This window comes from Arachis hypogaea, chromosome 11 (assembly GCF_003086295.3).
Source record: "Arachis hypogaea cultivar Tifrunner chromosome 11, arahy.Tifrunner.gnm2.J5K5, whole genome shotgun sequence".
NCBI lineage: Eukaryota > Viridiplantae > Streptophyta > Magnoliopsida > Fabales > Fabaceae > Arachis > Arachis hypogaea.
Window position 1 is genome coordinate 9875797 of NC_092046.1, and position 72089 is coordinate 9947885.

General features: G+C 34.6%; 2 protein-coding genes and 2 long non-coding RNA genes across 4 annotated transcripts; 1 reads left to right on the forward strand and 3 right to left on the reverse strand.

Annotated features, from left to right (window-relative positions):
• Nucleotides 1-20760: 20760 nt before the first annotated feature.
• Nucleotides 20761-23153, reverse strand: LOC112720200 (uncharacterized). Its single transcript, XR_003162082.3, has 4 exons — nucleotides 22805-23153; nucleotides 22307-22456; nucleotides 21884-21964; nucleotides 20761-21309 (listed from the first exon to the last, which is right to left on the reverse strand). It is a non-coding gene; the product is annotated as an uncharacterized lncRNA (long non-coding RNA).
• A 3699-nt stretch (nucleotides 23154-26852) lies between these two features.
• LOC114924647 (uncharacterized) lies at nucleotides 26853-27404 on the forward strand. Its single transcript, XM_029289886.1, has one exon. It carries the CDS (start codon nucleotides 26853-26855, stop codon nucleotides 27402-27404), a length of 552 nt encoding a protein of 183 aa, XP_029145719.1.
• A 997-nt stretch (nucleotides 27405-28401) lies between these two features.
• LOC140176310 (uncharacterized) lies at nucleotides 28402-29704 on the reverse strand. Its single transcript, XR_011867249.1, has 2 exons — nucleotides 28865-29704; nucleotides 28402-28786 (listed from the first exon to the last, which is right to left on the reverse strand). It is a non-coding gene; the product is annotated as an uncharacterized lncRNA (long non-coding RNA).
• Nucleotides 29705-29980: 276 nt separating this feature from the next.
• LOC112720201 (glycerophosphodiester phosphodiesterase GDPDL4) lies at nucleotides 29981-39015 on the reverse strand. The gene is made up of 9 exons (XM_025771052.3): nucleotides 38592-39015; nucleotides 36614-36907; nucleotides 35431-35546; nucleotides 34846-35347; nucleotides 33897-33935; nucleotides 33500-33784; nucleotides 33015-33160; nucleotides 30897-31383; nucleotides 29981-30744 (listed from the first exon to the last, which is right to left on the reverse strand). Exons 1-9 carry the CDS (start codon nucleotides 38701-38703, stop codon nucleotides 30443-30445), a joined length of 2283 nt encoding a protein of 760 aa, XP_025626837.1. The 5' UTR covers nucleotides 38704-39015; the 3' UTR covers nucleotides 29981-30442.
• Between the last annotated feature and the right edge of the window lie 33074 nt (nucleotides 39016-72089).

Genomic DNA, 72089 nt, shown 5'->3' on the forward strand with positions numbered 1-72089 from the left:
TTAAATTCTATTCTCAACAATTTTTATAATTATTTTTTAAAATTTTATCTTATCATATGTAAATAACTTGATGATTTGACTAATAAATGTTATGTTTATAAAGAACTCGAAAGAATAGATTTTTTTATTAAATAGAATAAATTACCATTTATACGCATAAAAAATACAGATGCTGACAAATGTACCTATATAAGAATAAAACGACAATTATAACTACGGAAGATGGCTTCTGTGTGCTAAGAGTACCCGGACATTGGTTACACAATTGGTTCGTTAGGGTATTCTTGGCACACGGAAGCTATCTTTCGTGGGTACAATTGTCGTTTTATTCTTATATGGATACATTTATCAGCGTTTGTATCTTTTATAAATACAAATGATAATTTATTCTAAATTAAAAATTAAGTTTCAATGTACTTATTAAAGAGTAATATTTCAAATGAGTCTCTAAAAAAATTTTTAGTTAGACAATTTGATCTTTAACAAATTATAATCACCTAATCAATTCATGACCTTTTATTTTATTAGACATATAAATTTTAACATCAAATTTTGGTTAAAAAAATTTTGACAAATCAATTGTTATTTTATAAAGACATAACAATTTTAAGAATTTTTTAGATTTTTAAATCAATCTTTTTATATAGACGAATAATTTGATATACAGATTGATTTGTTTAATGAAATAAAAATTTAAAAACTAATTTGTTAGATAAAAATAAATGATTAATCATTGAGTGGTAATTTTTATCATATATGAACCTCACTATTTCTCGAAATATGTATTAGTATTATTTTCTCTCTTTTTTTTTCATGATAAATGTGTTAGGTACCACACAAATGACGTAGCAAAATATAGAGATAAAAAAAATTAGAAATTTGTATAGAATAACTTTTTTTAGAATTATAATTTCTCTATATCAAAGGAGATTACAATAACACTCTCTCTTGGTAAAAGAAGAATACATCTCGCTCTAAATATACGAGAAAATCTCTCAAAGAAAAATCTCTATATGTAACTCTACGTTACTATTATTCTTGTTGGATGAAGTGATTGAAATGAATTAAGAAAAAACTCAATTTATAGGTGAGTCTTTTTAATATGAATCATTCGTCAATTAGCGGTATATAATTCTTCTCTTTTTCAACCATCAAAATTTTATAATTATAAATTAGGATTGTTTATTACCTTTCATTCTATTTAGCAATTATTTATTTATTTATTTTCTAAAATTAGCTTTACTAATTTTCACAATCTCCCACATAAAGTTAATTTTGGTTAATTTTTAAAAAATTCATGTTGCTCATGTATTCGATAGGCTATATGAGGATCTGCACCATTCAAATTTTTCAGTGTTGATTGGTTTTATCATGACATTTACTAGGTTATCTTTAGTGTGAATCTTTTGCATATCAACACTCCCTTCTTCTATTACTTCCCGAATAGTGTGATATTGTACTCCAATGTGTTTTGTTCTTGAATGAAAGGTAGCATTCCTTACAATGTGTAAAGCATTCTGACTGTCACAATACACAGAAATCTTTTGTTGTTTGTGCTCGAGTTTCTCCATCAACCTTTGGATCTAAATAGCTTCCTTGCATGCTTATGTGGCTATCCTATATTCACCTTCTGTAGTAAATAAAGCTACAACTGTTTGTATTTAAATAGCTAGTTCACAGCTCCTCCTGCAAGTATAAATACATATTCTGTAGTAGATTTTTGTTTATCAAGATCACCTGCAAAGTCTGAATAAACATATCCATTGACAATGAATTCCAATCTTTCAAAACATAATGCAACATTCGAGGTCCCTTTTGTAAGACCCGGTTAATTAATGGCTAATTAATCCATAAATGAGAATTTATTCTAGAAAGCCAAAAATGTTATTTTTATGGCTAAATGTGATAGAGAAGATTGAGACGAGAATTTCGGTACCAATTTTATAGAATTCGGACCAAGATTGGACCGAACGGGCCAAACCGGTCCAACCGGACCCAAAGTGGGCCCTTGGCCCAACTAAACTAAACCAAAACCCTAGTTTTCAGCACTCTCTCTCCTCACAACACACTAAACACGCTGAAAATGGAGGCTATGGAGGGAAGAACACTCTCTCAAGTTCTCTCCCTTGGTTGATCTTCAAACCACCATAACTTTTGATCTAGAGCTCCGATTGTCGCACCGTTTGCAGCCACGCGTTCACCGCGGAGAGCTCTACAAAACCCATATAATCAATCTTGAGGTAAGCCACGTTTTACTGTTCGAAATTTCAGCCCTTGATTTCGAGTTTCATGAGCAAAAATGTTGAGATTTTGGGTTCTTTGATGTTATAGGACCCAACTCTCTTGAAGGAGAAGGTTAATCTTGTCTCCTTGGATCTTGGGTGTGGTAAGATTCTCAACCCTAGTGTAATTTGTTGTTCTATGAGGTTTGGGTATTGAGATGTTGTGTATGGATATGATGATTGTGGCTTAGGTTGTGTATATGTGAATATTGGAGCTTGATTGGTGATTTTGGAAAGCTTGGAAGGGGGTTTTGTGTGATAAAATCTGTTCTTAGAGGTGTTGAGACCTTGAGAGCTTAAGGAGAAGTGGTTTGGAAGTGCTCCGGTTAAGCGTGGGAAATCGGCTAAGGTATGGTTTCGGTTTCCCGTATCTAATATGTAATGTGGTAGGAAATACTTAGGCTAGAGGCCCTAAGATAGGCATTGGATTGTTGATGTTGTTGAATGGTTGAGATATATGATGTGTTCATATATGTGATTATGAATATTGATGCCTTGATTGTGTGATATATGAGAAATGCATGTTGTGATATATGCTTGATGAATGATTGAGGTTGAATTGATGGGTGGTACCATGTTGATGGTGAGTATGATGTTGATCATGTATAATGATGGTTGATTGGAAATGGTATTATTGGAAATTGGGATGAGGAAGGATGTATGACATGATATTGTGTTTGTCCTTTAGCCATTTGGTTGAGAAGTGTTAAAATGGTTGGATGTGGTTTTGGAAATTTTGGTAAAGGGTCAATATGTGAGTTGAGGATGGCTTGTTGTTGATTTTGGTACATTTTGAATGATTTCAAAGAGAAGGGTTGAAATTGGCATGTTTTGATTGATTTTGAAAAGAGTTGAAAGTGGCTTGTTTTGAAAATGGCACTTTGTGGTTTTGTATGAAAACATGGTTTTTGGGCATACTTTGACGGGACATAACTTGGACTACGGATCTTTGATTTGTGCCAAATCTGTTTAGAAATGAAATTGGATCCGGGATGTCCATGCCGTTCGAAGAACGGGTGAAAAACGATTTAAAATGAGTAAGTTATGTCCGTCGGAAGATTGGGGGTTGAATCTGTGAATTCTGCAGTTTTTAACTTAGAAAATTTTTAGCAGAATGACCCCCCGCACGTAGGCGCACTTGGCGCGTAAGCGCCGTTCTTCCAGGAAGCGCCATCCACGCGTGCGCGTGATGTGCGCGGGCGCGCCGAATGTGCTGCACCCAATGCCCAGCCATTTTCCCGAGAGTTGTGCCAAAGTTGTGCCAGTTTTGTGCCTGGGGCGCAAGAGTACCCACGCGTATGCGTGGCTGACGCGTGCGCGTCGTTTGGCTAATTTTCAATCCGCGCGTTCGCGCGTATGACGCTTGCGCGTCGATGAGTTTTAAAGCCATCCACGCATGCGCGTGGAGTGCGCGTACGCGTGGACCTGTTTTCATCCCAAAGTTGATTTTTGAGTTTTAAAAGCCAAATTTCATACTTCTAAGCCTCCGATCTCACCACGTATGTCTTAAATCATTATGATATGCCTAGCATGAGAAAAAGGGCTAGTGAATGTGGTAACTTGCGAGTGAAGTAAGGGGAAAAATGAATGATCATTGAGGATCAAAGATGATTATGTGAGATGCGGAGGATGGCGGTGGAAGTGCTTGTTGTGCCATGGGCCGAAGGGCCGTAATTGTTAATGAATTGGCTGGTTATGGATTTAACCATGAGCCGGATGGCTAGATTATTACCGTGTTACGGCGGAGCCATGATTATGGCTAAGTATAAATGCATATATGCTGTTGAATGAATTGTGAATGTTTGCACTTCCACCATCGGAGATGAGGGTTTCCCTGGGTAGTAGCAGTGGCTAGCCACCACGTGCTCCAGGTTGAGACTCGAAGCTCTGTTAACCCAATGTCGTAAGTGTGGCCGGGCACTGTGAAAGGCCCGGATGAGCTCGCCCCCGTAAATATTCACCAGTGAGGGTGATGGATATGGATCATGATTATGATCATGTTTATGACGAGTATAACTCGAGTTGGGGATGCGCGACAGAGGGTCAGTCCAATGGTTAGCTACCAGGACTTGTCGGGTTGGCTCTATAACCGACAGATGATATCATCAGCCACTAGGGACAGGCATGCATCATAAGCATACTACATGAATTGTTTGAGATTGCCTATTTGACTGCATATTACTTGCTATTTGTCTAAATGTCTTAATTGTTCTTATTTGTAAATCTCTTGTCTGATATAACTGTGTTTGCTATATTATACTCCTGCTGGTGGTTGGGAGGTCTGAAGGAATTGGAAAGGGAAGTATTAGTTAGACTGAAGAATCTTTAGTCAGTTGCCACTTACGGTTTAGCTTGTTTATAAGCTTTGATATTATCTGGAGGAAGTTCTAGGATTTCCTTCGGCTTTCCTCTATTAGTATGTATTATATATGTGGAAGCTGTTACCGTGCTGGGGACCTCTGGTTCTCACCCATGCGGATTTTGTGGTTTTCAGATGCAGGACGCGAGGCTTCTCGTTGAGGCATGCTGGAGACTTCTAGATTAGCGAAGATCCTTTGTTCTCGGGACTCTGTTTTGGGATATATATTTTGTTTAGATACTTTTATCTCCACTAAATAATACAAACTGTGATGACTCCTTCTAGAGGGGATTTTGGAGATTAGATTTCTGTATTTGTGTCCCTTTGGGTTTCCTTTGGGGTTTCCCTTATTTTATTATATGTATATATTGCTATGCTCGAACCGGTTATCTTCGCCGCCGGATTTTGAGTCTTGATATTCCTGTTTTTGATACTCTTTATATATACGATCTTGCGTTAGCTTATCCTTTGCTCGTTGTGTTAGTGATCGGAGTGTTGCGCTTTCGAGTTGCGGTTTTTGTCTACCCCTTTTTCTACAAGGCTCCTAGTTATAATCAATCATTCATACTACTATACGTACTAAATTTTTGTTTTAGAGGTCGTAATACCTTGCCATCTCTGAATTATGACTTAAGCATAAGTCTCTGTATGGTAGGGTGTTACATTATGGTATCAAAGCAGTTCGTTCCTGTAGAGCCTGAGGAATGGACTGACTATGCTTCTGTGCATTCTCTGTATGTGTGTTATGTGCTGTTAGTATATCTACTTGATATAGTTGGCATAAACGTTCATGAGCATGCATTTGGGACTTTGAAGCACTAAACTTCGGATATTGAGACTGATCAACTTAATATCGATTGTTTGGTGTGTATAGGAACCAGATGGCGCCTCGTGGACGCGGTAGAGGTCGTGGGAGGAGTCGTAATAATACTCGTGCGCTGGAGACTAACCCTAATGATCCGGTGAACTTTATGACTGCGTTGGAGAACATGGCTGCTGCTATGCAAGCCACTACTGAGGCTCTTGGTCAACAGATGAATAACCATGGTAATGATGGAGGTGGAGTTCAGGGCCCGATGACACTGGCAAACCTTTTGAAGGTTAATCCACCAAAGTTCAAGGGAACTACTAGCCCGACTGAAGCCGATACGTGGTTTCAGGCTATGGAACGAGCACTGCAAGCACAGGTGGTACCTGAAGGGCAGCGTGTGGAGTTCGCTACCTATTTGCTCACTGGTGAAGCGTCGCATTGGTGGCAGGGTATCCGACGCCTGCTGCAGCAGGGTGATGATTATATCACCTGGAATGTCTTCCAAGAGGAGTTCTATAAGAAGTACTTTCCGACTTCTGCTAGGACGGCCAAGGAGCTTGAATTGTTGCAGCTGAAGCAGGGTACTATGTCCGTATCTGAGTATACTGACAAGTTTGAGGAGCTGTTCAGATTCTCTCGTATGTGTCAAGGGACTCCGGTGGAATATGAGGAATAGAAGTGTGTTAAGTACGAAGGAGGACTCCGGAGCGATATTTTCAGTTCAGTGGGACCAATGGAGATTAGGACTTTCTCCGAATTGGTGAACAAGTGTAGGGTTGCTGAAGAGTGTGTGAAGAGGGCAGCCACTGAGAAGGGAAATCACAAGGGATCATTTCCACAAAACCGAGGGAAGAGCTTTGCACCTAGAGGTCCGCCCTTCAAGAGGGGAGGTTCTTTTAGGAGGCCCAACAACAACAACTCCCAAGGGAAAAGGTTTGGGAAGCAGCCTCAGAATGATCAAGCTTGTACTAGGTGTAGAAGTCACCATCCGGGAGTACCATGCAAGGCCGGATGGGGTTTGTGCTACAATTGTGGAAAGGCGGGGCATAAAGCCGCAAGTTGTCCGGAGAAGCAAAAGCAAGGTGCTGAGAAAGCACAACAGACTGGTCGGGTGTTCACCACCTCAGCTGTGGGTGCAGAGGGATCCGAGACACTCATTCGAGGTAACTGTGAAATGGCTGGTCAAACTTTAAATGCTTTATTTGATTCGGGAGCATCGCATTCATTTATTGCATTTGAGAAAGCCCATGAGTTAGGATTGAAGATCGTAACCTTAGGTTATGACCTAAAGGTACATAATGCTACCCATGAAGCCATGGTAACTAGGCTAGGATGCCCGAAAGTTTCGTTCAGGTTCAAGCAGCGTGATTTTGTCCATAATTTAATCTGCTTACCGATGATCGGTCTTGATCTTATCTTGGGATTGGACTGGTTATCTGAGAACCATGTCCTGCTTGATTGTTCTACAAAGTCGGTGTACTTTATGCCGGAGGATACAGAAGGGCCGGTTGTGGTGAATAATTATTACTTGAATTCGATGATGGTGAACTGTTCTGGAATCGAATGTCAGGGTATCCTGTTGTTAACCGCGGGTGTTTCGGGTGATGATCAAAGGTTGGATCAGATTCCGGTAGTGTGTGAGTTTCCAGAAGTGTTTCCCGATGATATTGAGGAATTTCCACCTAACCGAGAGGTCGAGTTTGCTATTGAGTTGGTGCCTGGGGCGGGACCAATCTCAAGTGCTCCTTATAGAATGTCACCATTAGAGATGGCCGAGCTAAAGTCTCAGTTAGAGGAATTGTTGGGTAAGAACTTTATTCGACCAAGTGTTTCCCCGTGGGGTGCTCCAGTGTTACTGGTGAAGAAGAAAGATGGAAGTATGCGGCTCTGTGTGGATTACAGGCAGCTGAACAAGGTTACAATAAAGAATAAGTACCCATTGCCGAGGATTGATGATCTCATGGATCAGTTACAAGGAGCTGGGGTTTTCTCTAAGATCGATTTGCGATCCGGTTATCACCAGATAAGGGTGAGGGGTGAGGATATCCCTAAGACCGCTTTCAGGACTCGTTATGGTCATTACGAGTACACTGTAATGTCCTTTGGGTTGACGAACGCTCCTGCAGTATTCATGGATTACATGAATAGAGTATTCCGTCCGTTTTTGGATAAATTCGTTGTTGTCTTCATTGACGACATACTGATTTACTCCAAGACTGAAGAAGAGCATGCGGAACACCTGAGGACCGTGTTGCAGATTCTAAAGGAGAAGAAACTCTATGCGAAACTGTCTAAGTGTGAGTTTTGGAAGGATGAGGTGAAGTTTTTGGGTCACGTGGTGAGTAAGAAGGGAATAGCCGTAGATCCAACTAAGGTAGAAGCTGTGATGGATTGGAAGCAACCAACCACAGTAACTGAGATAAGGAGTTTTCTGGGTTTAGCTGGCTACTATCGAAGGTTCATCAAAGGCTTTTCGCAATTAGCTTTGCCGTTGACAAAGTTAACCCGCAAAGACACTCCGTTTGTTTGGACTCCTGAGTGCGAGGAGAGCTTTCAGACATTGAAGAAAAAGTTGACCACTGCACCTGTGTTAGTGTTACCTGAGCCGAACGAGCCTTTTGAGGTGTACTGTGATGCATCGTTAAAGGGCCTAGGATGCGTGCTGATGCAGCATCATAATGTGGTGGCATATGCCTCACGACAGTTGAGACCTCATGAAGTTAGTTACCCTACGCACGATCTGGAACTCGCTGCGGTCGTGTTTGCCTTGAAGGTGTGGAGGCATTATCTCTATGGGGTTAAGTTCCAAGTCTTCTCCGATCACAAGAGCTTGAAATACCTCTTTGATCAGAAAGAGCTTAATATGAGGCAAAGGAGGTGGATGGAATTGTTGAAAGACTATGACTTTGAGTTAAATTACCATCCTGGAAAGACGAATATAGTGGCGGATGCGTTAAGTCGGAAGTCGTTGTATGCGTCTTGGATGATGCTTCAAGAGGAAAAGTTGCTCAAGGAATTTGAGAGTCTAAAAATTGGTGCTCGAGAAATATCTGGAACCTTGTGTTTGAGCCGATTAGAAATCTCAAGTGACTTTAAGTCCGAACTCCTAAAGGCTCATGAAAACGATGAAGCGTTATGGAAGGTTTTACCGGCTATCGAGCAAGGAAAACAGTGGAGAGTGTCGGAAGAAAAAGATGGGTTATGGAGATTCAAGGGTAGGATCATTGTGCCGGATGTTGGCACTTTGAGGCAAGATATCTTAAAGGAGGCACACAAAAGCGGATTCTCCATTCACCCGGGGAGTACTAAGATGTACCATGATTTAAAGGCGATGTTTTGGTGGCCGGGTATGAAGAATGATGTGGCGGAATATGTTTCAAAGTGCTTAACTTGCCAAAAGGTAAAGATTGAACATCAAAGACCTTCTGGGATGTTGCAACCTTTAGAGGTTCCGCAATGGAAATGGGAAAGTATTGCAATGGACTTTGTGTCGGGATTGCCAAGGACTAGGACTGGTTTTGATGCTATCTGGGTGATTGTGGACCGACTGACGAAGTCAGCTCACTTTTTGCCCATTCGGATGACTTACACCCTTGAGGAGCTAGCTCGGTTATACATAAAGGAGATTGTGAGACTCCATGGTGTACCTGCTACTATAATCTCTGATAGAGATCCTCGTTTCACTTCGAGATTCTGGGGTGCATTTCAGAAAGCTTTTGGAACCCGATTAAACTTGAGTACAGCTTACCATCCTCAAACAGATGGTCAATCTGAGAGGACGATCCAAACACTAGAGGATATGTTGAGAGCTTGTGTTTCGGACCAACCGGCGAGTTGGGATCGGTATATGCCGTTAGTAGAGTTTGCATACAATAATAGTTACCATGCGAGCATCGGAATGGCTCCGTATGAGGCATTGTATGGGAGGAAATGTCAATCTCCGCTATGTTGGTATGAAGCTGGAGAGAAAGGCTTGTTGGGGCCGGAAATGATAGCTGAGACCACTGAACAAGTCAAGAAAATCCGAGACAGGATGCTTACGGCGCAGAGTCGCCAAAAGAGTTACGCCGATCAGAGGCGGAAGCCCTTGGAATTTGAGAGAGGAGATCATGTTTTCCTGAAGGTTACTCCGACCACAGGAGTAGGTAGAGCGATTAAAGCAAAGAAGTTGAATCCTCGATACATTGGTCCATTTCAGATCCTGGAGAGGATTGGGCCGGTGGCGTATCGGGTGGCTCTACCACCTCATCTTTCGAACCTGCACGATGTGTTTCATGTGTCGCAGCTTCGGAAGTACACTCCTGATGCTAGCCATGTGTTAGAACCCGAATCGGTTCAGTTAAGGGAAGATTTGACGCTTCCAGTGGCTCCAGTCAGAATTGATGATACTAGTATTAAACGATTGCGTGGAAAAGAGGTTTCATTAGTCAAAGTGGCTTGGAGTCGAGGCGGTGTTGAGGACCACACTTGGGAACTTGAGTCGGAGATGCGTACGGATTATCCGCACTTATTCTCAGGTAATTTGATTTGAATTTTGTGGGCAAAATTCCCAATTAGGTGGGTAGAATGTAAGACCCGGTTAATTAATGGCTAATTAATCCATAAATGAGAATTTATTCTAGAAAGCCAAAAATGTTATTTTTATGGCTAAATGTGATAGAGAAGATTGAGACGAGAATTTCGGTACCAATTTTATAGAATTCGGATCAAGATTGGACCGAACGGGCCAAACCGGTCCAACCGGACCCAAAGTGGGCCCTTGGCCCAACTAAACTAAACCAAAACCCTAGTTTTCAGCACTCTCTCTCCTCACAACACACTAAACACGCTGAAAATGGAGGCTATGGAGGGAAGAACACTCTCTCAAGTTCTCTCCCTTGGTTGATCTTCAAACCACCATAACTTTTGATCTAGAGCTCCGATTGCCGCACCATTTGCGGCCACGCGTTCACCGCGGAGAGCTCTACAAAACCCACACAATCAATCTTGAGGTAAGCCACGTTTTACTGTTCGAAATTCCAGCCCTTGATTTTGAGTTTCATGAGCAAAAATGTTGAGATTTTGGGTTCTTTGATGTTATAGGACCCAACTCTCTTGAAGGAGAAGGTTAATCTTGTCTCCTTGGGTCTTGGGTGTGGTAAGATTCTCAATCCTAGTGTAATTTTTTGTTCTATGAGGTTTGGGTATTGAGATGTTGTGTATGGATATGATGATTGTGGCTTAGGTTGTGTATATGTGAATATTGGAGCTTGATTGGTGATTTTGGAAAGCTTGGAAGGGGTTTTGTGTGATAAAATCTGTTCTTGGAGGTGTTGAGACCTTGAGAGCTTAAGGAGAAGTGGTTTGGAAGTGCTCCGGTTAAGCGTGGGAAATCGGCTAAGGTATGGTTTCGGTTTCCCATATCTAATATGTAATGTGGTAGGAAATACTTAGGCTAGAGGCCCTAAGATAGGCATTGGATTGTTGATGTTGTTGAATGGTTGAGATATATGATGTGTTCATATATGTGATTATGAATATTGATGCCTTGATTGTGTGATATATGAGAAATGCATGTTGTGATATATGCTTGATGAATGATTGAGGTTGAATTGATGGGTGGTACCATGTTGATGGTGAGTATGATGTTGATCATGTATAATGATGGTTGATTGGAAATGGTATTATTGGAAATTGGGATGAGGAAGGATGTATGACATGATATTGTGTTTGTCCTTTAGCCATTTGGTTGAGAAGTGTTAAAATGGTTGGATGTGGTTTTGGGAATTTTGGTAAAGGGTCAATATGTGAGTTGGGGATGGCTTGTTGTTGATTTTGGTACATTTTGAATGATTTCAAAGAGAAGGGTTGAAATTGGCATGTTTTGATTGATTTTGAAAAGAGTTGAAAGTGGCTTGTTTTGAAAATGGCACTTTGTGGTTTTGTATGAAAACATGGTTTTTGGGCATACTTTGACGGACATAACTTGGACTACGAATCTTTGATTTGTGCCAAATCTGTTTAGAAATAAAATTGGATCCGGGATGTCCATGCCGTTCGAAGAACGGGTGAAAAACGATTTAAAATGAGTAAGTTATGTCCGTCGGAAGATTGGGGGTTGAATCTGTGAATTCTGCAGTTTTTAACTTAGAAAATTTTTAGCAGAATGACCCCCCGCACGTAGGCGCACTTGGCGCGTAAGCGCCGTTCTTCCAGGAAGCGCCATCCACGCGTGCGCGTGATGTGCGCGGGCGCGCCGAATGTGCTGCACCCAATGCCCAGCCATTTTCCCGAGAGTTGTGCCAAAGTTGTGCCAGTTTTGTGCTTGGGGCGCAAGAGTACCCACGCGTATACGTGGCTGACGCGTGCGCGTCGTTTGGCTAATTTTCAATCCGCGCGTTCGCGCGTATGACGCTTGCGCGTCGATGAGTTTTAAGGCCATCCACGCATGCGCGTGGAGTGCGCGTACGCGTGGACCTGTTTTCATCCCAAAGTTGATTTTTGAGTTTTAAAAGCCAAATTTCATACTTCTAAGCCTCCGATCTCACCACGTATGTCTTAAATCATTATGATATGCCTAGCATGAGAAAAAGGGCTAGTGAATGTGGTAACTTGCGAGTGAAGTAAGGGGAAAAATGAATGATCATTGAGGATCAAAGATGATTATGTGAGATGCGGAGGATGGCGGTGGAAGTGCTTGTTGTGCCATGGGCCGAAGGGCCGTAATTGTTAATGAATTGGCTGGTTATGGATTTAACCATGAGCCGGATGGCTAGATTATTACCGTGTTACGGCGGAGCCATGATTATGGCTAAGTATAAATGCATATATGCTGTTGAATGAATTGTGAATGTTTGCACTTCCACCATCGGAGATGAGGGTTTCCCTGGGTAGTAGCAGTGGCTAGCCACCACGTGCTCCAGGTTGAGACTCGAAGCTCTGTTAACCCAATGTCGTAAGTGTGGCCGGGCACTGTGAAAGGCCCGGATGAGCTCGCCCCCGTAAATATTCACCAGTGAGGGTGATGGATATGGATCATGATTATGATCATGTTTATGACGAGTATAACTCGAGTTGGAGATGCGCGACAGAGGGTCAGTCCAATGGTTAGCTACCAGGACTTGTCGGGTTGGCTCTATAACCGACAGATGATATCATCAGCCACTAGGGACAGGCATGCATCATAAGCATACTACATGAATTGTTTGAGATTGCCTATTTGACTGCATATTACTTGCTATTTGTCTAAATGTCTTAATTGTTCTTATTTGTAAATCTCTTGTCTGATATAACTGTGTTTGCTATATTATACTCCTGCTGGTGGTTGGGAGGTCTGAAGGAATTGGAAAGGGAAGTATTAGTTAGACTGAAGAATCTTTAGTCAGTTGCCACTTACGGTTTAGCTTGTTTATAAGCTTTGATATTATCTGGAGGAAGTTCTAGGATTGCCTTCGGCTTTCCTCTATTATTATGTATTATATATGTGAAAGCTGTTACCGTGCTGGGGACCTCTGGTTCTCACCCATGCGGATTTTGTGGTTTTCAGATGCAGGACGCGAGGCTTCTCGTTGAGGCATGCTGGAGACTTCTGGATTAGCGAAGATCCTTTGTTCTCGGGACTCTGTTTTGGGATATATATTTTGTTTAGATACTTTTATCTCCACTAAATAATACAAACTGTGATGACTCCTTCTAGAGGGGGATTTTGGAGATTAGATTTCTGTATTTGTGTCCCTTTGGGTTTCCTTTGGGGTTTCCCTTATTTTATTATATGTATATATTGCTATGCTCGAACCGGTTATCTTCGCCGCCGGATTTTGAGTCTTGATATTCCTGTTTTTGATACTCTTTATATATACGATCTTGCCTTAGCTTATCCTTTGCTCGTTGTGTTAGTGATCGGAGTGTTGCGCTTTCGAGTTGCGGTTTTTGTCTACCCCTTTTTCTACAAGGCTCCTAGTTATAATCAATCATTCATACTACTATACGTACTAAATTTTTGTTTTAGAGGTCGTAATACCTTGCCATCTCTGAATTATGACTTAAGCATAAGTCTCTGTATGGTAGGGTGTTACACCTTTGATGTATCTAAGGATCCTGTTAACAATATTCCAATGCTCTTTACCCAGATCTGTCATAAATCAATTTACCACTGCAACTGCTTGAGCAATATCTGATCTTGTACAGATCATAACATACATAAGGCTTCCCATTGCTGATGTATATGGTACTCGAGATATTTCCATCCTCTCTACTTCACTATTAGGGTACATACTTGATGATAATTTAAAATTCATAGGAAGTGGGGTTGAAATTGGATTATATTCTTGCATTTTGAAGCGTTGCAAGATCTTCTTCAAATAATTCTTTTGCGATAGCCAAATCTTCCTATTCCTTTTGTCTTGGTGATTTGCATCCCTAAAATCTTGTTTGCTAGTCCCAAGTCTTTCATATCAAACTCTCTAACCAACTGTACCTTCAATTCTTGGATTTGATATTTGTTGGGCCCACCATCAATATACCATCCACATATAACAGTAGAATAATGAAATTATTATCACCAGACCTCTTGTAGTAGGTACAATGATCTTAACTAAGTATGTTGTATCCAAGGCTAGTAATGAAAGAATCAAATATCTTGTACCAACACCTTGACACCTACTTTAGACCGTATAGAGATTTAGTTAACTTGCAAATCAAGTTTTTTTTCTTGTTCTTCAAAACCTTCTAGTTGGAGCATATATATCTCTTCTTCAAGTTTTCCATGAAAAAAAGCAGTCTTTATATTTAGTTACTCAAGTGTAAATCAAATGCAGCACACATAGTCAAAACTACTTTAATAGTAGTTAGTCTCACCACTTGAGAAAATATTTCATTGAAGTCAACACATTCTTTCTGAGCATATCATTTGACAATCAATCTTGCACGATATCGTTCCACCTGATCATTACTATATCGCTTGATCTTGTAAACTCATTTGTTACCAATGACTTTCCGACCTACTGGATGTGTAACAAGTTGCCAATATGGTTCTTATGTAATGCCTTAATTTCTTCTTGCATTGCTGTCATCCACATAGATCGACGAACTTCTATGTCATTAGCCTCTGCTTCTTGTTCTTTGTGCTCTAGTTCTATTTCAGAAAGATCACCTTCTCTGCATTTTTAATTTCATCTATTTGAACAGTGGTTATTTCTTTAATAGTGCTATCATTTTCTTGTTCTCTTTAGAATTCATCTTCTACAAATATTACATCTTTGCTGACAACTATCTTGCAAGCAGTGAGATCCCACATGCAATATCCCTTAACTCTGTCAGCATAACCTAAGAATATGTATTTTCTAGACTTTGGGTCCAACTTTATTCTTTTTTGAAAATTGTACATTACATACACAGGACAACCAAATATATGTAAAGAAGGATAATTAGGTGACTTACCTTGTCACATCTCTATTGGTGTCTTCAATTCAATTGCAGTTGATAGTTACTGATTTATCACATAACATGCAATTTTATAGCTTCTTCCAAAAAAGACTTAGCTAAACCTCCAGTTTGCAACATAGCTCGTATCCTTTCTAAGAGAGTCCTATTCATTCAGTCTGCTACACCATTTTGTTGAGGCGTATATGAAACTGCGAATTGCCGTTGAATACCTACTTGCTTGCAAAATGTTAGAAAGTCACCATTAATATATTCTTCTCTATTATCTATCCTTAAATACTTGATCTTCTTTCCAGATTCAAGTTCCAACTTTTCTTTGAACTCTTTAAACATCGCAAACACGTCTGATTTCTTATTAATTGGGTACACTCATAGCCTCCTAGAATAATCATCAATAAATGATACAAGATATTTTTCTCTTCCTAGGGACATCTCTGACAATTTTCACACATCAAAATGAATCAAATCCAATATGTGCCTACTCCAAGCAGTTGATCTACCAAACGTCAATCTATGTTGCTTGCTTGTAACGCAGTACTTACAAAACGGTAAGTTTACCGATTTGAACCCGGAAATGAGATTACGCTCCACAAAGATCTTCATGCCTCGTTCTGACATGTGGCCTAGTTTGCGATGCCATATCATCGTCATTTCTTCTTGACTTGCTGAAGCAACTGATACCTCTACCTCTTGCATAGTATCTCCCATAAGCATGTAAAGATTTGCAGCAATCTTTTCTGCTTTTATTACCACAAGAGCACCTTTAACAACTTTCAAGATTCCACCTTTAATATGGGTCTTGCAACCAAGTTTATCCAGTTGCCAAATCGACAAAAAATTCTTCTTCAAGTCTTTCACATGTCTTACCCCTTGAAGTGAACGAATAGAACCATCATTATTTTGACAGTACCTATTCCAATAATTTCTAAGGCATGATCATTTTCCATAAATACAGATCCTTCAAAGACAGGTTCATATGTACAAAACCAATCACAATGAGGAGTCATGTGCCAGGTTGCTCCTAAATCAACAATCCGAACATTAGTGAGCCGTTTGCTGTCTTTAAAACCAATTGTTGCTTCGACATACAAGATTTCTCCATCATCATAGGTACTCACAATACATCATTGAGAACTTGATCTTTATGGAACCTTTGCTATACTCTTCTTATTCTGACAATCTTTCTTGAAGTGCCTGCTCTTGCCACAATTGTAACATTTAAATTGCTTCTTTCTTTGTGATTTTGGTCTACTTTGGCTCCCACTGGAACCACGCTCCATTGATCTCCCTCTCATCATCAATAACGCCTTTGTTTGCTTTGAGCTCTCTAACCTATCTTCCTTATTCTTGTTGTGAAGAGTACAAAGTCTTCTCTTCAAGAATATCTTGTTGTGAAGTGACTTGACTTCATATAATTTGGTGAGAGCATCCCAAATTTCTTTAGCTGTTATTTTTTCTGCTACACTTGACAAGACTGAAGCATCTAGTGCTAAGTGTAAGTTCGCAATGGCATTGTCATCCATCTCCTTCCATTTTTCATCTATAATCCCAATGGGTCTACTTTCAATTGCTGCCGCGCAATTGTCTTTCTTCGTAATTGCTTTTATTTTCAATTTTCATAAGAAAAAATTACTCTAACGAAATTTCAGAATCTCATACTTTACTACCATTTTTTTATACACGGTAACTCGCAACAGAAGAAAAAATTATTAATAAGCATCCTTTGGCTCTGCTATCACTGTTAGGTACCAGACAAATGTCGCAGCAAAATATAGAGATGAAAAAATTAGAAATTTGTATAGAATAACTTTATTTGAGAATTACAATTTCTCTCTATCACAAAAATATTACAATAACACTCTTTCTTGATAAAAGGAGAATACACCTCTCTCTCTAAATATAGCCGAAAACATCTCAAAGAAAAATCTCTCTATGTAACTCTATGCTGCTATTATTCTTGTTGGATGAATTGATTGAAATGAATTAAGAAAAAATTCAATTTATAGGTGAGTCTTTTCAATATAAAACATCTGTCAATTAAAGATATATAATTCTTTTTCTTTCAACCATTAAAATTCTATAATTCTAAAATAAGATTATTTATTACCTTTCATTTTATTTAGTTATTATTTATTTATTTTCTAAAATTAGTCTTACTAATTTTCACAGAATGTATAAGTACTGAACATATCTTCTATACAGATTGGATATTCCATTGATATAATAATTAATTTGAGTTAATAGTCAAAATTGTCCCTAAAAGATACCCCGATCTCCATTTTGGTCCTCGAAAGACAAAATTAATCGAAATCGTCCCCGAAAGATACACGACTTGGTCACGTTAGTCCTTCCGTCATTTGGATGATGACGTGTCACGTTAAGTGCCACGTGGCATAATGACGTGGTGTGTTAATGCCACGTGTCACAAGATGATTGGTTGACGTGTCAGATAAGTGACACGTGGCGTGCCACATGTCACTTGACACGTAAAAAAGTTATTTATAATCAAAATAGTCCTTGAAAGTTCTGACGTAAGTCATTTTCATCCCTAAAATTTTAAAAGTTAATCAAATTAGTCCTTATATATATATTTTTTATTTTTTCTTGATAATATTAAATTTAAAATATTTTTTGATACTACTAATTTTAATAGAAATGTAATTGACAAACAAAAAATTAGTAATTGTATCTTTTCTTCTTAAAAATTTTTTCAACAAAATTATCTCTCTCTTTTAATTCTTCTCAAAATCTCTCTTATTCTTTTCTATTCTAAAACATTTTTCTTACATTATTACATTTTGCTGGAATATATATATATACTCAAAATTGAAATGTATGTATTTATTAACCTAAACAAAGTTATATGCTCAAAATCAAAATTTATGTATGTTAACCTAAATAAAGTTATACCACTATTTTTTTCTACTACATCTTTTTTTTTTTCCATTACGGTATTACTTACATATAGAATGTAATAGTAGTGATATTAAAAGTCAAAATTCAAGAAGATCCACAAATTTTGCTTCAATTTCAAACTTTACAAAATATTAAAAATTTGTTGCTTAATTATTATTATTATTATTATTATTATTATTATATATGCTAAACGAATTGCTTCTTAAGCGTACTACATGCAAAGATTATAATAAATTTTTGTGCGTTTCATATATTTGAGATAGATTATATAATTTTTCTTTTAATATCACAACCATTACATCCTATATGTAAGTAATACCGTAATTGGAAAAAAAAGATGTAGAAAAAAAATAGTGGTATAACTTTGTTTAGGTTAACATACATAAATTTTGATTTTGAGCATATAGCTTTGTTTAGGTTAATAAATACATACATTTCAATTTTGAGTATATATATATATATATACATATTCCAACAAAAATGTAACAATGTAAGAAAAAAGTTTTAGAATAGAAAAGAATAAGAGAGATTTTGAGAAGAATTAAAGGAGAGAGATAATTTTATTGAAAAAATTTTTAAGAAGAAAAGATACAATTACTAATTTTTTGTTTGTCAATTACATTTCTATTGAAATTAGTAGTATCAAAAAATATTTCAAATTTAATATTATCAAGAAAAAATAAAAAAATTATATAAGGACTAATTTGATTAATTTTTAAAATTTTAGTGATGAAAATGACTTATGTCTTAACTTTCAAGGACTATTTTGATTATAAATAACTTTTTTAAATGTCAAGTAACACGTGGCATGCCAGATGTCACTAATCTGACGTCAACCAATCATCTTGTGACACGTGGCATTATCCCACCATGTCATCATGCCACGTGGTACTTAACGTGACACGTCAACATCCAACTGATGGAAGGACTAACGTGACCAAGTCGTGTATCTTTCAGGAACAATTTCGATTAATTTTGTCTTTTGAGGATCAAAATGAAGATCGGGTTATCTTTTAGGGACGATTTTGACTATTAACTCTAATTAATTTGGTTAAGAAATTGTATCGAGAATTCGAGATAGAATTTGTGTGAGAAATTAACTTTATGATTATAAAACTCAAAAACCAAATTAATTAAAGATTGAAAATCCAAAGACCAAATTAATTATATCTATTTCATTTAGGTGTTTGCTTCGGTACGATGATAAATTTATACGTATCGTACAATAAAAATATGGATAAATTAAAATATGACACGTGGATTATATTTTCTACGTCAGTAATTAATTTTCTTTCTTTAAATTTATATCATATCAATACATTTACTAAACTATCCTTATAGACGGTTAATGTATTGATGCAAAATTGAATCGAGCCATATATTTAGATGATAGAAAACTTTATTTGATGTGATTGGGTAATTGGAGAGGAACTTGTTAGTACCTTTGATGAATAGGTTCTAAAATGTTTGTTTTGTTTCTGGTTGGCAGGTTTGGAAAGCAGGTAGTGAAGATCCCATCATTCATGGTCAGGGTTGATTCCCAGAATTTAGAAAATATGTTGGGATTTCCTGAAACTAACTTAGTTGTATCACCATGTTTATTGTAAACTTGTCAAGTGAATCCAATTCTTTCATGACATGTTTTATTCGTTGTTTTAAGTGAAAATATATTCCTTCTAAAAGATAGACATTGTAGATACAACTTTCTTTTGTTATTTCCTTTGACTTTTTGAGTCAAACGTAAGATACTATCCCATATAAACTTGAGTTTGGATACTATTGAATATGTTTGGATTCAATAACAGATATTTTGCATATCAGCACCAATACATTTGTTACCTCTTCTTCCTTTGGTCCTATGTATGTATTACAAATAAATTTTGGTTATTTAGTAAAAAAGTAACAAGTTTGTTTCATATTTCGATCTACTTTGATATTCTTTTTCCGGTGGTTCTAAATCTTGACAAACATAATTATGTAAATATAGTTTTTTTTTAGGTAAACGCTACCATGCCCTCTCTAAAATAAAGGGTAAATTACCCCCTGTGATATATATAGTGTTTATAATTATAATTAAGTTGAATATTAACTATAATAATTAGGTATATCTTCTCTACTTTTCTTTCTCTCTCGTGATTATTTAAATTTAGTTTAGCACCACAAATTTATGGTGGTGGTGGTGGTTGTCACTGCCGGAGAAATCTCTTTGTGGTAAACTCACAAACCCATCAACAAGATGTATACGTATTCAGCTCGTTACACGTGGCAATATTTGTGCTACCGAGGTACGGAGAATCTCTGCTACATAAACACAACTCCTTCCCAACCTCAGCGTACATCCACTGGGTCTCCTCCACCCTCTTCTGTATGGTGATAACATTCTCGGAGTTCACTATCCGCAAAACTTTTGTCCCATGAAAGTGATTAAATTCTTGTGCATAATTGTCACCTCATCTTGCGAATCCTATTGTTTGCAATTGAATTCGATTTGATCACCACCTTATCGACAACAATGTTTTTAATCTCATGAGAATCCAAATGTGCCATCCCTTGAAACTTGTATTTGATATCATCAACAACAATGTCTTTAACTGTGTTTATGACTTGAAGATCTGAAAAATCTTTTCAAATGTCTTTATGACTTCTATCATCACGGACTATAAGCTCTCCTCTACCTTTAAGTGCATCAATTGCATTCATAAAGATCTCTTCCACTTCATAAAACTCATCTGGTGAATCACTTTCAATATATATATCATAAGGGGTAATTTACCCTTTATTTTAGAGAGGATATGATAGAATTCACTTTTTTTTATTACTCAGTAAGATCAATTGAAAAACCAAAATACTAACTATAACAACCAATATAAGTGATACATCATAGCATTCAACTAAACTAAGCTCTAACCACTCTTATATTCAACTAAATTACTTAATGGAAAAAATAAAATAAATTCTATTAACATGAATCCTTTTTTGTGACAACTTAACATGTATTATACTTTAATAATAATAATAATGTACACTGAATTTCCAAAGAAATTTGTCTTCCTTTAGATAAAAGTTTACGCTAATGTACCTAAAAGAAGAAGAGCAGTTTATGTTTAACATTGAACTTGGTATAGGAAGAGAAGTTCTATACTTCTATAGCTATTGAATAGATTTCCACATACAATATCAAATGTTGAATACTTGTCACACCATGATATTCTAAAAACTAAATATTTCTATGTACACATTTGGGTGTGATGTAAGCCTAAAACCTAGCTAGCATATGTTCAAGGTTTGAAGATTAAGACTTGTTGGGTTCAGTGCGTCGCTTTGGGTACAAAGAACCTATAGCAGGCACTTCAGAATGTGTAGATACGATTGCTGAAAGAGGTTGAAAGTTGGTGTTCCCAACAAACTAATAGAGAGCTCATTTCAAATTGCAAAGGGTGTACTTGAGAGCTTTTGTCCAGTTTTCCTGCTTATTGAAGCTTTGAGTGATGGAATAGTTTTTCACTTTGTCATTATCAATCCTGCAAATCAGCCCAAAAATCTGTCATTTGTTAAATACCACAAACTAACAAGTATACCTAATACTGGAAATAAACAAACAAAACAAAAAATAAATAAGAATGGCATGAATCGTCGAAATATGAATAATTGGATGTATGTCATTAAGCCCTACGTGAAAGAAACAGTGAAGCTTTACTTTACAATGAAGCAACTTTTGACCCATGTGAAAGTTTATTCTATTTTACAGTCAACTTTGGGCTCTCCAGTAAAGAAGAAATTTGTTTGGATAAAATTTAATGCAAGAGCCAACGCCCAAATGTAAAGGTCTTGAAAAGGCAAACCTTCAGAGAAATTTCAAGAACTATTATTAGTAAAAAACTCAGCTCACGAACTATTTATGGATAAGAAAAATTTATCAATTACTAAACATGTGATTTAGAGATCTGATATGAAGGCATGTAAAGAATTGTTCATGAATACCAGTCCACACCAAAGCACAAACATAGTAAAGCTTAGCTCATCCCCATTCTACAGTGCACTGTCTATATTTTTGTATTTAATAAAGAAAGGGAAGAGCAGAGATGGAAATCCAACCTGGATATGCACCAGAAGATATTATGGACACAGAGCAGGCTTAGTTTGGTTCTTTCCTCTTTGCGAAAAAGACTCGAAGAGCTGTAAATCTCATGTATTTGTTCAAAAGCAACATAAATTCCATCAGCTATGACTAATTAAACATGTTCATGGATATCATAAGTTATGCCTTGAGTCACATCAGATTAGCGAAAATGAACCCTTGGGTATTATTCCCTCCATAATTCTTCATCAACATACTTAGCAAAAGACATGAAAAGTAATTCAAAAAGATTTAAATTTGATGACACCAACACCAAATTTCTCTTCATTCGATAATTAAGAGTAATGATGATCTAAATGTGAAACAGTGGAAGGTAAATTTTTAGGCATTTGAACTCACTACAATTAATATGTATCAGTATTATATGCGATAGTACTTACTTGTATGGAAGTTTGAAACATTTCTCAGGTGGGATATTATCTTTTTGATCTTTGGACTTGGCAAATTTTGCAAAATCCTTGAGGCATGCCAAAAACAATGTCATTTTTTTTGTCTAGCGTGTACTCCAGAACAAGTTCACTGGACCGAACCTGCAAAATCAAGGATATATTGCAATTGAGGATCCAAAGCAGTTGGTTTATATAGATATAATATAACACAATAAAATCAACTAACAAATTAAAGCCTTGGTAATTATTCATGGAAATTAAAGATCAATAATTCTTAGCTACAATATATTCCACCAAGTCAATCACTACAAGTCTACAAGCTAAGTCAATAACAGTTTTTCATTGGTGCTCTGTACATTGCAAAAATATAGAAAGTTAATATTGAATCACCAAATAAAACACTGAATTATTTGAATCACCAAATAAAATACTGAATTATTTACTTCAATTTAAATGCCATGAAATGAACTAGGTATATTTGTTACACACCTTTGGAAACTACCATGTTACACAGAGAGTGGCAACTGCAGGGAGGAATGGAGGAAGGCACGACGCTGGAGAGCGATACGGGGTTGCTGCTACGTGGAGGACGATACGATGGCTGCACTGCACGGAGGGCGACATAAGGCTGTTGATGCGTGGAGAACGACAAGGCGGTTGCTGGTGCGTGCTGCTATTGCGTGAAGTGTGAAGAACGACGGAGAAAGAGCACGACTGCGAGGAAGGGAGAGGGTGAGGTGCTGCTGTCCGGGGAGGAGATTAGGGGAGAGGTTGTACTTTATTGGTAGATTGGTATTCAATTATGAAGAATTATGAATAGGATACCAGATATTAGATTAGGGTTCATGAAAAACTATTTTAGTATATGAATAATTAAATATATTTTAGTTTTAATTTTTAAATTGGTTTAAATTTAAAAATATAGAACTAAAGTTAATTGAATTTTGAATAAATTAAAAGGATTAAAGTAAATTTTGTCCAATATAAAAAAAGGATATTTAAGTTTTTTTTTAATAGTAAATAAAACATATTTTTTTATTTTTATTAAAGTATGAGGATAGTTTAATAAATGTATTGATATGATATATATTTAAAGAAAGAAAAATTAATTACTGACGTGGAAAATATAATCCACGTGTCGTGTTTTAATTTGTCCATATTTTTATTATATCGATATCTATAAATTTATCATCGTACCAAAACAAACACCTTTTATTTATTGTTATACGATCTCGTTACATTACCAACAGTATATCTGCCAACTTCTGCCAACTCTTATTTATAACTGTGTTTTATAAAAGTGTCTTCGTGGATGTGTCTAATAAAAATGTCTTTTTTTTGTTGTGTTTAATAGAAGAGTCTTTATAGATATATTTTCTGGATGTGTCTCTTTATATATGTATTTAAAATATAATAATTAATTATTGTTGGCAATAAGTTGGCAGATAATATATTAGTACCCTATACTTTTCTAATGTTATAATGTATGGTAATACTTAAGAATTAAGATATTGAATGCTAATAACCGTTGTTATCATCACTATGAGGTATTTTGAATGCTAATAACCATGGAAAATTTTGCTTTCTTGACTAGATAGACAGACCACAATCGAAAGAAGGTATGGATATATGATTATGCTTGCAATTTTGCATACACCAATGGTGAAAGATTGATCAAAACGGTAAATTTGTAATAACCTCTCTATGTGATCTATGATGTGTGTAATATTTGTATTAGTTTTTGCTACAGCTTATGAGAGATTGATTAGCAAAAATATCTTACACGCACTATGTTAAACTTGATATATGATGTATTAAAATAATCTAATAGGGCTCATCTAAGAGTATATCTTTATATATATATAGTATAAATCTAATAAAATTATGGGTTAAGTATGATTTTGATCTTTAATATAGAGGTCAAAAATTTATTTTATTTTTGGCCTTTTTTCGCTACAAAATGGTCCTGAAGGTTCCAGTTTGTTTTAAAATCGTCATTTGTGCCAAAAAATAAATTTTAAAGACAAGTTTGCCCTTGTTGGTTTATTTCCCTTCATGTCATTCCCGTGAAATCATTTCACCTTCCTCAAATAAGTCAGTCTTTGAGAAAACAATCGGTCTCTGAAATGTTTGTATCAAACCCTATGAAAGCGTTCCTATGAGAACGATCTAGGCTAGTGGTTGAAGGCCGTTCATTGTTGGTAGTTCGAGTGAGGTTGTTGAAGACCTTCTTGCATTGGTCACTTGCCTTCGTTGTTGCAGATAGCCCTTTTTGAGGTAAGCTTTTTATCCATGCAATGTTACCTTCGTTTATGCATCTAACTGGTGTAGGGTTTAATCTAGGCTGCGTGAACCTCTGTACAAGGCTAGGTTGTTTTTGTTTTCCTTGTTATTTGGTTTAGTAACGTATTGTGTTGAATAATAGGGTTGTTTGAGTAGAAGATGGTGCTCTTTAACACGAGGGTGCATCATGGGGTGCATTCGGATATGAGAACGGTGTCTTGAAGTATTTGAAGGGTCAAGCAACAGTCATCGAAGACATTGACGGCGATCGGCGGTCTATGTTTGAGGCATACGAGAAGCTGAGGCAGTTTGGATACTTGAAGTCCACCATCGCAGCGTTATGGTACAAAGATCCAAATGCGGATGATTCTGAGAGTAACTTGAAGTTGTTGAAAGGTGACTCGTATGCAATTGAGATGTGCAACATAGCCGAGTTGAGGGGCTTCGTTAACTTATTTGTGGTGCATGAGGTTGGAGATGCCGATGGATTTTCGGAAGTTGGTTATATTGATGTGGGGGGAGATACTGGGAGCTTCGAAAGTGAAGAACCTAATGGTGGTGGTCTTGAGATAGTGGTATTTGAAGGAGACCAAAAGAAGACTGATGTTGTTGGCGATACGGTGGAAACCGAATGTCAAAATAAGGGTGTTGGAGAGGAGTTAGGCTAGGAAGGACAGATTGGAGGCGGTGATCATGAAAGTAGTAGTGAATACAGTGATGACCTAACATACTTTCCATCTAATGACGAGGGAGATAGTGCCAAAGACATCCACTTCACTGACAGTGAGGAGAAGTATGACTATGATAGTGGATTTGGTGAAGAAAATTATGTGCCAAAGGACTCTATTGTGGACAAGGGTAAGAGGGTTGTGACAAGTGATTTGGAGGATGAGGAAGCAGCAAATAGTGATGACTTGGAGAACGATCACATGATTGGAGGACATGACTTGGTGGCTGATGATGCAGAGGAGGATGCTGATTGTGAAGGGCTAAGGTTTCCAGTCCATAAACCTGAAAAAGACATGAGAAACTACAATTGGAAGGTGGGAACACTTTATGAATCTAGGCAACAATTTAAGGACATCGTGGCAGCCTATGCAGTTCAGAAAACTAGGACTATTAAGTTTAAGAAGTGTGACTTGGTAAGGGTCCGGACTGTTTGTCAAAAAGACTGTCCCTTTTGGCTGTATGCACACAGGGTTGGAGAGGAATCAACATGACAGCTAAGAAGCATGAATTTGCAACATACCTGCATGCAGACACACAGGGTTGGAATAATACATTCCAAATGGCTAGGCAACTAGTTTAAGAAGAAAGTGGAATCCAATCCAAGAATCAAGGTAAAAGATCTCGTGGCAAAGGCACACAAAAAGTGGAATCTGACCGTGACTAGGGCAATTGAAACGAAGACCAAGCAAGAGGCATTGAGCCAAATCCAGGGTGCATTTAGGGAGCAATACAAGAGGATTAACTATTACTGTGGTGAGCTACTAAGAACAAATCCAATACCATCAGTGTACCTGAAAGTGATTCGATCCCCATATTTTACTCAGGAGAGACAGAATCCAAATTTAATGAATTACTGTGTCTTTCAAAGATTGTATGTCTACTTTGATGCATGCAAGAAAAGCTTCCAGCACTGCAAACCGTTTATTAGATTAGACAGATGCTTCTTAAAAACTCCTCAAGGAGGACAACTGTTGACTGCAATTGGAAGAGACCCAAATGAGCAGATTCTTCCAATTGCTTATGCAGTTGTGGAAGGCGAGACAAAGGACTCTTGAGTCTGGTTTCTGCGTCATCTTGCCAAGGATTTAGGTCCAGAGAAGATTGGAAAATACACATTTATGTTTGATCAGCAGAAGGTAATGTTACATTTTACACTAAGCTTGTGCTTAAACAAATATAGGTAAGCCTAAATGAAATAATGATTTATGTGCTAATCAAATTCATGCTCACATTCTGGTCATAGGGTTTATTGCCGGCATTTGAAGAGATTATACCAAGGGTGGACAACAGATTCTACGTCAGGCATCTCTATAACAATTTCAGGAAGAAATTTTTGGGTTTAGAGTTGAAGAAAAGAATATGGAGGTGTGCTAAGGTAAGTCATTGGAAGGATTGGGAGAAGGAAATGAAATGTCTGCGAGTTGTCAATGAGGGGGCATTTTGACATCTGAAGGGCATTCCACCCAGGTTTTGGTCCCGTTTCAGGTTTACTTTTCATTCAAAATGTGACACCCTTGTTAATAATATGAGTGAAAGTTTCAATACTGTCATAGTAGAGGAAAGAGAAAAACCTATTATTACCATGTTAGAAGATATTAGGGTGTATCTGATGATTAGATGGGTTGCCAATAGAGATAGGATTCACACTTATCAGGAAAACATTATGCCACTAATTAGGAAGAAATTGAAGAAACGGGCAAGCTTAGCTAGGGACTGGAGGCCATACTGGTTAGCTGATAGTAAATATGAGGTTATGTGTGGATTGGATAAATTTGTTGTGGATCTGGCTGCTGCTGAGTGTTCTTGCAGGAAGTGGCAAATGAGTGGCATTCCATGTCCTCATGCCATCAGCTGCATCAGCTTTAAAGGACTTGATTTGGAGTCCTATGTGGACGATTGCTATAAGAAGGATGCTTACCTGAAGTGCTACCAGGAGGTGATACACCCTGTTAATGGACCGGATCTATGGGAGAGAACTCAGTATGATGATGTCATGCCACCTCCCTATAGGAGGCCAAGCCACAGACATGTGAAGAAGAGAAAACGAGGGCCTGCAGATAAGGAGAACAGAAGCTAGAATCACCTATCACAGAGGGGTCAAATTCAAAGATGCTCCAACTGTGGTGCAGTGGGACACAAAAAGGGGCTGTACAAAGCCTAAAAAGAAGGTATGTAACATTATGTTCTAGGGTTTACTTCATATTATGCTTTCTATTTATTTCACTACTTGGTTATGTATATAACTCTCTGTATAATTGTCATTTCCTTGATAGGCCTAAACCTCAACACAACAAGAAGGGGGAGCTAAAAAAAGAGGGAAGAAGGATACATCCAAGCTGGCCCTTGGTCAAACAGTTCGAATAGGAAGAAAGAGAAATATTTCAGCATCACTACCCAACCTTCCAGCAACTCAGCCCAAGAAACCAGTAGCTAAGCCCAAGAAACCAGTACCTCAGCCCAAGAATGTATCCACTCAGCCCATCACTCAAGCCCAGTCCATTCCAAAAGCACCTTCAACCCAATCATTGGCCAAGAACAAGGGTGCAACAGCAGCAACCTTCTTTAGCAAGAAACCGTCACTGAGCCAGCCATCTGAGAGGAAGATGTATTTTCTATCATCCAAAGTGGTGCAGCACATGTTCCTCTACAAAAGCTGAAGTTGATGGCCAAATTACCTCCAAGTCAATGGGGGACTCTTTAGATATTGCTTGTTATGCTCTTTTGTTATCAATGTCTTATTGATATGGAAACAAAGTTTAGTTTTAGAACAATGCTTTATAAACACTAGTTTGATGTCTGTATTTTGGTATTAGGTGTTTCAGCACACTTTGTTGAGTACTATTTTTTGTTTCAGTGGCATGACATCCATTGTAATCTATGTTATCCTCTTAGACTTATGGAAACCAACATCTGATTTGTGTTTGTTTTAACTTCTCTTCAATTGAAACAAGCCATTAGGTCAATACTGAATTCATAAATCTCATTCATGCGTATTGTACTTTACTGCACTTCTTTATTAAGATTGCCAATTAAAACATCACACCTGATACACCATTAACCAGGTTCATATCAGATACTCCATTAAACATCACTTTCATTCATTAATTCAAACAGGTTCACACATGATACACCATTAAACCATTGTAACATCACAAATTATCCTCAAACTTTAACCCTACAACACAACAAATATCCTAAAGTTCCCTAGCTAAATCATCTATAATTTAGGTGCATTCCATATGGTTGCTTTAACTTATATAGATTCTGCAGCAATAAGAACAAAAACCCAATCCAACCAACAATCCCTAATGTAGCAACAATCTTAAGCTTCCGTTCAACATCCTTCAATCTTGATTTTAAGTTTGTAATCTTCCTCTTGGTTCTTGCAATTTCAATCTCCTGCTGAGCTCCTCCAAGTTCCGGATTTGCCCAACGGAAAAAATCACAACCATCCTAAACCTGATAAAAGCCAAAAAGATAGATGAAAAACCCCCAAATTCACAGACCCAGAATCGAAAACGAGGAAGAACAACATACCTCATAGTATACGCAGCCCCAAAATTTTCGTCCCAGCTTACGTGGATGAAATTCACAAAATTGGCATCTTGCCATATCCGCATAGCAACTCCTTCGCATGTGAACGAAATCGTGCAGCTCTTGAACTCTGGGAAGCCATGGACGCTGTTTGTTGAACCCTAGCACTACTGCACTCCGTTGAGCTTCCGAAGAAGACGCTCGTGTTGTCCACTCCACACACTGCACCCTTATTTAGTTTCATTATTTATCTATTTATTGTTTTCTTTATTATTATTATTATTATTATTATTAATTAATTAATTAATTAATATTAGAGTAAAATATACTTTTCGTCCCTAAAGTTTGGCAAAAGTTTCAAAAATACCCTTAAGTTTTATTTCGTTTCAATTTTATTTCAAAAGTTTTCGATTTGCATCAAATATACCCTTAATGGCTAAATTTTCAAAAAATTTAAAACCAATCTAACAATAATGCATGAAAATTATGCTTGATTTGCTTGTGTTGAAGGTTGTTCTTATGAAATTGTTGTTGAATTAGTCTTAAATTTTTTGAAAAATTAGCCATCATGGGTATATTTGATGCAAATCGAAAATTTTTGAGACAAAATTAAAACAAAATAAAACTTAAAGGTATTTTTAAAATTTTTGTCAAATTTCAGGGACAAAAAGTATACTTTACCCTTAATATTATATTTGTTAAAAAGGGTGTAATGGAGACTAATGAACTAAGGGGTCTCGAACGATTTTAAAACAAACTGAAACCTTTAGGACCATTTTGTAGCGAAAAAAAAGCCGAAAACAAAATAAATTTTCAGCCTCTACGTTAGGGACCAAAATCGTACTTAACCCTAAAATTATCGATATAATATTATGCTACAATCTATAATATTAGGTTCTCTTGACGCATGATGTACCAATTCATCATTGCAATGTCCTTGATTAGAATACTCATTGAATTAAAAATATACCCGAGGATCAACAATTATGTTAGATGACATGATGAAAACCATCATTCTCCCCACCATATGAAGTGTTACCATGATTATATGGTTTTCTACTAAAGAAGTATTTGCTAATGTAAATAGCGGGGGATCAAAAAAGAGAGTAGAAAATCATCTAATATTTTAACAGCTAGGAAGCTAATAATAATTTCCAGAAAACACAATTTGGACATGATGCCATGCTTGTTTATCTGACGACAAACACAATCCATAAATATATAATAATGGTTACAACTTACAGCAGAAGATACAAAAGGCTCACCTAAAAAGATATGTACCCCTCATGATGGTCCATAGAATTAAACCAGGAAGAATAGATTGAGGAACTGGGAATGCACATAACTAGTGCTACAACAGTTAAGGGAAAGAATTTACTACTAGAAAAATAATTCTGGATTACTCATATGGGGTCTGAATTCTGAAGTCAAAACAGCTTCATGCTACTTAATCCAGAAAGAGATGGGCAAAAACTAGGGGCTATAATAACAAGCACAATCAGCTCTTTCTTCTTCTTTTCTTCCCTTTTTTTTCCCTCAATTTTTGTTTTGTTTGATTTTTCGTGGGAAGTTGCTCAAACCTCAAAGCAGAAGACAAGCTACAAGCACAGCCAAAGGGGACAAAAGGAAGGAGATGGTGACCTTAACCTGCGCATTTTTCGGTGACTGAGCTGCTGAATTGTTTCCAGCAGAAGATCCAGATGGTGTTGGTGATGGGGAAGCAGAAGGCAAAGGTGGTTCTTTCACTTCAGATTCTTTCAGAGGAGGGAGTGGAGCTGAAGCCGGTGGCAAGTAATCTTTGGTAACAGCTTGTAGAAGACCACCTATTTGAACAGGTAGCATGTAAACAGGCATGTTGTCACCCATAGTCAAGCATTTGTTTCCTGCAATAGGAAGAAGAATAAATCATATCAGTATATCAAATATGAGATTTTGCAGAGCTGAATTTTACACCTATGAAACTGGACCAGTACATAACATGGAACATTGGATCCGCTAGTTCCAAGAAAAAGAAACATGTTTTATATGAACTTACTTCTGTATCTGTCAGCTGTTTTTGGGAAATCTGTGATGACTCCATCAACTAATCCTTCCTGAACAAATGTATTGATTTCCACAGTTGGATCCGAGAAGAAATCCCATGCCTGAGATACGAACTCATTGCTAAATGTTTGTGCATAGACGGAGAGATTGGCATGATGGAGAGTTGTTACAATATTCGTAGAGACAGTAAGGAAGAGATCAGAATTGGTAGGATACACAGATTTCTTCTGGAGAACTACAGAATTTGCAAAGCTTTTGATGTCGTTTACTGCCGAAACAACAGCATCACCAACTAGCTCATCGATTTCGTAGACACGTTCATAATTTGTTTTCCCTTTAAATTTCATTAGTACAGAACTATTGGTGGACTGAATCATAACCCTTGGGGCCCCAGTTTTATCATAACCAGCTTTGCTCAAAGTGTTCATGACAGCATCAGTCACACTCAAATCTTCTTTCTCTGCAAGATAGGCAGCATTCTGACAAAAGTAGAGAACAGCATAATGTTAGCAGACTTTAAGTTTCTACTTGGATGCTAATTGAACAAAGTAATGCAAGACAATTTTCATCTTTTCCTGTTCTTATTTCCCTCACAGCTTCACATCTTTTAAAGCAATACAGTGCAATATGTAAAATTGATTATTAAATTAATAGGTGAAAGTTCTCATCTCTCAGTTTCTCACTTTCTCTATTGATGTACTGATACTAAAACGGAAAACTATAACTATGAACATAATTGAAATGGCATCTCTTAAAATTTCAATCAGCAATGCTTTTAATTATCCAAATTTTAGCACAATTACCAATTGAGGAACAACAATAATAAGACAGAAAGCATTTCTCTAAGATTTCACTTGAAATATTATTTGAACATGAATGTGACAATTTTGTATTTTCTGTTCTCTTACTGTGGCATGAATAAACCAATCCAATCTCCAAGACATAATCCTATTTAAATCTGTCTACCTTTGCCATTTAAGAGTCAAAAAGCTATTTGCAAAATAACTGAATCATATATTCTTGTGAATATCTTAGAAGTGATGCTTGAGACTTATGGATGTGAACTATTCTTCCCTTCCTTTATCCCTTTCATAAGATATTCTCTTAACTAGACACCTTAATTGAAGAGTGAGTAACTGTAAACTGTTCTCCTATTAACCCCAAAAGTTGCCGTTTGCAGGTAAAGAAAAGCACCCTTAACCACATGTAACTTCTTAGGAATGGAAATCCTGCATAAAATATTTAGCAACTTCTATATGTTTGGAGAAAACATCTACTAAACACACACACCGTGGGAGAAAAGCTACTTTGACTAACATTATTTCTCATCAAGGAATCTTGAAAAGGCTTACATAAACACACATCATCCAGGCACTTCATGTGTGATCCATTCATGTAAGAATCCAATATTTGGTCATATGTTATGTAATTACAGAACATAGTAAAGACCGCATTTACATTGATTTTGCGTTTACAAAATTACCAATTGCAACATCATTCGCGTACTTGAGATGTTGCCCCTCATTTTTGCCATAATAAGTAGAACTGTAAATAAAACAATGGTTACCTTTTAGTGTTTGATATTTATTTGATCTCATTTAATGATGTTTTTCTATAGTGCATGCCTATAGCAACAAGGGAAAAAAACATCTGTGGTTGCATTTGATGCTAGTCAGATCTACTTCTATAATTTTGATCTCATTTTTATCCAATTCATTAGACATTTGGAAGATAGGGAGTCTTGGAGCAACGGTTGAGTTGTCTCCATGTGACCTCAAGGTCATGGGTTCAAGCTGTGGAAACAGCCATTGATATAATTATCAGGTTAAACTACGTATATTACACCCTTTGGGTGCGGCCCATCCTCGGACCCTGCGTTACGTGGGATACTTGTGCACCAGGCTGCCCTTTTATTACACATTTGGAAGTAGTTTCAAAATATTAGCAACAATTTTTTACTCTCTTCTCAGTGCACTTTGGTGTGTACAAGGATGATACTGAGGTCACTCGTTAATCATAAGATCCATCACAATGTTGAAATGATTTAGCAGATATGACCAGGTAATGGAATGAGCTGTAAACAGAAATTGCAGGCATGAGCATAACGTACCTCAATGATGATCACGACACTCGATAGGGAAGTCTTGTTTCTGGCCAAGTCCAAGAAATCTGACAGACTTAAAAAGTTGATATTGCTCTTGTCATATTTTGGGTTCCGGAATAATTTGAATTTAGAATAAGGGCTTGATATTGAGGCTGCAAGAAAAATAAAAGAAAGAAAAACACTAATATCATATACTTGTCCACAAAAATTAAATATATCCACAGCAGGCAATGGACAACAAAAACAAATAAGGAGAGTCTTTTTAGTAGCTATAAAAAGAACTTAAGATGAGTAACAGGCTTGCAGCAAGATTCGATATGGCCCATGCAGCCTTAAAGCATGCCTTATAAGACATATCTGTAACATTACAGAATATTTAAGTCTTTTTTTTTCTTCTTAAAGTATGATATGTTTGTTTTGAGTTTATATATACCTCTTTCTATATGAATCCTCACTAAATTGAATAAAGCATATCTGACTATTTGACTTACGGGTCAAGGTTTGTATATCTTCCCATGTCAAGCTAAAGGTAAATATGCCACTGCCAGATTTGATCTCTGGAATAGACTTGGCAAGACGAGCGAACCGTGTTTGAGCGACTGTTGTGCTCTCTATAAGATCAGCAGAGCTTAAGCAAAACGGTGTTCCATCCTTTGACATTTGAACAGGACAGTCAATGACATCTGCCCCATCCGATATAGCCTTTTCATATGCCTTGTTGGTGCAACCGGGATAATCTCCGCTTGCTCCACATTTTGAAATGACTGTGGTGTTAACTGAAGAATGGGCAAAATGGGAGAAGTAAATCATCAATGATGGAACAGCAAGGAAAAAGGGTAATGAAAAATATAAGAATACATGTCAATGAAGCATAAGATAGAAATGTACTTGTCTTTTTAGCATTGGCGCCTAGGAGAGCAAAGCAGCCTGCTCACAAAAGAAGATAATTCAGTACATACTCAAATAGAGGTCGAGTGAGAAGTGCTTAAGTGCGGAATCCACATACAACTTAAATCAATTATATACAAATTTTGGGCGCAGAAACGTAGTAAAACAACAAGACAGAATTTCAACATGGGGAAATGATGAACAGCAAGAACTCGAGCAAAACATAAAGATTTCTGTTCCTCTTTATTTCTGTTAATGCGGCATGGAAAATGAACATAATGATGATTTTGCAATGTTTGCTTAAAGTATGCAGTTGAAACCTGCCTAAAGGAGTGTAGTCTAAATTGAATGTTGAGTCAAAGATTGAAGAAGAAGAAAGTTAATAAAAATTCTACTAGTGTTATTTCTTTGAATTGCACATGATAATATGATATAAATCTCAGTTGGATCATCTTGGAATCTGCCGATGTATATAGACCGATAAAATATATCCATACCAATTATTTTATGCTTAAGGTAAACCAGGTTATAGAGGAATCAATATTAAGGAAGCTGTCTCTGAATTCCGCCATCATACATCATGAGGCATGGTGATCACATTATAAATCCTAGGTCCTAGGCTTAACGGATGCATGGACATTCAGACAATAAAAAATTTGATAAATTAAAAATGCATGAAATGAAATTTCAATTGCTACACTGTCCAAGAAAAAATGATAGAATTTAGCCAGAATTTTCCAAAGCCGAAGGGTGATTTATAGATAAGTCAAAGTCACAGGCACCACTCATCTATCAAATAGTCAATCAGATGACAACTCATTCAGCCAAAAATATTTTAACATATGCAACATCTCAGTGGAAAAAATATTAGGTAAACAAGATTTGATCAGTTCAAAGGCATTATATGTATGCAAGGCGACACAACAAAAATGATGAAGACACAACTCACCTACAGCTTCAGCTGGTGTTATGGGGAAGTCAGACAACACACCATCAACAGAGAAGTCTCCATTGTCAATGAATTGGAGGTACTCTGCTAGAGGGTCATAACTGTAATTAAAGGCAGACGGAACATCATTCACAAAATTCGATGCAAACACTTCCAGCCCCGCTTTATGTGCATCAGCAACCAAAGAGGTATGAGGTTGTAGATAAAGGTTTCCGTCTACAGGCCATATGTAATCCTTGGGAACAAGAATTCCCGAAGCAAATGTCTTGATAAATGTTAGATTCTTTAAGTAAGAACCATAAGTCTGATTGGTCGATGGATCTACAACATCTTTATCCATAAACCTGAAGACCAGTTTTGTAGTCTTTGCATTAAAGCGCGAAACTATACCTCTCAGAAAACCAGCTTCAGGTGATGAGATATAACTGACAATAACTCTTTTAGAAACAGTAAGTACAAAGTTTCTCATGCTCAAATTGTGCTGTGTATAGAATGCATCATGCTGCAAAATGTCAATTATACAAAACTTAGTTTCAGGACTAACACCCAGACAGAATGACAAAAGTGTACTATGCCTCAATTTACCTGAATATTCAACCACAGGGCCGGTGGCTTTGTTTCTTTAACTAACTCGTCGACAGTTAAAATAGAAAACAGATTACCATCAAAGTCGTTAGTTCTGGAGTAAACTCCTTGAACCACTGTCCAGAAACCAAAACAATTGTCAGCAATATATATGCATCTATCTATCTATAAATATTATATGAATAGTCAACACTCCATAAAGCAAGCGAAGAGAGCAAGAAGTTCAACAACAGCTGATCAGGAAAACTGATTTAATTATGCTGGCGCAACACAACACAGCATCTAAGTGACACAATTTAATTAATGATCACTGCCTGAATCTTTAGTAATTGTTTTGAAGAACAAAGTCAAAAATACCAATTTATTAATAATTACTGTACAACTCATTTCAGCTCAAGCTTGTCAAAAAATCAGCTATTGCTACATATCCTTGACCCATGTCCCATACTCCCATACCTAAAGTATAATGAGAAGATATAACTTTACACATAAGCCTAAGCGTCTAGAAAATTTCAATCACCAAGAAACAATATCCCCTTCTAGCCTTTTTTTCAAGGAAGACATTAATGGTCATGTACCAGTTATAACTAGGAGACATGTCTTGTTACAGTTTGTTCCACTTTGCATAGGTTAGTTTTTCAATAATTTGATAATATGATTACCAAGTACACTATAGGTTTAGCTTATGAGGTGTTTCATTTGGATTTAATAGCAAGTTACTAAACTAATAAGGCAATAAGTTTTCTATCTCATAGGTAAAGTCTAGAATTGTTCCTCCCTCTACATGGTGTACTCTAGGATAACTAAAGGCTAAAAGAGTTTGAAAGTGGAGATACAATAGCCTAGTTTCTGAATGTTTTCAGCACTATCTTCAAGGTCCTGAAGTCCAATAATCCCAAATCTTCCTAAGTTTGTTCTTCTTCACTTCGTTCCACCATAATCTGAAGTGTTGGCTATGGCAATTTTCAAAAATATCATAAATTGAAATCTCGTAAAAACTTCCCAGAGTTACATGCTTATATCGATTAAAGACCACTATATCTTGCAACCTCACATCATCAATCAATTAACATCTTCCCTGCTTGATCTACTAGATCTTAACATTAGTAACTAAATAGAAGGGTATGACTTCAAATTAGTATATCAATTATTAAGAATCGAATTAATATTTAAAGTTACTTACAAAAAACACTGGCAAGATCCTTGAGATTGTAATCCACAGAAAAGTATCCACGGACTGGTGCACCGTTAACTAGGTAGGTTTGACTTTTGTTTTGAAAAGCTTGAGCAATGTTTGTAGCATTATCAAGTTTGATATCCGGAATGCAAATCCCAAATGAATCTTTTGTTAGTTGAACATCACACCATGCAATGTAATTATTCCCGGATGTTTGTCCTACCAGACTATAGGCTGCATAGCTGGAATCAGGAAACACTCCCGAAAAACCACCACGTGCTATGACCACTGGTGGACTTCCTGCAATATAACAGTACAAGTAAGTTGCAAGAAACAAACTACAGAATTGAAATTTCTACTATGCTGGTGGGCAGAGCTGCCAGATCCCACCCACCATATCTACCTACCACTTCTCAATTTGTGAAGTTCTTTCCATTGCTTACTAAATTGGATCTTTTATCCATAGAAAAAAGTATCTAGCATATCTCTATCTCTTCATTTTTTTTTTTTACTTCTATATTCTATATTCTATGAAGTTTTTTTGTTTGCCACAGCTGATAAAAATCGTAGTTTTGAACGATATATATGTACAAAGCCTTTTTTTCTATAATGAAGATAGTCGCACGTAATGACAGATCATATGGCCATATTATTAGAAGCTTCGGGTAAAAACGGATTTCGTTCGAGTGCCCAAAACTAATATTCTAAAACTTTTGTATGTTCTCCGTTACTTGTGTGAATAAGGTCTATGTTATAAAGTATATAACTTCGATCATTGGGATCGATTTCCAGTCGACAGCTTATTTTTTGCCGATCATTTATGATTATGTTACGAATTTCTCTTGTTTTTTCTCTCTTAATTTGGTTACTCATAATTTTTCTGTTATTAATTTATATATAGGCGTAGGCCAATCTGGGTTGAAAATCCTGAATTGTAAATTTTGCAAAATGTGTCCCAGAAAATTAATCTGATAGAAAACAGGATACAAACTTCATAAGTTTTGATTAATCCCATGCAAAGTAAAGTAAATTGATCCATTTTCAATTACACCAACTTCTTTCCCGAACCATCACTTCCCTACTCAACTCAAGAAAGCATCAAACCTACGATGCACACATATTCCAAAATGAGGAGTGCTAGGGAGCTAGCAGATTTTGTGATTTGTAGCCATCAATTAGCCATCAATAGAGTTTTTAATGATGTAAGATTACATCTAATAGTGTGAGATTACTCACTTTTCTTTTGATGGTTAAGTGCTGGCCAAATTCTAATAAAAGTGCTGGTTCTCTAGACTTTCTCTTCCAAAATTGATGGCGTATTCGTATTATATACATTTATATCAACTATCCCACTATATACATCAAAATTCAGTGACTCAAAAAATTCAGTATTAACACACTAATTTTTTCCTTAATAAATTTTTTTACAATCTTATCCTTGTCAAAATAATCACTAAAAATAGCAAACATTTACCCCCCCCCCTATCTCTCTCTGAAGATTTGATTGTAACAGTTATAGTTATAATTTTTTTTTTTTACTATAATTTTGTAACATTTTATAACTTTGCAATACATCTTTCTGCATAAGCATCTTTTCTTACCCAAAAAAAGAAATCTATCTTATTTGCACATTTATGACATCCAACTACTATTTTGTAAGCACCATCAAGCGCTACAAAATCTCAGCTTCAATTGTTAAATATCCGTTTTTCCCGCACCAAAATGAAAAAGTAAAAATAAATTGAGAAATAATTAAAAAAAAGGAAAATCGTATTCATGAATTGAACAGATCCTCGTTTCGGTAACCGAACAAACACAGTAACACCTTCCCAACAAAGCTCAAAAATGTTGCTACAAATTAACATTTCGATTTTCGAGTAAGCTAAGCTAAGGTAACTCTCTAAACAGCACCAAGAACACGTGCGTCTTCAGCTTAATTTCTTAAATTAAAAGAAAAAAAAAGTAGTGAAAGAGAGAGACTCACCGGTGAGTGTCTTCCATGCGTTTGTTTTAGATCCCTGAGCAGAAGCCAGAGCAAACAATGAGCAAAAGAGAAGCAGAGAGAGCGCGTGATCAACGGCGCGTGGCTTCCACATTCCGACGAATTTTCAGTCTCCGATTAAGTCCCGGCCGCACTAGCCGGAATTTAAAAACTAAAAAAAAAATATTATATATATAAAACAAAAAACAACACAAAATGAAGTGTGCGGTTCTCGGGAACTGCGTGAGTTAGATATAGTGCTAGTTGCACAATGGCTTTAGAGAGAGAGAGAGAGAGAGAGAGAGAGAGTTCGGTTGGTATTGCATAGAAGCTTTACAAGCTGGCTTTTCTTCTATATTTGATTATGAGTCATTATATTTTTTTTATTTATAGGCGGAATTATTTGACCTCTATTATGTACGAAAGTAACATTAGTTAATTTCAATTATGGTAGTTATATATTAAAATTAGTTATTAATATTATTAATTTAAAATATATATAAAAGTTTTGTTGTTGGATAGATATTTTTTTTTTTTAGTTAATTGTGATTTGGATGCCGTTGTTTGTTGTTGCTACATTAAAGTTCTCTTAAAGTCTATTTTTATTTCCATTTTAGAAGGGAGTAGGTGAGGTACATAAAAAGTTTTCACTTTAACATGTTCTTTGAATAGAGAAATTTAGACGAGAAAGTGGGGGAAAAAATTATTTATACTTCTGAAATTTTTTTAAATATTTTAATCATTTTAAAAGTTAATTATAATTAATATATATTATAATATTTTAAACATATTTAAAATACTTCTAATTTTCTTTTTTTAAAAACGGTTTAAACAGTTAAACTTTAAAATAAGAAAAACATGTGTCAGTTGAAATTGAAGTTCAATATTTAAAAAATTTCGAGTTTAAATTTTAAGAATGCCAAAAAACACAAACTAAAAGGATTTACTATTTAGTAATTATAATCAAATTGAGTGGATTAATCAAATTCTTCCTATAAAATTTGAATGTCACCCCCCCCCCCCACCCAAAAAAATGAGTAAGTAATAATATAACTAAAAACAATTATATTATATTTATACAAAAAATTAGTTTTATATATAAAATATTTGTTAAAATATTAAATAACTATTGAAAATATATAAAATAACACATATATAAATATGCAATATCTGAATTTTAATATATAATTTTTTAATTTAAATTTTTATAAACTCAGCAATATTCGACTTAACTATAGAGCATACTTAAAATCGCTTAAGAGAAATAACCAATGGAAAAAATCCAGGGAGGGAAAAAGAACTTAAGGCACCTAAGCAAAGCAACTATCAAATACATATCTTTTGCAAATAATTTAATAAAACTCAACAAATAATGTAATAGAAATATTTTGCAAGAATATTTTCACTTTAAAAATATTAAATGAATACATACCTTCACAAAAAAATTAGTGTGCGTTTACCTTATATTTTTTTCTTCTGTTTCTGCTTTTCAGTATTTTCTTTTTTAAAAATTTTATGAATAAGAAAGAATAATAAAAATAATTAAATTCTCTTTTTATTTTTATTTTATAAAATCCTAAAAATAAATTATATTAAAAATAAAAAATATAAATATAAACTAAACACGTTCTACATTCTTCTTCTTTTGTTTTGTTTCAAAAATTTTTCTCCCAAATATATATATCTTAAGTACAGGATGTTGATTAATTTTCAAACGAATATAATATTTAATAACCACACATGTAAAAATTGAAATGATAAATAATGAACAATTATGTATTAATTCTTATCATATATAATAAATAACTATGTTTAAGTAATATCTATTATGCAGAGACACTGACACTGATACGGAACACGACACGACACAGAACACGTCGACATGCAAATTTTAAAATCTTGCATGATACGAGGACACGCATACATATAAAATATAAAGTATTTTTTAGATAAATTATAATGATATTTTGATATTTTATTGATAATAAAATATAAATTAAAATTTTTAATTATTTTTAATATCTTATTTTAATTATATCAAGTATTTAAAATATTTTTTTGTTTTAATAAATAATAATATATACTATATCTAAATTTATTTTAAGAATATATGTTAAGAATAAGACTGGACACGCTGACATATGATGGTATTTAGGTGTGTCCAGAGAAGAATTTTTTATTTTTTATTAAGACACGGTTGGATACAACAGACACGCGTGTCGGACGAGTGTCAGTGAGTGTCGTATCCAAAATGTGTCCGAAATGTGTCCGACATGCAGACACGACTGTTTCATAGAGTAATATACACTAAAAATCAATCTTTAAACTAGTCATTTGTATAGAATATAAATTAAAATATAAATATATATTAAAAAATAAAATAAAAATGTATATTTATATTATACACAAATATATACTAATTTATTTTTTATATGGACATTGTGTTCTTGTAGAACGAAATATTATATTTATGTAAATTGTGTAACACATGAAAACTACTCACGAAAATTCATGTCTGAAAATTTATTTATAAGTAGAATGAATTACCCAAAAACATCATATCACAAGCAAAATTACTCATTACATATTTTATTCTTTTATAAGAGATTCAATACTTCATTCTAGCATTTAGAAATAGAAAGAAAGGACAATTTATTTATTTATGCAACAAATGGTCATCAAGAAAATGCGTTTTTTTTTAATTAAAATTGTGGAACAAATTATCGTGATTCAACAACAAGAGAAGAAAATATTTATCAGAAACATATTTATTTGTACCTCCAAATAAAAAGTATTTCTTTTATATGATTAACTATAGTTGTCATAAGTTAGTCGTTAGACCTTTCAAAATTAATTTTGAATATAACATAATGTCTGTTTCTTCCCCGTCTGAGTTGACTTCAAGTCTAGTGTTTTTTTGTGTATAAACTATAATGTAACGTGGTCTCTACTTGTATACCTTTCTTTTCTTTTCTTTTTTTTCCTATTCCATTAAAATGTCATTATTCTTGAAAATGAGATAAATGTAAAATAATATATGCTACTTATCGGTTTTAATTTATATATTTTATTAAAAAAAGTTTATCATTAATGATTAATATATATATATATATATATATATATATATATATATATATATATATATATATATAGTAAACCTATGTACACAGTTCATCCTTAAGTAATCATTTACATACATTAATTTTTATTTTTTTGTGTTATTTTTTTTTTTACGATCTTCTTCAATCTGACAGGATAAGAACTATTCATCGCGAATTCAAATTCTATTTAAAGATTGGTCGCTTGTTCAATGAGTTGCTGCATATATAAGACAGGATTCGAATTTCTAACACTTATTTAAACAGACTAATGAATTAACTAATACACCAACCTAACTTGATTATCAAATAAATATATTATCAAATATTAATTCTATATTATAGGTTTTGGCCCTCGGGATATGGAATTCGGGAGAAATTTTAAATAAATTTTTACCAAAAAAAAAAAATCATCTGTGACTGTGTATTAATTATTTATATATTTAAATAAAGCAATAAGCAAGGAATATTCTTCGAAGCAGCCTTAAAGAAAATTAAATGTGTTGTTTACATAATCATAGAGAATTAGTTCAACTGTTCATAAAAAAATAAAAATAATAATAATAATTAAAAAATAAAAATTAGTCCAACTCTCCAATGCCATTACTAAACCGCTACGAAAAGTCCAGAATGGAAGTTGATCACAAAAAATGCAGAATTTTCTATGAAAGTAGTATATATCCACTTAAAATATGTTTGGCGTTTATTGTTTTTATTAAGCTATAATATTCAAATTTATTTATATTTTTCTACATGAATGAATGAATAACTTAAAGAAAGAAAACAAAATTGGATGAGCGATTTCTCGGTGGACTCCGTCAACGAGCTGAGGTGATGAGCAAAAGAGTAAAGACTAAAGAGTAAATAAAATAGTTATTGTTTTGACTTTTGACTGATGCAAGGAAACGTGTGCTTCAAATGTAATAATACAAACCGTAATATTATGGTGACAAATAATAATCAATTTAAATTTATTTTATTTAATATTTATTTATTATAAATATATTAAATAAAATTAAAAATAATAAATTTTAATAATTTTTATTAATATTTTTTGTTATTAAATATTTTCATAATACAAATATTGTAGTTGTATTGTATTTAGTTAGCAGTAAACTAATTTAATATAATATTATATGTACACTAATCATCAATTACTAAAACAGTTATTATATATATAGTTCTATTAAAATGTAATAGTACAAAGTATTTTTTAAATTATTAATAAATATAAATAAAAATAAAATTGATCTTCTGTTTTTAAATAAAATAAAAAAATAAATATTTTCTTAAACAAGATATTTCAGCTTTATTTTCTAAAATACGATTTTTTTTTTGTAATAAAGGCAAGTTCGCTGTACCCCGCACGAACTCTATAATTTATATAGAGTTCGACACACCTTCGGAACTATATGATAGGTTTTCACGATAAAAGCATGTCTGTTGGAGAGTAGATCATAAAAGCATAATATTCTTGTTTATTTTCTTTCTCTTGCTGTTGACATTTTCTCTACGATGTCAAAGAATCTATTGTTATCCATTCATCACGATGGTGAAATAGTGTATGACGAAGAAGGTTCTATCGTTTTTAGATCGGGGCAACCAATAATTACCTATATGACACTGGAGGTCGACAGTTTAACAGCTTTGAAAAATTTGATATTGTACTCCGTCGGGCAACAGAGACAAAAAGGGTGAAGAAAATTTACTACAAATATCCGACCGAAGTAGATGGCAGTTTGTTTTATAAAAGATATATTACAGTTGTATTGTTTCTGTCATTATTATATTTATCAGACCACGGTTGTGAGAAATATTTTTATTGTCTTGAATTAGGTATCGTTTGCGCGACGACGAGGACGTACGGCTTATAAGGTCGTGGCACAACCGATGGACAAATGTTCATCTGTTGGAATTATTAGTGTATCTTGTTGAGGTGGGTAGCCGAGGATCATCTGCAGATACTGTCGATGATAGTCCGTTGAGTGGAGCTGTTAGACGAACTATCAGAAAGACTATGGTGGATCTAAATATGCCACCTGAGGGTAGTCAGGAGGGGTCTAATGTTGAAGTTCGTAATGTTGACTTAATGGACGACGGTGTTGAAAGTCATGATGGTTCTGCTATCAGAGATCCGATGATGGAGGAGTATGAAGTTAACCCCGATGACGGAGACGATGCTGATGAAGAACCACCTGAAATTCCTGATGATGGTGACGAGGAAGAAGGGATGAACTACTACAGTGACACACAGATTGCTCTAACACAGCCTGCCATTTCTCGACCATATGACCGACCGGATCATTTCACGAAGTTGAATCTCGATGCAATGACTTTGGATTGGTCATTTACTCAGGGAGGCCCTGAAGAGGATCCAAGTAACGAGTTTGAGGTTGGACAACAATTTAAGAACAAGGAAGAAGTCATGTTGGCTGTTAAGCAGTGCAGCATCAAGACGACTGCGGATTACAAAATAGTAGAGAGTGACCAGTTGAGGTACAATGCACTTCGGACCCGGTTGTAATTGGAGCATACTCATATCATATCGCCGAAAGCAAAAAAAGTGGGAGTTAGGAGATACAGTGGGCCTCATGCTTGCATGCAAACTTCGATGGGACAAGACCATAGTAGGTTGGATTCGAAGGTGATTGCGCAACACATTTTTTCGATGGTCAAAGCCGATCCAACAATCAGTGTCAGGGTTCTCCAAGGAGGTGTGGAGAATCACTTTGGTTACAAGACATCCTACAAAAAGGTTTGGCTTGCAAAACAGAGAGTCATTGCTAGAATATATGGCAATTGGGAAGAGTCGTACAATGAGCTTCCTGGTCGGAATGTGCTGCAGGGCACCGAACTGATGTACTACCCTGTCCACCTGATGCCACTCGACAATAACAAAGCAAATCAGCGGACATACAACACCGCCGAGGCCTCTACCTCAGCTATCGCCGGTGGAACTAGACCAATCAACTGTGGATTAGCATACGGCGTCCAGTCAACCTGTTCACAAAAAGCATATAAATGACGACATTCAAATTTCAAATCAAACAGGTATTTAAGTAAATTAAACTTAAATATGTAAAACTTAAATATTTATCACTTACATTTAGCATCCCGATTCCGTTCAGCGTACGCCTATAATGCCTAAGTCTGCTCTCGCCTCTGGCATTGTCCGGTCGGTACTGAACCCACTTGCAATGCCAACCACAATATTATTTTATCGCTCAGTTTAATTAACTAAGTAATAACAATATGAAAGGTTATTATAAGTATTTATAATACCTCTCCATTAGGGGAAATTAACAAGTATCAAAACCGTCGGGCCGTAGTAGCGGAATATGATGATAAGCCAAGGACAGCAGCAAGCTGACGCACCCACCCAAATTACACTAACCATGCTCCGTGACCCAGCACATCTGGCGGTACAGCCATGCCAGCACAGCCGAGCCCCACAATAACGGGCCACACAACTCGAGGTCCTCCAGTACGGGGAGCCACCTGATGTGCACCCGAGAGTCAGATGCATCTGGAAATAGGAGACCCCCTATCAAATGCATGATGTACCCTCTCGTGTACCTCATCAGGCGCTCCTCTGTGGTGTCCTGCTCCAGCTCTCCACAAACCGTGTTGTGGAACCAAGTGAGATTCACAGTCCACTTCGTTTGAAACTGTCTGTCATCTGGACCGGGAACAACACCCAGAATCTGCTCATATAACTCCTCAATGATGCGTCCCTGATGGTGCTGCTCCTACCCACCAATACATCCACTCACAGGATCACCGTCGATCCTGAGTCCCAGCTGATAGGCCACGTCCTGCAGGGTGATAGTCATCTCCCCGTACAGTAAATGAAACGTGTGGGACTCATGCCTCCACCTTGTCTGAGATATGGCCTAATCTGCTCCAACGGCTGTGTCATCAAATTCCGCCTGGTGCGCAATATCTGAGGAGCCTACCAAACGGAAACAAAAAATAAGAAAAAACCGGAACCTTGAATATATAAAATAACAAGTTCACTGTTTATTAATTACAATAAGATAAAAAAATAGTTAAAAAAGTGTACCACTCGATCAAGCCTGCCAGCAATGTGCTCAGCGTGATTCAACATGTACATCTCACTCTTATAACCCAATAACTGCTGTTGCATCTAACACACAATCTAGTAAAACAAAATCACACACTGGGTCAATTCTTTTTATGTTAACTAAATTAATAAAAAAAAATATTCACATCCAAAATAGCTTAAAAACTTAGTAAATAAGTAATTAAACCCTAAATTTTACTAATCAAATTTGTTTAGTCCAACTTAACCTAATTAATTATTCAACTAATTACCTTCTGATTCACAACTTAAACTAATTATTCTCACTAAACTTGCTAACAATTTACTTTGTTATACTAATTAACATATTATAGACAATAAACAACAACTATACTTAAAAATAATAACATAAAAAATTTAACTAATATAAAAACAGTTAACAGTAAGTCTAACTAACATGTAAACAGTAAATCTGTAACTCTAACTAACATGCAACCCATAACTAATTATTTTATCTAACATGAAAAGAGTCACTCTAACTAAGCTAAAAAAAATTAACTCTAACTAGGGCTGGCAATGGGTAGGATAGGTAGGGTTTGGACCCTACCCTAACCCTACCCGCAGGTTAAAAATTTTATTAAAATTCTACCCTACCCTATCCGCGGGTTGAGAATCTCTCAACCCTAACCCTACCCGCATCCTAAAATTCTAAACCCTATCCTACCCGCAGAAATATCAATTTTTTTCAAAGTAAATATAAAATTCAATCATTTCAAATTTTATACATATTAATAACATAAAAAATAAAAAACTAATGCTCTAAATTACTAAATTAACTAACTAGTTTTAGTGGTTGCTCATTTATTATAAGTCATTACATAAAGGAGATTGTGGGTTCAACTCTCACTTCTTTCACTATATACCTAATTTTTATAAAATATGTTACATATGAGGTGCGGGTAGGGTAGGGTATGATACACCCTAAACCCGTATTCTACCCTATCCTACCCGCAGGCATACCCAGACCGTAGTCTATCCTAAGTAGGGTAGCCTACCCTATCCGAACGGGTTGGATCGGGTTGGATACCCGTAGGTAGGGTATGAATTGCCAGCCCTAATTCTAACTAACCTATTATTTATTGACTTAGAACTGAGAATATCGTCTGCAATGAACTTCACTAGCGTCAAACCGACAAAAAAAAAGACGACCAAAATGAATTTGGAAGAGAGATTGAAATTGGCGAATTGGAAGAGAGATTGGAATCCGCGAAGTTGCAGAAATATTTATTTTTTTATTTTATTTAAAAAAATCCTCTGTTTTTTATCTCCAAATTAATTGAAATGTCCTCCTATTATATTGGTTTTGTAATAATATGACAAGGTTTTACATAAAATTTCTGTTAACGTCATTAATTAGGCAACAAAGGAAGGACCTAAGTTGATTCAAAATTTAAAATTAGAGAATTGATTGATCAATTTAAACATTAAATATCAGCTTGATAATTAGGTAAAAATTAAAAGATGAATTTAAGTATTTAACGGTTAACAGCATGATTAAATAACCAGCAGCATACGAAGTCTCTCACACAGATAGTGGTGGGTCATATGAGTGTGGAGCACAATCGCATGCAATTGGATAACAGGCTAGCAGCTATGGTCTGTGATAATATGCAAACTGTGGGGTCCACCATACGCTATGGTGTGTGGGCCATCATTTGATTGGTGTATTTGTGGGCCCTCCACTTGGTGTTAGTTAGTTAACTCAACGCGCAAATCCATAAGCACTTTTTGTTTATATATTGAAATGGCAATCTTACTTTTTTGGTTAAATTACACAGTTAATTCCTATACTTTTAGTGAAATTATAAATTGATCCTTATACTTTAAAAGTTTGTAATTGAGTCCCTAAAGATAATTAAAATTTGTAATTTAGTTCCCGCCATTCAAAAAGTATTTGATTTAACAGAATATTCTCAACATATTCTCTATTTTAAACATGTGAACTGCACATGTTTGTAATAGGGATCAATTTGCAACTTTAGTAAAAGTATGAGGACCAACATTGTAATTTAACCATTTGAAAATGACCAAAAACTTCTTAGACTATCTGAATCCACCCTACCCCTCCCCATCTCTCTCACTCTCACTTTCTCACTTTCCAAAATGGCACTCAAACCTCAACGCTCTCTGTCTCTCACCTCGGCTCACCATCGTCGTGCCTCTTGCCTCCATCACCGCGCCGAATTCACTAATAAATTGAGTTGCTATTTTTGTGTTGATTTGTTGCTATTTTTTTTTTAGACATTAAATTGTTCTCTTTGAGCATGCTTGGGATTGGAATTGTTCTCTTTCATTTATCGTCAGTGTTCAGTATTGGATTGGAAGAGAAGAAAAAGTTGTCGAAAGAGAGAGGCGAGATGGAAAAAGGAGGCGAGACCCGACTCGTGAGCACAAATATGGTGGATCCGGCATAGCGACGGTGAACCGAGGTGAGAGATAGAGAGCGGTGGGGTTCGGGTATCGTTTTAGAAAGTAAGAAAGTGAGAGTGAGAGAGTTGGGGGGGGACGGAGTAGGTTCAGATAGCCTAGAGAGATTTTGGTCACTTCAAATGATTAAATTACACAGTTGGTCCTCATACTTTCACTAAAATTACAAATTGGTCCTTATTGTCAAACATGTGCAGTTCACATGTTTAAAATAGAGAATATTCTGAAAATATTCTGTTAAATCAAACACTTTTTGAACGGCGGGGACTAAATTACAAATTTTAATTCTCTTTAGGAACCCAATTATAAACTTTTAAAGTGTAGGGACTAATTTATAATTTTATTGAAAGTGTAGAGACCAACTGTGTAATTTAACCTAATTTTTTTTAAATATTGATAGTTGATGTGTTATTCTCAAATATAAAATTGTTTAATTAGATAAATAAAAATTAGATTGTCTAATTTATTAAAAATACAGAAATTGAATCATTTGATTGATAACAATATAAAAATTAGACCGTTTAATTTATATTAAAAAAATTAAAAAATTTAAAATACAGAAAAAAAATATATTAAAATATATCATTATTTTTACTCTTGATTTATGTATTTTTTATAATTTTAAAAAATATAAAAAATTATAATATTAAAATATATCATTATTTTTATTTTTATACTAAAAAATAGAACCATAGAAAAGAGAATGGTATTTTAAATAAAAATAAAAAAAATGATAATAAAAAATAAGATAGAGAGATATTAATTATTTAAATAAATACTAACAATTTAAATTTTATTTTATATATAATAATTTATTCATCTACGATAAATTTTTAAGTAAAACTCAAAATATATAATAAATTAATTTTTAGTTTGTCAAATTAAAAGATGCCTGTATATACATGTTGAGTTGATTTTGATTCTAATGGAAAATGAGAGAATGAAGGGGTCACATACTTGGTACTTACATAGTGTATGACTGTGTGCTAGATCCTTAGACCTAGTCAATGGAGGAACAACACAAAACACATAGTACCTTTCTTCCTTTAATTTATTTTGTCATAGCCGTTGTCAACTATTTTTCTTCCTTCTTCATTTGACCGATTCTTCGCCTTCTTTTAATTCACAATTTTTAAATCTACATTTAATTAGTTTATCACTTTATCTTTTTGAGATGTGTAATTTTAAATAGATATTAAATCTTATTAATAATTTGGTCATTATAATTCGATAATAACAAACTATAATTTAAAAATTAAATAAAAAAATATTAAAATTCAGTCGTTATACTTATGATTAGAGATGATAACGGGACACGTAGGAACGAATTTTGTGGATATTCGTCCCGTTCCTATTTGCCCTTATAATTATTAAATCCAACAAATAAAATTAAATTTTAAAAATTATATAACCATCATTTATATACATAACATAAATTAAAATAAAAATTTAAATATGATATAATATTATTAATTATTTTATATATATTATATAGGGGCGGATAGGGGCGAGTTTAACCAAAACCCAACTCTGTCCCGCCCCGAACGGATAGAGGCGGGGTAGGTACCCGCGTGTTTGGATAGTGTTGCCATCTCTACTTATGATTCAGTCATTACAACTAGTTCGTTATGAATTATTCGATATCTGTTATTTATTGTTCGAAGAAAAAAGTCAAACAAATAGATATTGATCCATTACTTATAATTTGGTCAATGAAATCTATATCTCGTCCCAAAAAAAGTTATAACTCAACTCATAACTCAAAACACACGATAACACTCACCACAACAATATTATTATGACTCCATCACACGTCATCCCTGACAACTCAGTGAAATAATCAAAATCGTAACTGCATTGTGGTTCTCATCACAACCGTAATTTATGGTTCGCTAACCAAACATATTCAAAATTGCTTAGTCTCTATTGAGCCTGTATAAGGTAACATCAATCAAGGTAAAGGACATCTAAAAACCAAACACTTAAGTCATTTTTACTCTCTTCTTTAAATTATTACTGACTTGAATATCAGACACTATAAGAAAATTGTCAGATATCATCAAATTTACTGGTGGATTTATCAAAAAAATTCGTCGATAATCTGTTTACCATCGGAATAAATCTGACGGTATAAATCTCGCCGGTAATTATTTACCGGCGAATTTTTTTATCTGTCGCTAATTACCATAAAAAAATTTTTGCCGATAACTTTTATCGTCGAATTTCTCTCTCTATAAATCTGACAGTAATATGTTATTTACTAATAACTAAATTAATAATTATTGGCAGATTTATCCGACGGTAAATTCATCGATTAACTTAAATTTTTTTTTTTTTAATTTCACTCATCATCATCCTCCTTCTACAGCAAAAGAGAACAAAAGCATATATAACTAATACCAACCAATCAAACAAGTAAAAAAGATAAAATTAAAGTACAAAACAAAAAATGTATAATAACTAGCTGCACTATATAATAAGATAATAACTCTCATAATCTGTAACCAAAAAGAAAAATTAAGTATATATCCACATTATGACTAGAAACTTGTCTTAAAATATTGTTTGCACACTAATAAAGTCAATTAAAAATCTTTTATGTTCAATAAAAGATAATCCATATATCATATCTTATTACTCTTGATGGCCTATGCACTTAACTTAATAAACTTAATCTAAATTAAAATTCTACTCACTACCAGCTAAATCAACATATAAATTTGTTCACATTTTTTCGAGCATTAAGATTTCTAAAGAATTGAAAATAGACTACAAAATTTATAGAGATTGTTCACCCTATCAATGTTTGGTATCATCGTATTCTCTGGATTTTCGTTTTGTATGCGACTTCTAATTTTTTCTGAAAATAAGATATGAACAATTGAATATTAGTTTTATAGGCATAATCAACCGAGAAAATGAACAAAGAATAAGCACAAAACTAGAGAGAAAATAAAAGTGGAGATAACCAATATGTGATTGAATTTTAAGTTTCAATAGACCAATAAGAGAATAATTATAAAAATAACAGCAAAAACCAATCATCAATTACAAAACAAGTTAAAAATAAGTAATTGGTTTTTACCTACCATCACCAGCCTTACTAACCTAATTATTTTGAATCTGCAACGACAAAAGAAGTTAAAATTCAAACAAGTTAAAATAATTTAAAAACAAATTCAAATTTTTTAAAATAAGTACCGAATAATATTCTACATAAATAAACACTCACAACGGTAACGAATTTGTTATTTGGATACTCTTTTTTGTACTATTCTCTGAACTTAAACTTGCAAAACAAAAATATAACAAAATATCTCAACAAAAAATCAAGAACAAACTAAAAATCATAACAAAAATCAAGAACAAAAAAGTTAAGAATAAATCAGAACAAAAATCATAAAAAAAAAAATAATGAATTCAAAAATAAAAAATTTTAAAATTAAAATAAAATAATAAACCCAAAATAAATCCTAAAATCGAAATCATAATAAAAAAGGAACAAAATCAGAACAAATCCTAAAATCCAATAAAAATATAACAAAATCAAAATAAAATAGTAATATATGTATACACTATAAATTAGGGTTCAAAAAGGGGTTAGAAATTTTATATTTAAAATGAAGTAAAAATGGGAATGAAATAGGAAAAGGGATGAGGGCAACCTACCTGAAAGAGAGAGGAGAGACACAGGTCGGCGATTAAGAGAGAAACGACGGCGACAACAGTGGCAGGAGGATGAAAATGACGACGACAAAGCAACTAACGCGTCACAAGGAGCACCTAACTGAGTTCACGTAGTCTTTGAACGCAGTTGGTGGTGACTGACGCTGGTAGAGGGGCTGCCAGAGGTGGTTTGGGGGGAGAGAGAGAGAGATAGAAAGAGGAGAAGGTTAGAGAGAGTAGTTCGAAAATGAGGGGGGGAGAGTTTGCAGTTCGAATTTAGGGCAAGATTACCGTAGGATTTATTGGCAGAAAAATCCGACGATAATGCTTTGAAAGTGACCAAAACGCTGCATTACATTAACCAGGGATTATTGGCGGATAAATCCGACGATAAATCCCATGGTAATCTCGACGCTAATTTTTCTTGTTTTTACTCAAATTATTACCGACAAATTTACCGTCAGAAAATCAAATTCGACAGTAATCTTTTTATCCAATAAATTTATTCTCAAATTTGACAGTAAATTCATTGATAAATCCACCGCTAACTTCTGATATTAAATTCGATGATATTTCATATTTTTTTTGTAGTAAGAATATCTTTTGCAGATATTAACCCTATCTAAAAATTTTTGAAGTCCGGTGTATATCTCATTCGTAAAAAAAATAAAATGACGTTCTCTTTTATGTGACGAGATATATCTTGAACAGACCTTTACTAACAAGAATAGCTAGATAAGTATTGTAAAGACATTATTTGATATTGAGATATCACAAAATAAATTATTATTTTAAATTATCATTGAAAAGGAAATAAATTATTATTTTAAATTTGTATCTATAAAAAATATAATTTAACTCAATATCTATCAAATGAGAAGTGTTAGAAGCTAAGGTCAATATTATTTATCAATATTAGCCAATACTTAATTAATACGTTATTTTTATACTATATTAAAATTTAGAGTTTGTGATTTAAGGTTTTACTAAAATTTAATATTTAGAATTTAAAATTATTAATAAAAAATAAATTTTATTGTTCACATGATATTGTTCTTATCAAATATATCAGATTCGTTGGATAAAAAATTATCTAAAATAGGTAGTTTGTTGCATAGTAATTTATTCGAAAATATGCTTAAATTAAACTAATTTTTTATGGCAATCGAATTAATTTACATCTTTTATAGTTAAAATTATCGTCACTCAAATATATTACGTAAAAATAATAATTTATTTATTGAAAAATCCAATATTTTTTAATTTAATTAACTTCCTTAACTAATACATTTAAGGACTTTTTAGTTAAATAATAAATTGTTATGTAATCATGTTGGCTACATATTTCTAAAACAAATGTTTGTTCTCATTTCTCAACTTTCACATCTGTATTGCTTGAGAAAAGATATTCTAGATTGCAATACATAATTAATTAAGGAGAAAAGTTTAAGAGTTAGCTAGAAATTTTAATTTATATTAGTTAATATTTTTTTGTCAGTAGTCTAACATTTTTGGTCTAGCAATTTAAAACCATAATTTTAATTTAAAATCTCTTATTAATTTTGAAGTGGAGTGGGAAGAATTGGAAAGTGAAATGTCACTATTAAATATCTTTTCCCAAGATATAAGTACGTACATGTTTGTATTTTTAAACACAAACGATGGTTTAATAATATACTTGAACTAACGAGATATACTATTATATTAATAATTTAATATTAATATCACAATTTTGTATAGTCGTCGTTGATTAATCTATACAAGCCAATTATATAAACCATTTAACAAGCGCAGAAATACGTGTCCGCGGTGATGATGGTGATTAATTATTTGTGTTATAATGATGTTTACATGTAATTTGGTTTATTATTACGAAATCTAATTCAAGTCTTTGAGATATGTATTTAACTCGTCCTGAGACCAAGACTAGTTCAAATTAAATGACCTTTCTTGCTAAGCAATGAATACCAACGAATTGTAAGCAATATATAATAGATAAGAAAATGATGTTTGTTATATATTTCCACACAAAAAGACATTTAGCTGAGACGAAGATTCTTTAGTCACCCGTTATTGTCGAATTATCATGCATAATGGAAGGGTTTAATTATTTTTTTAGTTTTTATAGTTTTGTAAAATTTTTAATTAAGTTTATATATATATATATATATATATATATTGTTAGGATTTGGTTGAATTAGTCCTACATTGCTTAGGATAGCAAATGGAGTGGGTGGCCTAGGCTATAAATATGAGGCTAAGTTCTTCATTTGTTTTTGCACCAGTCAGAAACACTTTAAGCTTGTATCTGATTTTTCTTTTCCTCTGTACTCTTTGATTAGAGAGTGTTGTGAGGTGTAGTTAGATATTTGCTTTGAAAGAGTGTGGGTGTACTGGGGTGCCGGTGAGAGAAAGAAGTCTATGTGTTGTAACAATTTTCACATAGTGATATTCTCTGGTTGTCATTTGACAACGGCCGTGGTTTTTTCTCCGGTAATTGGAGTTTCCACGTTAAATTCTTGTGTTGTGATTGTGTCTATTTTATTTCTCTGTCAAAGGTGTTTTCTCAAGGGGGAATTGTGTCTTATTCCCAACAAGTGGTATCAGAGCTTTGGTTCGGTGGGATTTATTCTTAGTATGCTCTGTGGTTGCAGCCTAGTCTAATCTCTTTGGTTGCTGTTGTTGTTGCTGGAAGGCAGTGTGACTCTGTGAGAGTGCAGTTTGGAAAAGGTTCTGGCTAAGGAAAGACTTGGTATTTAAGTGTGTCCATTGTGACCCACCTCTCTTTCCTGGGGACCCTTCCTAGTGCACGGTCTACAGTTGAGTTATAATATTCCAGTATACGGTTGCAACAATGTCAGGATATTCAAGTGCTGTGAAGCTTGAAATAGAGAAATTTGATGGAAGAATCAATTTTGGCTTGTGGCAAGTACAAGTCAAGGATGTGTTGATACAATCAGGTTTGCACAAGGCGTTGAAGGAGAAGATCTCTGGTTGCTCTCTCTATGAGAGAAGATGATGTTCTCTAGAAGACAAGAAGTATCCTCATGGTATTACCGCACTGCCATGGATAAGGATAAGTTGTGGCAATCGGGTCCACAATTGCACACGGGCATTGGTTGGCGTTGAGATGCAAGGTGTGTGGCGGAGTTAGGTCGATGGCTGAAGAACTTCCAGGAAAAGCCAATTTGGAAGTTGCACCATGAATTTTCAGCAAGGTTTCGATCTGTACCAAGGCGAAATTCTTGGAGTGGTCTAATTCCAAGTGAGTATACTTTCATGGTGGAGTATGATAGTTCTCTGAACTATGATTGTCGGTATAGACAATGGCAGCAAAGAATTGTCGGTGTTGACAATGGAAGCTGAAGATGTGTGACTATTTCAATCAAGGTGGAGATTGTTAGGATTTGGTTGAATTAGTCCTACATTGCTTAGGATAGCAAATGGAGTGGGTGGCCTAGGCTATAAATATGAGGCTAAGTTCTTCATTTGTTTTTGCACCAGTCAGAAACACTTTAAGCTTGTATCTGATTTTTCTTTTCCTCTGTACTCTTTGATTAGAGAGTGTTGTGAGGTGTAGTTAGATATTTGCTTTGAAAGAGTGTGGGTGTACTGGGGTGCCGGTGAGAGAAAGAAGTCTATGTGTTGTAACAATTTTCACATAGTGATATTCTCTGGTTGTCATTTGACAACGGCCGTGGTTTTTTCTCCGGTAATTGGAGTTTCCACGTTAAATTCTTGTGTTGTGATTGTGTCTATTTTATTTCTCTGTCAAAGGTGTTTTCTCAAGGGGGAATTGTGTCTTATTCCCAACATATATATATATATATATATATATATATATATATATATATATATATATAATTGAATTCTTATACTAATTTCTCTTTAATTGAATTTTTATATTTTTTTTATTTAGGTCTCTACACTACTTTTTTTTAGTTAAATTCATATAAAATTAAGTCAATTATTGTTAAGAGGAACCTAATTAAAAAAATTGATACAAAAATTCAACTAAAAAAAAATTATAAAGATCTAATTAAAAATTTCATAAAACTATAAAAATCAACCAAATAATTAAACCTATTGAAAAACAAGAGGCTTTGATATTGGCAATAATGATCAATTTGTAGGAAGTGCAAAATGCTAAGACCTATTACTTGAGATTCTACTATTCTTAAATAACTATAATTTTTTATTTTGACGTCAAACTATAAGTGTGTTAAGTAGGATTTTACGAGAAAGTTATTATTATTATTATTATTATTATTATTATTATTATTATTATTATTATTATTATTATTATTATTATTATTATTAAGCTTTTCTATGAAATATTTGTTTTTTATTATATAAAATTCCTATATAACGTTATCATGAGTGACCTAATACATACTGTACCCTTCTACACTAACTACACGAAACAACGTTGTTTTAGTTTTTGTACTAAATATTTGATGAAACAATATTATTTTACCTTAATGAACCACAATATGTTATCCGAAGAAAAAATGTATGACCATTAATGTTAATTATGTTGTTTCATCAAATATTTAATGCTAAAACTAAAGTGATATTTTATTTAGTCTAATATAAAAAGAATGTTATTCGGTGGTTTGTTGAGTCGGTTAGTTGTAAAGTGTTGGAATGAGGATTAGAACTTGAGCACTGGTTCTGAGGTGGGAAGCTGCGCCAGCGGGTTGTCGGTTGGTCGGCAGATGGAGCCACCTGCAATGACACTCTGATGCTTAAATTAGTGTTCGTACGTTGAGGCGGTTAGATTAGAGTAATGATGACGTACCTGGAGAGAGGGATCTCTCTTATCCTTATTCGCTCGGATGGGCCTCCCTTCCTCTAAGGCCCAACCTTTTCGAAGTTTCTACTAGTATAGATTAAAAAAATTTTTCGCCTCCAACATTTTTTTACATACAAAATCGTCCATATGATTTAAAACCAAAATTTAAAATTGTCTTTTTTTTAGTTTCACTGGAAAATACTAAACGTCATGCAACCAGAACCATCGCTTGAAGAAGCGGACCAAATCAACGGAACAAGAAGAAGATACGAAATGATGTTGGAATTTTTGGAGGAGAAACGTCGAAAGTTCCGAGAAAGGAGCCCTGGATGTTTGATAAGACTGCTTTCATGGGGGAGAATGGAAGAAGATGAACATATGCAGACTTGTCATCCATGGTAGTTTGGAGCCACAATCGGTAGAATCGGAGGACTCTGATAAAGATGAGGGTATGTTTGAAGACTCTTCAGAAACTGACTCTAGGACAGACATGGGTGAACTGGAGATGAGTCAAGCTCGGAGGGAGGCTATACGCCAAAAGAAGAAAAAGGAACGTAGTAACCTTTCTATCTCAGTCGAAAAGCTTCAAGACAGCACCTTCAGCATTCGTGTGAACAAAGCTGAGAAGAAAAGGTTGGAGAAGCCTTGGAAACAGGCGCTCATTATCAAGCTTCTAGGGAGAAGGATCAGTTATGGAGTCCTCAAAAGGAGACTTGATACCATGTAGGCCAAAACAGGAGGTATGGACTTAATAGACCTTAGGAATGAATACTTTGTTGTCAGGCTATATAATGAAGATGACTATTGGCATGTCATGGAGGGAGGGTCATGGCTCCTTTTCGACCACTACCTCACTATCCGACAATGGACACCAGATTTTCATCCTTTTGGAGCGGCCATCAATAGGATCCCAGCATGGGTACACCTCCCAGATATCCCTATTGAATACTATGATAAGCGGTTCTTGGGTACGGTTGGGGATCAGATTGGAAAAACATTGAAAGTTGACATGAACACTGCTAGTCAGACCAAAGGCAAATTCGCCCGTCTTTGTGTAGAGCTGGACTTGGATAAGCCTTTTCATTCTAAATATCTAGTGAATGAGAGAAACTATCATATAGAATATGAAGGGTTGCATATGCTCGGCTTTACATGTGGAAAGTTTGGTCATACTGAAGGATGTATAGAGAAGGCACAAAGTGCAACATTCAAATGTACAAGTGGAGACCAAGATACGGGAAATAAGGCAAACTCGCAGGAGGAGAGACAGAATGGTACTGGAGACAGGAGGATAAGGAGGGCAAACAACAAGGGTAAAATAGTAATTCAAGGGACTCTAATGTTTGGGCCATGGATGGTGGTTAAAAAGCAGAAAAATGACAAAGAGATAAACTAATAATGAGAGAGGGAACGTGGCTGGAGGTGCTCACCAGGCAGGTCAAAAAGGACAGAAGGAGGTAGTAGGAATGAAATCAAGGTACGAGGTTCTTGCTGTGGAGGACGTACATAATCAACCCGACAGCAATAACGATAATGTGCAGGGGCCCATGCAGGAACAGGTGGAAAGATCTCCCAAAAAATTTGTGTCAGGTAGCCATATGAGGAGAGCAAAAGCTTTGAGCATAGCCCAAAATTCAGAACGGACCTAACCAGGCCCAAATCAAGAGCAACCTGAAGTAGCCCAAAATGCTTCTTACCAGGCCACCTTAAGCAAAGCATCCAATCAGAAAAAGCCTATGCATAACCCAGGTAATGACAATATGACTCTAACTAAAGTGTGAAGAGCCTTTCCTCAACCCTTTCTTAATAATAGTAATCCCAACTCCTTCCCTGACCGTCCACCTGTTACTAAGGAGATAATGAGCTCAGGAGACACTTTTGTGTTAGAGACACCTACTGTGCCTATACCCCACCCTAAACCACTGGACCCAGAAGGAATGCATTTTTTGGGCTCCAAATTAGATGAGATTATGGCAGAGTGAACTGTTGTTGTGATGAATAGTGATAACAGGTTTGCCCCTTTAGGAAAAGATGTAGAGATAGCCTAATTGGGCTTGGTCTGTTTTTCTCCTCCTTGATCCCTTTGGGCTTATACCTCTCTCGTTTATTGGATTATGAATATTTTCTGTTGGAACGCTAGAGGGGCTACAGGCCCCAACTTCTTCAAGACCTTAAAGGGGTATGTATTACAATATAAGCCTAACTTAGTGGCTATACAGGAGACTCGTTGTAGTGGTGTTACAGCTTTGGAGTCTATCAAAAGAGTTGGTTTCAATAATCATGTTGTTGTGGATGCGCAAGGTTTTGCAGGGGAAATTTGGCTACTCTGGAACGATACTAGCCTGCAGGTTAATGAGATCCAAAGGCATGATCAAGCTCTCTATGTTAAAATCGCTAATATCTCTGGCCATTGGGAGCTCACGATTGTGTATGCCAGCCCTCATGAAAACAAGTGAAAAGAAGGGAGACGGTTCTTGAAAGACTTAGCGACATCAATGCAACAACCCTGGCTTCTTTGTGGAGATTTCAATGAGATTGGGGATGTCTCTGAAAAGAAAGGGGGAGCTCCCTGTGACATGCTCCAAATTAGAAGGTTTAGGGACTGGATAGATGATTGCAATCTCATAAACCTGGGGTTCAAAGGCACCAGATTCACCTGGAGAGGTCCGCTATGGAGTAATGGTTGTCGTATATTTAAGAGGCTAGACAGGACTTTGTGCAATGCAGAGTGGAGTCTGCGATTTCAGGATGCAATTGTAGGAACTCTTCCCAGAGTTCGCTCAGACCACTACCCCTTGTTGATAAGATGTGAGAGGAGAAGTGGATGTCCAACTGCCAAACCTTTCAGTTTTGAGTACATGTGGATGCAACACTGCGAATGGAACCAATTGAGGACTTCACAATAAAAATTAAGGAATGAAACCAATTAGTTTTTAGTAACATATTCAAGTAGAAGAAAACTTTATTAAGCAGATTAAGAGGTGTCCAAAATTTTTCCAAATACAGAAGATGTGATTTTTTGGACGAACTTAAAGCAGAACTAAATAAAGAATTGGAACTAATCCTAGACAGAAAGCAAATACTTTGGCTTCAGAAGTCTAATATCGGGGCGAAGACATTCATAGAGAGAGAGACATAGTCTTCATTCTCACTTTAAAGTTCCTTACAAAGAGATTTTTATCCCATCCTTGATCCCACAAGTTTTGTGATTTTTTTTTTTATTTTTTCTAATTTTCATCCTGGTCTTTAGGTATCTTTAGGTATTTTGTCATATTAGTATTTAGTGTTTGTTTAAATACCATTAAATTTATAGAAAAAGATTTTAAATAATTTTTTAAATTTTTAATATATTTTATGAATTTTTAGTAGTAAAAATAAAAATATTAAAAAAATTAAAAAAATTTTGAAAAGTTATAATTTACATCCTTTTAAAAAAAATTTCTTTTAAAAAATATTTTTTACACAATAAATAAATAAATAAATAAATAAATAAATATTTTTATATTATTATACCCAAATATAATTGATAAATAAAAATTTTTTTTTACATAAAATATCCAAAAATAAAATTATTTTTATTTTTCTATAAAATCTTTAAAAAAATAATTAAAAAAATCTTTTTTTAAAAGTTCACCTAAACAAATTTTTAATAAAATAAATTAAAAATAAAATTTTTAAATATTTTGGACAAAAAATAAAAAAAGAAAAGATATTATATAAAGACCAAAAATTTATTTAAATCTTATTATTATTATTATTATCAGTAAAAATAAATAAAAAAAATAATAATATTTGAAAAATAATAAAAATTAATTTAAATAGTTTAAAATTATGTTATTTAATGTTTATTAATTATTGATAGAATAATTATATAATTTTAGATGTAATAAATATATAATTATAAATATTATATATATAAAATTATAGATATTATACAAAATAATTTTAAATATCCTCTCCGTAGTATTATCGAAAAAAATTAAAAAAATAAAAAATAAAAAAAGGAGGGATAGCAGGGGCACTTTAATGTAGGTCAATTTCAGTGTAAGAAAACAGGAATTATTACTTTATAATTAGTAATCATGCAGGGTAAGCCAATAAAGTGGGAATCTAACATGGCTAAGTAGAAATTTATAAATTTCAATCGTTATAAATTTATAGCAATGCCACTTAGGCAGCTATAAATAATATACATGTGGTAAGTTGATAACCACCTGTCAACTAAAAGCTCAGAGAATAGATAAAGACTCTCTACTCTCAAAATAATACTGTGTTTCAGCTTTGAAAATTTTTCTTTAAAAATATCACAATTTATTTCTCTGTAAAATAAAAAAAAATTAGGATGCTTTAGTTTACGGGAAGTTAATATTGTTTTTTTTTTAATTTATTACGTTACTTTTTTATTATATATTATTTACAAATTTTTTTTTTAGTAAATTTTTTTTTCATTCTGTGAAAAACAAATAAGTAGTGGAGGTGGAAATTAGAAAGTAATTTAAAAAAAAAAAATAATGATAATATTATTTTTTTTAAAGGTAGGTTATTGTATTTTTTAATAAAAAAAGAATATACTATCTAAAGAGGGACAAAATAATAAGATTGGAGTTCTCCCATAAAATCTTACCAATAATAAAAAACAAACCCAGAAACACTTAAAGAGAGAAATAAACTCAAGTGGAAGGTTGAGACACTCAGAGGCTTGTGTGTTCTTCTTTGTCATGGAGACCGCGGTGCATCCTCTTCACCAAGAACATAATTTATGTCGCTGGTATTTGTTTACTTTCAAAGATCTCCAAATTTTTTGTCTTTAAAATGCTCCAGGTGGTACATGTAAACAGTTCCAAAAAAGCTTCTCCACTTGATCTGATTCTCATTGCTGCTAGCCACCATGTCCCAAAGTCTGACTGGGTCTGATTTAGCAAATCACTCCCAAATGGATTGTAGTTTCATACTTTAGAAGCCGGGCCACATCTCATCAGGCAACGCAGGATCGATTCTTCAGCTGATTTGCATCTAGGGCATATTGCTAAAATTTTTTGAATCTTTGATGCACTAGTTTCAAAATATGTATTTTTCATGATTTACTCTCCACATGAACAATCCATTTTTTGTTGGAATCTTTAATCCCCAAATTGTTTTCTATATTTTGGGTTTTTCTCATCACTGGTGGTAGAAGTTCAATTGGGTCATGGAAAAATTTATAAGCAATCAAGTAATTTGACACAATGTCATATTGTTTTCTCTTGTTCTAAACCCACTGTAATTTGTCAACACCATCATGGTTCACAGTTACGGAGAGGATATGGGAGCTTAAGTCTGGAGAAAAACGTTGGTTGATTAGAGTTTGATTCCATTGCCTTTTTTGAGGTAAGTATGTCTTTCACCCACATAATATCTGTACCAGAATTGTTGTTACAATTGAGCTGAAATGGGTACAGGACAACTAGGGATCTTGGTATATTCGAACATATTCTCCAGACTCTATACTCCAATTTAGTCCTTTTTCAACTACTTTTCTCCTTTCTAATTCATTTTGCCATCCCCATGAAGGTTGAAACCCTTTCTCTGCCAGCATAGTTATAGAATATCGATGATACTTACCCTTTAGCATCCAAGCTAGAAGAGAATTAGAATTTATTGTAATACGCCATAATTACTTGCCTAGTAGAGCTAGATTCTGCACCTTTAGATCTTTAAATCCCAATCATCTCTTCTTCTTTGGTCTTGTCATATGATTCTAGCTAGTACAAGATATTTTCCGTTTTGATTCTCGTTGACCCTACCAGAATGGTGTCAGTATTCAGTGAATTTTCTCCAAAAGTGTATCTGGCAACTGAAAGCATGACAAGGTATAAATTGTAATAACTTCTTCGACTGCCTTAATAAGCACATGTCTTCTACCAGCTGACAAAAGATTTCTCTTCCAAGCCTATACTTGCTTTTGGACCTTGTCCTTGATTTCTCCAAATGTAACCCTTTTAGATCTTTAAACCACTAAAAAAAGTCCAAGATATTTATCTTGGATCCCTTACATGTCCAATATTAAGCAAATCAGCAAAAATCTGTCTGAGCGGGATAGGGGTGTTCTGACTAAAGAAAATGGAAGACTTTGTCAAGTTAACCTACTGGCCACTAATCATTTCATATTCGTAAAGCAAAGTCAATATATTAGAACATGATTCTTCTGACGCTTTACAGAAAAGGATAGAGGCAAATAGGAGATGATTAATTGATGGACATCTCCTATGAATTTGAATTCATTAGATACTTCTGTTTTGCTCTGTCCTGTGTAACAAATAGAAAAATTCTTCCGCACAAAAAAGAAAGAGATATGGTGACAGGGGTCTCCTTGCCGAGTGCCCCTTGTTGGCCTAAACCTTCCACAAGAATAGAGTAAAAAACAAGTAACAAGTTCTTTTTATCCAAGTAATCCATTTCTCCCTAAAACCTATCCTCTCCATAATATACCATAAAAACTGCCATTCGACTCTATCATAAGCTTCGATCATATTTAACTTAATGGCATCTCATATGATAACCCAGTTTTCTTTGTCTTTAAGTACTGCATGCATTCATGAGAAATGAGAATATTGTCAGAAATAAGTCTATCCTTTAAGAAAGCACTCTGGTTTGGGCAAATGATATTATTCATGAAACTTTGAAGTCGATGAACTAGAATTTTTGAGATAATCTTCTAAAATACTGAGGATAAACTTATAGGTCTGACCTGTGACATATTTCTGGCGTTGGGATCTTTGAAATCAAACAAATCTGGATATGGTTAAAGCCTTTTAGAATTTTTCCTCTTCCAAAGAAACTGCATACAACTTTAAACACATCACTCCCAACTATATCCCAATAGAACTTAAAGTATTTTGCTGTGAATCCATCATCTCCCAGAGCACTGCTACTATAAACACTAAAAGTTTCTCGCTTTGTCCCTTCTATTGATACCGACCTCGTCAGTCTGCGGTTCATGGAAGTTGTCATTATAGAGTTGAAATCTTCAAATCTATCCCTTAGATCAAAGTGATTAGTGGTTGAAAATATTTCCTTAAAATAATTCTCTGCCACCGTCGCTATGCTTTCAGGGTCCAAAGCAATCTCTCCATTATTCCCTACTACTCCCCAAATTTTATTTTTCGGGTTTCTGGTTTGGAACTTCTGGTGGAAGAACTTCGTATTTTCTGTCACATTTTTTTAAGCCACTTGCATCACAACTTTTCCTTCCAATATTTCTCTTCTCTCCCTAAAGCTTCCTCCAATCTATTTTTCAGCACTATAATCTCATTATCCCCTGTGGTTTTCTCTTTCATGCAGCTGCTCCAACAACATTGTTAATTCTTCTATTTCTTTCTTAGAATTGGTGCGGCTTTGTTGTTGCTACTGAACCAACTGGTGACGACAAAGCTTCAACTTTTGGGCTAGATGAAACATTAGTGAACCTTGAAAAACTGTACCCCAGACTTTTGAAATCAAGCTCTTCACTTCATCCATCTCGCACCACCTTTCTTGAAATTTGAAGCGCCTCTTTAATTTCTATTTTGGTGGATTAGTATCAAGAAAAAGAGGTGCATGATCGGATCCATTCTCTGTTAGCCTCTGAACCACAGCTGCATCATACCCAACCCTCCACGTGTCTCCCACCATGAATTTGTCAAGCCTCTCTCTGATTAATTCATTTCTCATCCTCATATTCGGCCAAGTAAACCTCCAACCAATCATACCAAGGTCCATAAGCTGACCCTCAATAAAATCATTAAAATGGTCTATCGATGCTACTGATATGAGATTTCTTCTCTCTTTCTCCTCATTACTTTTGATCGAATTAACGTCTCTTATAATTATAAAGTTTTGCCTAAATTGTTGAAGCTGACAAGAGAGTTTTTCAAATTGTTGCAAACGTACCTGCTCATTAGTGTATAGATAAACTCCCACCAACTCCCATGTTAGATTTTTGTAATCATCCTTAATGGTAGTAATTAAGAAAAAAGAGTTTTGAGCTAGAATCCTCACCTCCATATAATCCTTTCAAGAAAGAGCCAAGCCTCCTAATAATCCACTCAGATCTACAATTGTGAAACTCAAATAACCACATGATCTAACCTTTTGCTCCACAAGGTGAGATAGATTTTTTCTTTACAAAAAAAAAAAAAATTATCTCGGCATAGTGGGATTGACACATCCCTTTAAGGGTTGTGGACTATCAAGGGTCTTCCCAAATCTCGACAGTTCTACGTGAGGATTCTCATGATGCTTTGGATGCCATTGAATAGCTGGCACCCTCCACCATCTCAAGCTCCATAGGCTGCTCAACTGAAGTCATATTCCGGATCCCTCTATCTTCCTTATCTTTTCCTACTCTTCGCTTATTCCCGCTCCATGTTCCAGTTTTTTCTTAACCACTTCTTGCCATATATTTAATTCTCTTGAACTGACTAGTGTGATCTCCACAATTAGAGCTGTTAGTATAATTTTTAGTGAGGATTCCATCACAGGTTAGCTTCTTGATTTTGTGAGCATAAGGAATATGTTGGCTTGTTATCACAATAGCATTATTCCTGTTGCTAGCACTATTTTCTTTATCATCTGATGGAGCTTTATTGGCTGAGTTGTCACCTGATTCATCCTTCGTAGTCTCCTTGACACTCATCCCTGAAAAACCTTCAATAATACAATCTAAGATGAGTATTTTCCGATAAACAGCACATGCAGTTTAAGCTCCCTTCCCCTGTTTCGTAATTTCAGCCTCTTTTGATTGCACCCTTATGCCCACTGGATCATCCAGCACACACTCCCCAATTTTATCTTCCTTTAGCCTATTCTCCTTTGAGTCCTCCATAAAATTGGGACATATCCTGTGATCATGGACTATTCTTGCACAATAGGTACAAACAATCCTAAGTCTTTTATATCGGACAATAACTTCAAGCGAGTTTTTATCTAGTCCAACCATTCTAAGCAAGTCTTTCACAATTTTTCTTCCATTGATCTCAACTATCGCCTTAATAATTATGGATTCTCTCCCCCTTTATGTCGAAAAGACCTGCATCTAAAATCTTTCACAGCCTTCCACCGAGTTTTCTTGCTGCCTCTATAGTCTTGAAAGTTTCTAGTACCCCCAAAACTAAGTCCAAACTGGTATAGAGGTGATCAGTTCTTCTACTTTCTTCCCTCTCTTCCAGCGTTGAACCTGTAATGCAAAATTTTTATAAAGTTATGGGGATCCATTTTTAATTCTCAAAACATCCCATTCTTTCTCAAAGAAAAATTGAAAATTATTGCACCTAATTTTTGCCACCCTAAAACCCTCCAGACGCCCCATATGGCCTTAAAGGCTCCCTCCATGTCCCCTTAGAAAAGGTTTTCTCAACGAATAATCTTTCTATTTGACTTTTGATGGAATTGTTGATCCCTCTCCTTTTATCCTCCTCTCCCAATTGAATTACGTAATCATTCTCTCCTTCATTTACGAGCATCTGACCTTGCATGATTTCTCTTTGGTGTGCCATGCAGCATACACAAGATCAGACGATTTGGCGTTGAAAAGTTCTGACCTTGGAATTGAGAAACTCCTAATTTTTGACGTTGATCTTAACGGTAGAGGAATTCTGTTTGAAAAACTCTAGCGGAGCATAAATACTTTGACGGAACAGTTTATATTTGCCACATAATATTAAATTTGAGAGTGATAATGTTACATTTCTAATATTTTCGACAACTACTTGTCTTAAGATGGTTGGTTAGAATGATGTTGAAGATAATAATCGAAATGTGAATATAACTTAAGATAAATAATTTAGTCAAATAAATTCATTATTTAATAATTAAAAATTATTCTAACTAGAGTTAATATTCAAATAGGTTTTTAAAGTTATACTCGCATCTCAAATTGGTTCCAAAAGTTTTAATTTATTCAATTTGGTCCTTCAATTTGACATTCGTGACTCACTTTATTCTATGGCCTTGTTTTCGTTACTGAATCATTAATGTCTACTGAAATAAATTGACGAATGTCATGCTGAATTTTTTAATGGTTATTTGATATGCCAATTAAAATTTTTTGCCTCAAGTTTTTTCCTAAAAAACTTTTAAAACACTTAAATAAAATTAAAACAAGGGTTTAAAGGCTTTTAGGGAGAAAATTAAGGTTAAAATATTTTAATTACAATATCAAATAGCCATTAGGAAGTCTAACATGATGACTGTCAGTCTATATCAATATGCAGTTAATGATTCTGTGACAAAAATAAAGTTATTAGCCAATGTGAATCACAAATATTAAATTTTGGGACCAAATTGAATAAATTTAAATCTTGAGAACCAAATTAAAGCGCAAACGTAACTTCATAGACCAATACGAATATTACTGTAATACTAGTACTATTACTCATTCTAATTATCTTTTTGTGAGTTTAAAATATATTTTTTGTTGTACTGTTCTCTTTTTTGTCATATAGGGCCGGCCCAATTTTATGCACTAACTTTTTGCAAATTTCTATGATCCATTCACAATTTATGTCAAACAAATCTATAAGTAATTAAACGAAATATGCCGAAATTTTTAAAAATAAAATAAAACAGAATCCCTTGCTATTTTTTTTCATTGACTATTCATTGGAAAGAAATTTTAAGAGGTAACATTTTTATTTAATCAATTATAATATTATTTTATTCTAAAATTATATATTGATTAATTTCATGAATTCATGAGTGTTTTGGATATTATTCATGAAGTTTTTGCCTTAAATCTCATTGCCATTAATATAAAAAAAATGTTAATCAATTGAAATCCATAAAAAAATTAACCTATTTTAAAGTTGTTCAAGTGTTTTTCAGAAAAAAAGTAAAACACAAAAAATACTAAATTCATATATATCTTTCATTAATGATTGAAAATCAATTATCGCTCTGATTTATAGACTAAAACGATTTCTTTTTCTTGACCAAAAATTCGATGTCCTTCTCTTCAAGAGGGTTAGTAGTTCTTTTCTCTATAATATTTAATCAATAATTTCATATTACACTTTATGCATATTTATCAAAAATCAAAATTAATAAAATTTATTTTTACCAGTTAATATTTTTCTTTTCCTTTACTAATACCATAGTTTTCTCCCATGAAAAGGGGGAAAAATGAATAGACAAAAAGAAAGGAAAAAAACCTGAAAAATGATTATAATTATTATGGCCTGTCATTGCAATAAACTCAGCTGAAAAATCACCAATAATTATTTGTAATTAATAAAAGGGCTCTTTTGCCATTCTTCTGTTATGCTGCTTCCTCCGCCACTGTTTTCAACACTTTTTGAATTGCTGCCTCTTGAAATTATTTATCTTGTTAGAAGCTCTTGGATCATGGTGATGTCAAAGAATTAATTAAGGCTAAGCAACGATAATGGTAGTGGTGGAAGGGTCGTTGATATCGACAAAATTGCAGTGTGAACTATAAATGACATCAATCTTGGCACAAAGAAACTATTATAAAGAGGGATGGATGTGTTATAGTTATTAAATTAAAGATCAACACTAGATAATTGAGAGAAAAAAAAAGCAGTAGAATTGTAAAAAAAATTGAATTTAATTAGTTTTGAACTTTTGTCAAAAATCACAAATACTGCAGGGTCATTTTTTAAATATTATAGCAAGTGCACCAATAACCCCATGTTCTTGTATAGCTTGATTCTTCTGATATGTATACTACAATAATTCATGCAGATAGTGACGGAAATTTTGCGATAATTTTATAAAATCGCTGCTAAATGAATAACTCCGGTGCATATTGCAGCGGTTAAGAGTGGGCTGCAATCAGCCTTATATTTAGCATCGGTTTGCAGTATGTAATTAGGGTGAATTATTATTTTACATTTTGCAGTGGTTTTCTTTTAACCGCCGCAAAATCGTTTAACTACATATTTCAATGTTTTTTTTAGGAATAACCATCTGGGTATAATCTAGTTAAGTTAACATTACTACTTTTTTAAACTATATATGTTTAAATCATTGTTATTTAAACTCGTAACACTATTTCTAGATTCGTTTTACCTAAAAAAGTTCACCAGTTAAATAAGTTATATATGTTAACTCATGCGAACAAATTTACCAATAAGATTTTCTCGTTTACTATATTATCATTTAAATTTGCATTCAAATATAAATGTAAAAGAAGAAAATAAAGTCATAGTCTGAATTTATAAATTTAAAATAAAGTTCTAACGAGCATAAATTAAAGTTACTCTTGTTCAAAGTTATGTCTTACTAAATCTAAATCAAGAAATTCTAAAAGTAGATAAATATGTAAAACTGCAACCCAAACCATTAAATTAAGGGAATCAACGTAATTCTTATAATAAAAGGTCAAAATTTCTCTTCAACATCGTATTGACCTGGCTAAAAATACTCTGTTAAGAATCTATGGCCTTCACGTCTTACAGGATCTGATATGTCATCTCCATACCATGGCTTTTGGTTCAGATTAAAGCACCTTTTTCGTAACATGTATATCATCTTCTCTTTGTTGGTCTTCTAAAGTTTCATTATCTTATTGAGATCAAACTGCATAGATCTGTCAATTCCAATGGAGGAGATATCATCTAAATTGTCTTCTGAATCAGACTCTTCCCCATCTAGACTGTCAGGAACTATTTTCTCAGAATATTCAGGTAATACTGAAAATATCAACATGCATACAACAAAATAATTATACCCAGAAGAAATTGAGAACTCCCAATTCATTAGAAAGTGATTTAGAAAAAAAAAATGGACGACAATATGCTAAGATAATTTTAAAATTAAACGCAAATAAACAACAATTACCATCTCCCTTGTTGGTAGTTTGGGCAAATTTCTTAGACAGAAGCTCTGTAGCGAATGTTGTGCTTGCATTGCATGATGCAAAGTCCTCAATTTTCATTTGTTCTGTTCTACCGTCATATTATGTTCACTAATGTTTAAAAATCGTAACATTATTGGAATTGATATCGAATATTAGATATCAAGATTATCAAAACTGCAATATTAAGAACAACAACAACTGAAACAACATTAAAGATCTAACGTAAACTAACTTTTGATGGAAAAAAATCGTTGAAAGAAACGGAAAATCTTCTTTTATTCATGAAAACCCACAATACATTAAAGACTTAACTGCAAATTGAAAATACACAAGTTTTTTGTAACTAAAGAAAACAACATACATCGTTGAGTTTATTTAACTTATTCATGACACAAAGATCATTTTTAAATTACGTTAACTTTCTTCATATAAGCATTACGCAACATCATTGAAATTCTCTGAAGCATTTTCTGTGGGGTGTTCTATATCATCCTCCCTTGTCAACTATAAATCTCCAATGTTACCTTTCGTTGACATGTTCAACCCTGGATGTGGAGAAAAACCAACTTCAGTTTCTTCATTCTCTTCTCCCATGTCATACAAATCTCGTGGTTTCACATGAATCACAACACTCCATTTCTTAGCTACTTCATCATCCACATAGTATACAAGATGAGTTTCTGATGCCAATATGTCCAGTTCATCATCTTCTCGATCACCAGTGTGTATCGGACGAGAGAAATTACCGCTGGTAAGGCCCAAATAGTCTTGTTTGATGCCTCTGCTGGTAGTGGTATCAGCCCAAACTCATTTGAACAATACCACTGTGAAATGACAGCTATAATTTAATTCAATTATGTCCACAAATTTTCCATAATACGGAACACTACCAACAGCCACTCTATTATCACGCATGCTTGCATAACTTCTTATATTAGATGATACATATACTCCACTATTTTGGGTTTTCATCCCGTCTTTCTTTGTAATAGTTCTAAACTTGTATCTGTTAACGTTGTACGTCACAAAACGTCTTGCCTGAATCATGGGACCACATGCAAGCAACTTCATTTCTTTCAAATGAAGCGTACTTTCCATTGGAACCTAGCACCACATAACATTCATGCTTTAAATTAAAATCAGATTTCATAAAGTACGAATTCTAGGCTAAAAACACATTGGTCAGTTTAATATTCTATTAACCTCATGCTTGAACCAACGAGGAAATACCGCATGCACAACATTGTCTATCTTAGATTGCGACCTTGTTTGAGCCCGTAATCTTCGCTTTGTTTTTTTCCTAAATGTACTTTATGAGAGAAAAGAAAATTAGTCCAACTAGTCACTGGGTGAAAAGAGTTATATTCGTGTTTTAAAATACATGTGTATACTTACTCAAGAAACGGAACCACGACCTCGTAATTGACTAGCACATGACGATGTGCTTAATATTTTTCCATTGGAGTGAGTTCGAAATGTGAAACAGCCCCTAATGCCTTTCCAATAGCTGGGAACATAGTTTCCCCTAAATTATGTGTAACATCAATGGATTGATCATTAACTCGCCCTGGTCGGTTGATTCTAGTCTAGATATTATCCAAATATCTAGAACAAAAAGTCAGAATTTCCTCAGATAAATAGTCTTCCGCAATTGAGCCTTCTGGTTGTGCCATATTACGAACATATTGCTTCAAACGACCTAGATACCTTTTATATAAATACAACATAACGCTCAATATATACACAATTAATTGAACTGATTGTATTAATGGGGTTTATTAGCAAGCTAACCTTTCTATTGGATACATCTACCGATAATGTACTGGTCCACCAAGATTTACTTCATCAACGAGATGCATCGTGAGGTGAACCATGACGGTGAAGAAGGATGGAGAGAAAATCATTTCCATCTGACACAGGGTTTGCACAACATAATTCTGAAGGTCAGCAAGCTACATAGGGTTTATGGCTTTCCCACAAAGTTGTCGAAAAAATGATGACAAAGTTGCAATCACATTGGACACTGGACTCGGAAGTGCATTCTTCACCAAAATCGGAAGTAATTGTTCCATTAGAATATAGCAGTCATGACTTTTCAACCCAGACAATTTGTGCTGTCGCAAATCAACACAATGGGCAATATTGCTAGAGTAACCATCTGGAAAGACCACATTCTGTAGAGTCTTCAGGAATACATCCCTCTGTGAATTTGACATTAAATTGTAAATATTGTAGAAAGATATTTACCACCTTCACCCGGCCACAATTCAGGCCTTATGCCCATGCATTGCAAATCTTTGCGAGCTTTAAGATGGTCTTTTGATTTGCCACTATCGTTTAAGATAGTGAATACCACATTGTCACAAACATTTTTCTCTATATGCATTACATCAAGGTTATGACGCAACATCTGATCCTCCCAGTATGGGAGGTCAAAGAAAATACTCTTCTTTTTCCAATGCGAGTCATCTTCATCTGCATCTTGACCATTGCGTCTTTTTTTGGCTGTCACAGTTGAAATCTTCCCAAATGAAACGTGCACATTAGACTGCTGTCTCAAGACATCTATTATGGATAA

Coding starts and splice junctions, on each gene's coding strand:
- LOC114924647 (XM_029289886.1), top strand. CDS start 26,853: ATGAGTGAAAGTTTCAATACTGTCATAGTAGAGGAAAGAGAAAAACCT.
- LOC112720201 (XM_025771052.3), bottom strand. CDS start 38,703: ATGTGGAAGCCACGCGCCGTTGATCACGCGCTCTCTCTGCTTCTCTTT. Junction 33,936..34,845: donor AACACCAGCTGAAGCTGTAG/GTGAGTTGTGTC, acceptor TTTTGTGAGCAG/GCTGCTTTGCTCTCCTAGGC. Junction 33,785..33,896: donor CGCCAATGCTAAAAAGACAA/GTACATTTCTAT, acceptor CCCATTCTTCAG/TTAACACCACAGTCATTTCA.